Source organism: Salvia miltiorrhiza, chromosome 3, assembly GCF_028751815.1.
Source record: "Salvia miltiorrhiza cultivar Shanhuang (shh) chromosome 3, IMPLAD_Smil_shh, whole genome shotgun sequence".
In the NCBI taxonomy this organism is placed as follows: domain Eukaryota; kingdom Viridiplantae; phylum Streptophyta; class Magnoliopsida; order Lamiales; family Lamiaceae; genus Salvia; species Salvia miltiorrhiza.
Window position 1 is genome coordinate 14,617,102 of NC_080389.1, and position 72,089 is coordinate 14,689,190.

Here is a 72,089-nt window from a genome sequence, read left to right on the forward strand (position 1 = left end):
CTAGTTCTGTGAGCCCATAGCATACCATCCAGCTCTTTTGCCCATTTACCCTTGCTCTTCTCTAGTCATTTTTTCAGACCTTCACAGATGGTGCGATTGGTGAGTTCTACTTGACCGTTAGCTTGTGGGTGGGCCACAGACACAAATCTTTGAACAATATTCATTCAATGGCAAAATTCTTCTATTCTTTTCCCAACAAACTGTAACCCATTATCAGAGACGAGCACCCACGATGACCCATACCTACAGCAAATGTTCCGCCATAAAAATCTTTACATTCATCGATTTTTGATATTGCCTCCACCTCTACCCATTTGAAAAGTAATTCACAGCCACAATGAGGAAGCATTTCCCTCCAGGGGCGGTGGGAAGCTTTCCTACGATGTTGATTTTCCATTTGTCAAAGGGACATGTAGCATACATAGCTCCCATCATTTCCCCCAGTATGTTGATCCGCGGCCCATATTTCTGGCACACAACACATTTTTTGACAATTTTTGGTGTCCTCTCCCATCGTTTGTCAATAGAATCCAGCTCTGATAATTTTTCTCATCAGATCTTTATAACCAGCATGATTGCCGCAACAGCCCTGGTGAATCTCGTCAAGGGTAAACTGTGCCTCCTCTGGAGACAGACATTTTAGCAGCGGGTGGGTAAAAGATCTCTTGTATAGCTGCTTATTGATCAAACAGTATCTGCTATAAAGGCATCGTTGGGATACCACCAGATCTAATCGCTCTCATGTCTTTAAGAAATGGATAATTGGGGTTCGCCAATCTTCCTTGGCCTCTACAGTGAAGACTTATTGTTTCCCTTCTTGGCTAGGCTCGAACAATAGAGTCACAGTATTTGTCCAGCTGTGTTCAACAGCGCTAGCCATGCGAGCCAAGAGATCAGCTCTGGCATTTTGCTCTCTAGGTACCTGCTCAATATGGCAGTCCTAGAATTTAGTTATCAATTCTTGAGCGCGGACGTGATAGATGGCCATCCTGTCCTCCTAAACATCGTATTCCCCCAATAATTGTTGTACCACCAGCTGGGAATCAGATCTCACGTGAACTGATTCTGCCCAACTATGCAAGGATTCTTAATGCTTTGATTACAGCTTCATACTCAGCCTCATTATTAGACAGTCGTTGTTCATACTTGATGGCGAACTGTAGATCATCATCTGTAGGAGTCCGAATATGGATGCCCACGCCACATCCCTCTTTGGTTACTGATCCATCCACCGATGCCACCCAGGGTTTTCGTTTCTCAGTCCTTGTGGTCTCCTGCACGAAGTACGCTAAAGCTTGAGCCTTGATTACCGCCCGTGGTTCGAAATTCACGTTATACTCACTCAATTCGATTGCCCACTTTACCATGCACCTGGACAGGTCTGGATGTCCCAAGGTTTGTTTAAAGGGTAAGGATGTACACACTATAACTTTATGTGCTAGGAAATAATGTTGCAGCTTTCGAGCTATGGTCGGGATTATCAGCGCTGCTCGCTCAATTTCTGTATAGTTCAGCTCTGCCCCCTGCATAATTTTGTTAACCAAGTAAATTGGTTTCTGTTGACCCCGATCTTCTTTGATTAGGACTGATCCCAAAGATTTCATGCCCACAGCGATGTATAAATATAAGATCTCCCTGGTATTAGGCTTGGTAAGTACAGGCAGCTCTGCCAAGTATTTTTTTCAGCTTCTCAAAGGCGTGCTGGCACTCGTTGGTCCATTCAAATTTTGACCATTTCCGTAAGATTTTGAAGAAATAGATATTCTTGTCTACAGAGCGGGAGACGAACCTTCCCAGAGCAGTGATTCTCCCATTGAGGGTTTGCACTTCCTTGATATTTCGCGGAGGTGTCATATTCATTATTGCCTGCACTTTATCTTTGTACACCTCTATACCCTGGGGGTCACTCGATACCCAAAGAACTTCCCAGTTCTGACTCCAAATGTGCACTTATTAGGATTCAACATCAGTTGATGCTGACGAATGACAACAAATACCTCGTCCAGATCTACGGGGTGAGACGTGGCAGCCTTGCTTTGAACCATCATGTCATCCACATATACGGACATGGTTCACCCAATCTGATTTCATGAAAATCGTGTCCATCATGCACTGGCACGTAACTCCCGTATTTTTTAGCCCGAAGGGCATTCTAGCCCAACCAAAAACACCACAACAAACGGCAAAGGCAGTTTTGACAATATCCCCCGGGTGCATGCTGATTTGGTGGTAGCCCTGGAAAGCATCCATCATGGAGAGTAACTCATATCCAGTTGGTCTATACGAGGTAACGGGTAACAGGTAACAGTCCTTCGGACAAGCTGAGTTCAAATCACGGTAGTCCATGCACATCCGCCATGTCTTTTCTTTTTTCTTTACCATCACTGCATTGGACAACCATATAGGGTACTGGACCTCCACTAAGTGTCTCGCCTTTAGGAGAGCCTACACTTTACTCCCTAATAGCTGCATCCTTCTCTGGCCCGAAGTGTCTGGTCTTTTGTATGACTGGCTTTATAGCAGGGTTCACGTTCAGGCGATGTTCCACCAACGCCCAATCTATCCCCTTCAGGTCTGATGTAGAAAAGACGAACACATCCGTGTTTCGTTGCAAGCATTTTATGACCCTCTTTTCCAAAGCTGGATCCATCTCTATGCCGATTCGAGTGGTGAAGCTCGTCTTCCCCGGGAAGAGCTCTATCAACATACAATGGTCACTAGTTGATAACAAATGTTGCTTGTCTGGATTTTTCCTAGCCTCCTCGATCTCTATTTTCTCTGCTGTATTTCCAGAGCTGCCTTCGATTCTTGCATTTTTTCCTGTTGAGTCGTCATGTTCATTCTGAGCTCGCTTGTGGCCATCTTGGATATTAGACTGCGGACGTAACATTCGTTAGAAATGACCTGATTTCCACTAACTTCACCCACTTTACCTCCCTCCAACGGGAATTTCATTCTCAAGTGATACATAGAGACCACAGCCTAGAATGCGTTCAGTGCTGGCCTTCCCACAATAATATTGTAACTTGGCTTTGGAAAATCGACAACCAAAAATTGAAGAATTCTAGTTCGTGAAGCTCCTTCTTGTCCCTAAGTCATCGGTAGTTCTATAGATCCCACTAGGGTGATAGATTCTCCAGTGAAGCCATATAAAGGGCTACCCGGTGGTTTCAGGGTGGCATTCAGAGCCATAGCTGTTAGGCACTCCTTATAGATAATATTGACGGCACTTTCCGTGTCGACGAAAATTCGGTAAACTGTGCAGTTGGCCACATCTGCCGAGAAGACCAACGCATCCTCATGTGGATAAATGAGTCTCGTATAATCCTCAAGCCCAAAGGAGATATTTGGTTTTTTTTCAGTCCTGCGCATTGTCATAACTTGTCGGGGATAAGTTCCAGCCCTAGCTGAACGGATGATCTGTTTCCTGACTCTGTTTGAAATGGGGCTATCCTCGTCTCCAATGATCATGTGAACGGTTATTTTCTCCTCCCTGGGTGGTGTAGGAGCTCTGCGTTCACCCCCTTGATCCCTTCGGTTTCCGCCAGCCTTGGTGTTTTGATTATTCCCCTGCTACTGAGGGGGTGGCATTTGTTTCACAAATTGATCCAATTTCCCTTGTCGGATTAATACCTCTATTTGATGACGAATGTGTCCACAATACTCCGTAGGATGCCCATAATGATTGTGATATTGGCATAGCAAATTGTTCGGCCCAGGTCTGGGTGTTCCCTGCGTATAATCTTTTGAAGCTTGGAACCACGGCTCATTCTTAATCAGATGGAAGACTTCTTCCTGAGGCTTAGTCATTGGTATGTAATTAGTGAACTGGTTCACCGTGTTTACAGCTCTGGGTCCCTGCTCATTTCTGGGACGAGGGGGTGCTGGCTGCCCATCTCCGTGAGGCGTCCTTGGAGGTAATCCACGAAAAGGTGCCCGCCCTTGGTAACGATTGTCCGCATAGTCAGACTTGGTTTCCGCTTTCTTTGGCTTACTGTTCTCATACTCTGTCCTTCAGGCAGCTCTGGCCTCTTCCAACTGTATGTAACCCGGTAAAAGAATCATGATTTCGTCAAAGTCTCGCGGTGGATTAATATGTAGGTTATCAAATAATACCCCCGGCCTCAATCCCCGGACAAAGGTGTATCCCTTAATTTGTGACTCAGCCTTGGGCACCTCCAGAGATGCTTTGTTAAAGCGGGCAGCGAATTCTTTTAGTGTTTCATTTTGTCCATGTCGTATGTCCATTAGTGACATCGCATTTTTCACAGTACATCTGGAGCTCAAAAATTGAGACATGAATAGGTCATGAAGATGTTCGAAGGATTGAACTGAATTGGGTTCCAAAGTTCGGAAACATTGCCGCGTTGTTCCTGTTAGCGTGGTAGAGAAGATCCGACACTTAATGCCTTCAGTGTACTGATGAAGCATGACCATGGTCTCAAACCTGGCCATATGCACCTCTGGATCCTCCGAACCATCGTAATCCATGGTGATTGGTTTATAATGTCTCAGTAGTGGGTCGGCCAAGATGTTGTCAGAGAAAGGACTGGAACGCAACCTTGAAACTGTTTCAGGATTAAACGAGCGGTGCTGGCTTTCTCTCTTTCCCTCAGGCGGTAATTGTTGGGTGATATTTTTCTGTTTGCTACCCTCGGCATGGCTGGCATGTCTTTCTCTTTCCCTCAGGTGGGAATGTCTCTCCCGGTAACTTTTATCTTTGCGAAGTTTAGGCTCTTTATGTGGCCTTTTTTTTTAAGCAGCCCTGTTTTTCTCCTTTTCTTTTTCTCCAATTAGCTCCTCTATCTCTTGAAAGTGTCTTTGCATAACTAAAACCCTTTCCTGCAGCAGTGCTGGATTCTCCATCTCTGCAGCCTTTCCTCAGCGATTTGTGACAGGTCTGGTTTGGCTAGAAGTATCCTCGACGTCCTCAACGAGGTCCATATCTCCTGGGTATAAAGGCCCTAGCTGGTGTGAGTTCTTTGTTTTATCCCTCTTGGTTATTTTAGTCCCTTCTTGGGGAATAACGATGGTGCTCTTCAGTAAGTCTGGCGCGTTATCCGCCAATGGAATCTCTGGATTAACATGAGATGGCCGTTGCAGCCCTGTCATTCCCAGCCCTGTAGCTGCTGGTGTGCCCGGATTCAGAGGAGTAAAGGGAACTCCCATCATCTGCCTCATACACGCGTAGTTCAGCAAAAAAGCTAACATCTGCTCAGTCATAGTAACGTTAATCAATCCCGCTCCCTGTGATACTGATCCATGCACGACAGAGGTAGAAGGCAGCCCAGAAAGTACCGACCTAGTAGGACCGGTGGGTGTAGTGTCATCAACGCAGACTCCCTCGTTGGTCAAAGTAGCAGCAGTGGCAGGATCCCTAACTTCCCCTGTGAATTTCCCCATAAGATTTTTGGTGATGTTGGTATCCTCTATAACCTGTAGTTTTAATAATATAATTTCATAAATACTATGAAATAATTATCCCAGACCATAAATAGGCTGCTCACTGGTATGTTTCCATGAAGAAATTCAATAAGAATACCAGCCCTTAACTCCATATGATAATATCATAGTCGTGAAGAGATAATTTAAGAAACCCAAAGAATCTGTCCAAATCTCAATCGCAAATAAAGCGATGAAACATTGGGTTACCTGCAGTTAAAGCATCGACACGAAGAAGACACAAATTACCATATAAAATCAAACTACAGATATTCATGTTAAAAAAAATACGCACGTAACCCACAAACACACCGGAGCGCAGGTGAAAATGAGTAAATCAAGCACCACAGCAAAGTCATAATAGAAGATTTAACAATTTTACGTAAATATTAGTTCCCACAGCAGTGTAAGCTTTTCACCCCAAGATTACTTAGCAAAGATTTATAGCTTCGCTAAGTAATTTGGAAAGCAGTTCCTCCCATAAAATTTTCCTCACATCTTAAACTCGGATTCTCGTTTCCCACAGACGGCGCCAGTTGATGAGTTCGTTAAATATATTAAGGATTAGAGTCGGATATTTCACCTGTTATCGATGATTAAAGAGAGAAAAATGGTTGTGTATTTCATATTACGTAACTCGTACAAGGCGAGAGAGAGCCACTATTTATAGATTTACATGGGAGTATTTTAGTATTTTTACCCTAAAGCAGTTAAGCTGAGACCTCCAGCGCTGTCAAGTTCTTGCCCAGCCGGGACCTCCAGCGCTGGACACCTTCCTAGTAGAAATCTCGTTAACTGACCAGAAACGCCTTCGCCAGGTAGGAATTCTTTGGGGGCGCTAATTGGGGTGACGCTACTCTATTATCTTCCAGCCCTGGATCCTAGCTCGTGCTGCGATCCCGGTACTCGCATATTTTACTCCTCATCGGTATATATGTTAGGTTGGGTTGAAAGTAGAAATTGTATTAGGTTGTAGGTTATATATGTGGATGAGAGAAAAATAAATATTTTATTAAAAACTAAGTTAGGTCGAATTGGTTGAGGGTCACTACAGTGAACAGTCTTAGCTCAATCCTTATAAAATATCAGGTTAATTATAATTTGTGTCTCCAACTTTCAACGTTTTTTAAAAAATATTTTCATCCTACATTTTTCATTACAATTAAAATCCCTTTATTTAAAAAAATGATTTATATTTCACCTTATAAAAGTTTTAGATGGAATGATGAGTCATCTTGCTAGATTTTTAAGTAGATTCTAAGAGTTTAAAGTTTTATTGATTTTTTCGTTACAAAATTTTGTAAAATAAGATATAAATCAAACTCATTTTTTTAAGTTGAAATTTTTTGAAATAAAAATTGTAAGCTGATAATATTTTTTAAAAATCGTTAGAAGCTTGAAAAACAAACTATGATTAACCACAAAATAGTGAAACCCCGCCAAGCATCCATATCGTGCGACTGCAATTAGGAGTGTTATTTAATTTTCAATTGATTAATTAATAATTATATATTGAATTTTATTAGAGATTATGTATTCGTTGTGGATTTCCACAGACTTTAAAAAGTTCATGGAATTTAAATTTCATGGAATTCACATAGATTCCAGACGACTTTCAAAGAATTCGTGGTTGGATTTCACCCCGATTTTCACTGATTTTCGAAGAATTTAGGGGATAATTCTGGAATTGAAATCCATGATGCCAACGCCCGCTGAGTCCCAGCACCGCTGGAAACCCAGCGATCGCTGGGAATCCAGCGAGCGCTGGAAACCAAAAAGGCATCATGGAAACCCAGTGTTGAGCAATGCATTGGGCACCAAAAAGGCAAAGAATTCAGACTCGCTCGTAGAGAGAGAGAGGCAGAGAATTCAGACTCGCTCGAATCCAGCATATGCTGGAATCCAGCATATGTTGGAATCTAGCATATGCTGGAATTCAGCATATGCTGGACTCTCTCAACGGTGGCTGAGTTCCAGCGCTCACTGGCTTCTTGGCCGCGGGCGCTGGAACTCAGCGCTCGCTTAAAATTTCATGGATTTCAATTCTCGTGGTTCTTGGCCGGATTTCGTCGTGTGTATTTTTTGGATGAAATCCATGAAAGTCATTCCAGATTTTAAGTCAATGGAATAACGAATACACCTAGATTTGTATGGATTTTAAAAAGTCTGAAACGAATACACCCAGATTTATATGGACTTTTAAAAGTCTTAAACGAATACACCCAGATTTCTGCAGACTTTTAAAAGTCTGGAACGAATACACCCAGACTTTTAAAATCCACAGAAATCTATTAAAATCCACAACGAATACACCCCCTAAGTAATTATTTTATAATTGTAACTTAACTAATATCGAGAGGGGGCGGCTAACGTCGTTACATAATCTCATGATACAAGGCGCAGCTTACCATCTTTGAAAATTCAAACTGCCTATTTCTTCTTCCACTAGAAGAAACTTCCCATTTCCACAACTTAAATGTCACAATCTTCTTTTATTAGATATACGATGGAAATTAATTGAAAACACTACCCACAGTTAGGTGAAAAGACTATCCACATATAAATAGGAATTTAATCTAAAATATTTTAGAATTAAATGTCACAGACTCACAATTAATCTCGCTCCTATCGACTCAAATTTCAAAAAAGACTGTTGGGCTCCAATGAAGATTCAACCCACCTCTAGTGTATAGCACTTCCTCCGTCCCACTTATAATGACACACATTCTTTTTTAATTTATCTCATTATAAATGACATTTTTTAAAAATAATATGTGGTCTCTATCTTCTCTACACACGTTACATAAGTGGTCATAGATTCATAACCCACTTTACACTCTTAAGAGCATCTTTAGTGGGTGACTTTAGCCCCAGTTCTAGCCGCACCACCGCTGGCTCACCAGGGGGAATCGAAGCAAGGCTGAGGAGGCGAATCAAATGCGAGGGCGTTTGAGGAAGGCGTGTACTATGCACGTGATTATTTATTATTTAAAAAAAGAGAGAGAGAGATAGAAAGGAGATAGAAGCATCGCTGAGAATGGAACTAGACACAATGAGAAAAGAGGAAGAAACACCGCTGAGAATGTTAGGGCTTATAGTCATTTAATTTAAAACTCAATTTGGAATAGTGAACTTTTTGCTCTATTTAATTTTTATTTTATGTTAATTGTTATTTTTTGCTCTAAATTTTTTCAATTCTTTTAATTTTTATTAGCTAATTTTTAATAAAAAAAATTATTCTAATTATTGTAATTCGCATATTCAAATTAATATACTTTTTAATTAATAAAGCAAACGAGTCACGATAAATGGAACAAATGGAGTATTATTTTAGGAATAATTTATACATTAATACATGAACTTTCACAAAATTATTGTTTTATTTATGAATCAAAAATTCTATATGCAAATACACAATTTTTTTAAGGGCAAAGGTGCAGATTGCCCCCTGAACTACACCCCCTAGAGCTTTGACTCACCCATACTCGGTCAAGTTGCGTTGACCTCCCTGAACTCCTGAGAAAAAAGTGCAAATAACACCCCGCGTTAAACGGCTGTTAGACGCCGTTTAACTTAATTTTTTTTTATTTGCGGTGGGCCCATCTCCCTCCACAGATCCGCCGGCGCCAGCGGCTCCAACCCCGGCGAGAACCACCGGCTGCAAGGCCTCCCTCAGTCATCGCCTTCCCTCTCTCACTCAATCATCAAAATCGGTTCCCCTTCCCTTTCTCTCCACTCTCACCGCTCCTCTCTCTCTGTTTCTCACCACTCTCCCTATCTCTGTCCGCCATTGCTCACTTCTCCGGCGAGAATCACCAGCCGTCGTACCCCTCACATCCTTCCGCTCTCGCCACCGCCCCCCATCTGTCCTCCCTCTCTCGCATCTCCGACAGCGGACGACCAAGGATGGAGTGTCGCCGCTCGCCTCCCCCTCATCCCTCTCTCACATTTCTGGCAGCGGATCTGTCCTTCCTCTCTCTCTCTCTCGTATCTTCGACAGCGGACGGCCAATGATGAAGCGCCGCCGCCACCGCTAGCCTCCCCCTCATCCCTCTCTTGCGTTTCCGGCAGCGGATCTGTCCTCCCTCTCTCTCTCTCGCATCTCCGACAGCGGACGACCAAGGATGGAGCGCCGCTCGCTCGCCGCTGCAGATCTGCTCCAGTTACTCCGCGCATTTGGTTGGGGGTGGGGCCCACTGCAAATATATATATATATATATATATATATATATATATATATATATATATATATATATATATATTAAGTTAAACGGCGTCTAACAGCCGTTTAACGCGAGGAGTAAAATGCACTTTTTTCTCGGGAATTCGGGGAGGTTAACGCAACTTGACCGAGTATGGGGGGGTCAAAGCTCTAGGGGGTGTAGTTCAAGGGGCAATCTGCACCTTTGCCCTTTTTTTAATTGCTCTGATTTTTCATACAATTGTCAATTGCCCCCAAATTGATATACTAAAGTAGACATCTGAAATTCTACATAGTTTAAATAATTGGTGTACTAAATAAAGTAATTGAACTCTACGACACTCCAACTATGACATTAATTCATTGAATTTTATTAATCGTGTGAAAAAAATCGTAACAGTTGAAATTCATATATTTAGAAGTAAATTTTTTATGAAAAAAATCATAACTACTGAGATTCGTATATTTAAAAGCAAAACTTTTAATTCATGTGTAGTTCATACCATAACAATTGAAATTTTTTATAAACAGAATTTTAAAATTCATGTGTACTTTTAGATGAAATTACCCCAATATTTTATTGCCATAATTTCATGGGTTAAATTTACAGATTCAGTAAGTATTAGTTTAGTTATTTCCAATACTGAAGAATAACGAGCCTTAAATTTGGTTTGCACAAACTATAAAAGCAGCAGCAGAATTTTGACAAACACACTGAATAAAGAAGCATCAATCAGTAGTCCGAGTTTGATTGACAAGAGAAAAAAGAAGCTTCAATTTTAGCAGATGCCAAACACAAATGCTAGTATATTTACAGAGTAGGATGAGAATGGCTTTCTCCTCATCTAATTCACCACAAACACACTCTACTATTCACAGGTTCTACTTCTACTCCATCAATTAGTTTCCACTCAGACTCATCGTACCTGAAATGAGTCGAAAGATTCACTACGGCGTTTCAACTGGATTCTGCCATCCCCTGGTTAGCATCCTTGTCGACTGAAACAACGAACCCATCCCAGCAACCAAACAGTTTTTCTTGCCTTGAGGCCGTCCGCATCAAGAATCTACGAAATAAGAGATTCAAATGTAGCACAAGTCACAAGGAGTAGTACGGAGAGTTGATCCTAATCCCCAATATTTTCTAAGCTGAAGCCAGTTCCTTCACATTCTGTTGCGGATAAAGGGAGCTTGTTTCCTTTCATTTTCTTGACATCTTGGCTTGAACAGATGAAAATTCTCCTAACCATGTTGCAGAATTCCCTGCAGAAAGATTATGATTATATCATATCAACCATAAGAACTAAAAAGAGGTTACGAAACATGTTTCTGTATGGCAAACTTACGGCCATGGATCATCACCCACGAGCATCATGTCCCCTTCATCATCAGTAAACACAATTTCCCATTTGTTACGTGACTGAAGCTCCCCCTTAATCTCAAACATTTCTTCCAGCTCGGTTATCAGATTATCGTATCCCTTCAAAGTTGTCAAATCTACTGCTCGACCAACAGCAACCCCTTGCATTTGTACCTTCTCAAAGGATTTTCATGTCAAATACACAAATGGGTATGTAAGTAATCTTTCAAGGCAAGTAACACATGAATGCTAAGAAAGAAGATTCATATCCAGGTTACAATCATCTTTTCGTATACCTTGGTGCGGCTTCTGGAGGAGTTGCTCTGTCTGCTCTGAACCTCCTTTGTTGGTACTTGCAACTGGTCTGGCCTCAAGTCTCTAAATTCCTTCGAAACACTAGATTTCTGTTCTGAATCAGCTGAGGACAGTGCACTTGGGATGTGTACTTCACCACTATCGTTTGGTATATCAACTAATCTTGAAGGAGCTATTGATGGACTTTTCAAATCAAACCCAAACAACCTGCATGATGCCAAAGCATCTGGTTTCCTCACATCAGTAGATCCAGTAGCAAGGGTATTAAACTGTAACCCTGCGCTTGGAGCTGAATGGTTTGAAATAACCGACCAAGCTGAAGCACTTTTACTGTCTTCAGTTTCTTCAGCGTGCCCATTAAGGGAAGGCTGCCACCCTCCATCCATACGAGTGGTTGATGCACCATCGTTGCTGTGTTTCATAGGTGTGGTGCCAGGATCTGTTTGTTTAGTATGTGAATTAGCGATATAGCTGCTCCTTTGCCCTTCAAAACTGCGATTTATTTGATGGGCATCATGAGCCAGGTTCCATGTAGGTGGTGCTGTTGAAGTTTTAGTTTCTACAACATTACAATAACAAATAAAGTAAGACAATAGTTTGCAAATTTAGAAGCAAACAAGATATCAAAAATTTATGTAATTGCAAACCAACCAGGAACAGTGATTTCAATATGTGGTCGAAGCCTTTTATTCTTCATGGTAAGTGGCTGAACTATAGTTGGTGGAACTGACGCAACAAATGGCTCTATCTCCCATGGAGAAACCCTTTCTGGCCTCGGGATGGATGCCGGTTCATCCCATTGAACCTGAGAACAAAACAGAAGATGTGTACAGTTTTCATCTTCATTAATAAACAACAGATTTGGAATATCAGAATAGGTAGAAACCTTCAATGTTCTCCATTTCGAATCATTCCAGTGAGGCGACATATCTTCAACCCCAACAATCGTACCTGAGAATCTAATAGCTCAAAGAAAAGAAGTACTTTTTAGCAACTCAGGTGAACTTGCCTCTGGACCTATGTAATCAATGTCTATATATATGTTGACCAACCTTCTCTCAGGAGAATCATCTCCCTCAAAACGCATCTTGAATCTCATGCCAACTCCAAAATCATGATTAATGGCTTCTAGATATTTGTTCAGGCCTATGATGAACTGACTAGTTCTAAAATGTGAAGACACAAAAAACAGAGAAGATAAGTGTTGAATTGAAATATGTCTTGTTATAAAAAGCAAGGTTGCTATTCAAAAGGAGTTTGTTTCATACCTTGGCTTGTAATAAACAACAAAGATGGTCTGAGTCATGACAGCATGAGATGCAGTTGCAAGCACTCCCAGGTGCATGCTCTGACTTGATATCACTGAAGATGGTATCGAGATTTGTTGACGAGCATGACGCCTGACCCCAACACGCAACTCCCCATTCTCTCCCCTAGAACAACAAACGTATATAGATGAACTCAACTCAGAAAAACAAGAATCCCCAAAATGAAATATTGTTTACTTAATATTTAACATCTATAAAGTACCTTAGAAATACAAAAGAGTCACCGGCAACTATACGCTTAGAAGTGACAAATGTACTCCATCCTGTAGTTAGCAAATGCCTCCTAGGTTGCCCTGTTCGGTTCATGTCAAATATATTTCAATTTCCCACTAAATAAATTAAATTTACAATAGTATCATATTATGCCTGAGTAGCAACTAGTTGCATGGCTTCTAAAAGGCCCTTATGAATAAACTTCTTTATATAGTCTCAAAACTTCATCGATGACTATCCTAGAGCAAATGACAGCAAGAAAGCGAACACAAGATATCACCTCTAAATATATGCTTGAATTGCCATTCATTTCCATGTAGATCCTTGGCAATCAATTCCTGTGTTGGAGTCTGTTGGCTCATATCCTGATAGGAGAACAGCCATTGTCAGCAAATATAGAAACCTATCAGCGAGTATATATGCATGTATGCAGCACAAAGGAAAGAGAGGAATCATTACCAATGGGGGAAGGCACTCATTGGCATGTTTACGAAGGACGGAAAATCCACCATGCGTGCTGGTATCAGAAGCAGTCAAAACTTTGCAGAACGAATGAACTGCAGGTCTAGGAGGCTCCTCGGTAGCACTATCCTGACTTCTTGGCTCACTTTGCTACAAATAGTTTTACCCAGTTACATTTTTAAGTTCCAAACCAAAAGATGTCAGCTCGAATTTTGAGCTGAGCACGATTAAAGAGTAAACTGAGTTGGCAATTGTGAAAAAATCAAGAGAGCAAGGGCAAATCAATTCTTACATCTGATTCTGGCATCAAAGTAATTTGTGCATAAACTTCATCAGTGTCTTTTTCGGCCTACATAGTTATACAAAAAAAAAAAAAGCTGTGAATCACTCACCACCCAATAATTGAATTAACACCTGCAAGTTCTTTAGTCGCTAATTCAAAGTAAATTAATATTAAATTGTAAACCATGCTATTGTTATTGCTTAGGCATATCAAAAAAGAGGTATAATAACACCCTAAGCAAGGGGCACCTCTATAAAGTACCAATGGCATATAAACGAGCTACAAAGAGGGAATTACCAGTAGCTGAATGTTAAAAACTTTGCAAAGGATCTTCGGAGGCAAGTTGAACATCGGTATCCTCTGATTCAATTCCTGATTTGTAGATGCCTCCAACTAACACATCCCAAAAACAGCATGATTTTCAAATATTAAATAAAAAGAAATCCCAGATACGGAAAAAAATTAAATTCAACAACTATTCAATTTTCTAGTCATAACCGACTCAAAGATCTGAACCTTCTGCACCTCCTCCCCCAATTCAAGAATAATAATAAAAATAAAAAATAAAATTTCATTTTCAACCATAACCAGACCTGCTCCATGTGACCTTGTGGGAAATAGTAAACTCTTTCCCCAGCCTTAGGAACATCCACCAAAGGCCCTGCACAACCCCTCCATAGCTCCTCATACAACGCATCCTTGACACAGACCCCTAAAAATTTCACAAAAACAACAAAATTACCAAATAAATCCACAATACAACAATACAAACACATAAATTGAGAATTAACGAAGCGCTCATCCTGAAATTTTACCTTCAGCTGGAGAAACATGCTGCTGCCGCTGAGAAACTGAGCCCCAATTCACCATAACTACACCAATTCGACACACCTCTTAAAAATTACCTCGAAACCCTCAACCAAAAACTCTCTCAATGCACCAGCAGCTCAATTACAGCGAAATAGTATTGTTTGACAGCAAAATATCCGCAGAGGAGCAAGTTTCCTCGAGTAATTGAGAAAAGCTGAACTAGTTTCTACTTTGGTGGAGAAGGAGAGGGAGAGGAGAAGAGGGGGGGTCACGGATTCCGAAGAAAACAGCTTAATATACGCCTTGATTTGTTGCTTTCTCTCTCTAGAGGAGTGTGTGTTGTAAAATTAATGGTGTCTCCTTTTTCACTGCACACGCAGAGTGCGTGTAACTAACCATGGTTGAAACCCTTAACCAGAGTCGGACGGCTCAGATGACGACACCTTTTGGCGCAAAATTTGGTGGCAAGTCAATTTTTTCACAATACTTATCTCGTTTTCTACTTGTGTCGTCGACCATCGCAACATTACTATATTTTGTCGACTGTTTATGTATTATTATTATTATTAATTATAACATCAAAATATATATATTTTTAAAATTAAAAGATAAACGAGATGCAATTAGAAGGTGTTTGGCTGAGCTTATAAGCTCTTTAAATACTCTATGCGTCCATGAAATATCGTCATAAAAAAGGGAAACACGAGTTTTAAAGAAAATTGTGTTATTTATTTAATTAGCGGAGAAATGGGCTCACAAATAACGAAAAATGGAAAAAATTAATTAAATTAGTGAGTGGAGAAAGAGACCCACAAAGTTACTAAAAGTATATTATGATAACTTCTTGTGGACATGCCAAAATAGCAAATTAGGATAATATTTCGTGGACGAAGGGAGTAACTTATAAGCTGTTTAGGAGCTTATTAGCTTCTTCAAAGTGTTTGGCAAAATAAGCTCCTAAATAGTTACTTATAAGCTAACAAAATAAGTTCTAAAAGCTTATAAACTCCCAAAAAAAAATGAGTTCATCTACTCTAACTTATTTTCTCATTATTTTATATAAGCAACACTTATTTTACAAAAATAATTTTTTTATTTCTTTCATATATCATTCTAATTTCATTTCTATTTAATATTCTCTCTTTAGCTTATAAACTCGATTATTCAAATACTTTAACAATTTATAAACTCTTAAGAAACTATATCTTATAAGCTCTTGAAACAATTTATAAGTTTAAAAAATTTATAAACACTTATCTCAAAAAAAAAAAATTATAAACACTTTGAAATAAGCTTAATTAAACACCCTCCAATTATTAAGACTAAGAAAATTTGATTTGAAAGTGCAAGGCGAGTCGAAACTCTAATGATTTGAGTTACGAAAAAATATTTGAATATGCAAGATCTTTTACATGGTGTAAAAATCATCATAAATCGATTAAAAAATAATAAATTATGATAAATTTAAAATTAGGAGTATTTTATTTTCTTTCTCTTTATTTATTATTTTTCTCTATTCTTCCTCTTATCGTTGAACATACAATTTCTTTTCTCTTTGTTTTCTTTTTCATATTAATTTTATTTCGTTTTCTCTCTTTCTATTAGATACCAATTTTTGTATTTTTTTAATTATATGTTTTATAATTATATTAATGTTTAATGCAAAGAGTGTGATTATATTAATTCATTTTAGAACTCTTTATTTAAAAATTAAATTTGTAAAAATAGAATTTATATTAATTTTTAATATAAATTTATACATGAATAATTAGTTATATATCCAAAGAATATAATTTATTGTTTAGTATAATTATATTTTTCTAAGAAATATCTATTTATTTATATAAATATATTTACAATTATTTTTTTCTCAATTAAATTTGAGTAAATTGATATTTATATATATTAAAAATGAAATATCGCAAAACTTGCCTTCTCTAGCATAAGTCTTAATTATATATAAACTATACTAATATTTTTGAGCTTTTGCGTAAACTAACAATTAATTAAGTATCGTGCTCCTTTCGTCTCAGCTAATATCCATTTGAGAGTGATACGGATTTTAATAAAGTGTAGGGCGTATTGTGAGTGGAATAAGGTCTCACATTTTATGTGAGTGTTAAAATAATTAAAGTAGAGTAAAGATCTCATTTATTTTTGCTAAAAATTGAAATTGATACGGAAATATAGGATGGCCGAAAAAGAAAATATGAATACTAAAAGTTGGGATGGAGGAAGTATAAACCACATAGTAGTAATATTTTTGAGCTTTTATGTAAACTAAGTATGCCTCCTTAAGATTGTTATTTTTATTTTTTGAAATGAATCTATTTTAGAACCAATCTCCATTGACTAAATAGTCCCTGGCTCCCATAACTTTCAAACAAATATAGTTTAATTGTAGGTCCTTCATTAATCGTTTAATTGTTACTCAAGCTATTTGCACCCAATATTCTGAACAAAGGGTTTTCGTAATTAAATAAAATGTCTCAATTAAGAGAGGAACATGGCCACTTGAGAGAGCATTGAATAATAATAAATTGGATCTTACTTCCAAGTTTCTTGAGGAATTGTTGGGGAATATACCAATGTTTCCTATAATTGACCTTTCTCTTGTCTTCACTTCGACTTAGTTAACTTCTTGACTCGGTTATTACCTAACATTAATAATATTTTTAGATTAGTTGAATTTTTTTCACATTGTCGTCATCGTTAGTTAGAAGTGCCATGATTTGTGAGGCTATGTGCCTCTAATTTATTTTCTGTCATTTTATAATAAAAATATTTCATGTCACTATAATACCACGTCATATGCAATATCACTTTATATCTAATTGCAATTGTACTAAAATTATAACCTTCGGGTCTATTCGGTTATTGAAATTATATTAGCCCGAAATTATTCGAGATTAAAGTATTTTTAAGATTATAAGATAAATTTTATCATAGAAGAGATCAAGACTCATTAATCATGACTAATCTTATGTGATATTGTTCCGAAACTAAGGGGGGTGTATTCGTTGTGGAATTTGATGGATTTCTATGGATTTTAAAAGTCTGGTGTATTCGTTCGAGACTTTTAAAAGTCTGCAGAAATCTGGGTGTATTCGTTCAAGACTTTTAAAAGTCCATATAAATTTGGGTGTATTCGTTCAAGACTTTTTAAAATCCATACAAATCTAGGTGTATTCGTTATTCCATTGACTTAAAATCCGGAATGACTTTCATGGATTTCATCCAAAAAATACACACGACGAAATCCAGCCAAGAACCACGAGAATTGAAATCCATGAAGTTTTAAGCGAGCGCTGAGTTCCAGCACCCGCGACCAAGAAGCCAGCGAGCGCCGGAACTCAGCACTCGCTGGAACCCACTTATTCCACTTATTCCCAGCGCTCGCTGGAACCCAGCGGTCGCTAGGTTTCCAGCACTCGCTGGAACTCAGCGGTCGCTGGGTTTCCAGCGATGCTGGGACTCCGTGGGTGTTGGTTTCATGGAATTCAATTCCAAAATTATCCCGTAAAGTCTTCGAAAATCAGTGAAAATCCGGGTGAAATCCAACCACGAATTTTTTGAAAGTCGTCTGGAATCTATGTGAATTCCATGGACTTTTTAAAGTCTGTGGAAATCCACAACGAATACACCCCCCTAAGTCACCGCTTAACGAGCCGAATCCATCTAACCAAGCAACATATAATAACTTATCATAAGATTAAATCTTATCTAAACCATTTAATCGAACATCACCTTCTATAATATGGGGGCTTGTATCATCGCACAATTTGAGCATGTGCCTACTCTCTTTGATTTTGAAGAAGAATTATGAATCATATTTTTATTGATGGAATAAAATTTAGAATACAACTTAATATTTATAAGTATGTGAAAATGAGAGAAAATGGGCTGCGAATTTTTTTATCATAATTTATCATATCAGTGCACCAAGGAAAACTTTATCATAACAATCTCCTATGATAACATTGTCATGAATTTGAGTGAAAATGAGAGAAAATGGGCTGCGAATTTTTTTTCCATTCCTACTAAACATTGTTCAAATGGTGGAAAATTGTGAAAATATATATTTTCCTCTCTTTTCCATAAAAAAGAATGCACCCTAGTGGACTCAAACTTCATTAGGAACAAATAAATATCGCAATACTCATCTAAACATTGATTATTTATTAACTAAAGTACTTATATATTATAAATAACAATAAATATGCATACGTATCATTCTAGCATTTTAATTATTGGTGCAATGCTGCTTCATACTGGAACTATATTGAATTATATATATATCGGAGGAGGTTCAAATAAGAATTGAGAACCCTTATTTAGAATAAGAAAAAAAAATGTTCTTTGTCACAGTTCAAAACTATTTATATTCTTTAAAATATTTATTTGTAATTTTTAAAAAATTTAAGTTATGAAATTTTTGAAAAATGTTTATAGGACGAGCTTATGATTAATCAAGTCTTGCCTCTAGTTAAAAAATTAAAATCGAACTTTAAAGATAGAATATATATTTATAAGTATATATATATACCCTTATATGTGTGTGTACACGTGTGTGAAGTAAGAAAAAAATAGAGTTAATTTTTGAGATAGTCATATTGAGGTTGAGCAATGAAACTCAATATTTGGCTATCTATTTTACGAACACAAATTTTGGCCATTTTTTGCAATTTCGAACTGTATTGCCCTTAATTTGGGTAGATCGAATCGGGTTGGGCGCGCGGATGTGGATGATACTTTTGGCACTAATATTATAATTTCTGCCAAAAATACTAACAGAAAAAGCAAAAAAAAAAAAAAAAGTAATTTGGTACTTTTAGCACTAATGTTATAATTTGTGCCAAAAGTATCAAATTACTTAGAACAAATGAGAATATTAGTGTCAAAAGTACAAACATAAATAAAAAATAAAAAAACCAAGTAATTTGGTATTTTTGGCACAAATGACAATATTAGTGTCAAAAGTACCAAATTACTTGGTCTTTTTTTTGTTTTAAGTAATTTGATACATTTGGCACAAAATTATAACATTAGTGCCAAAAGTACCACCCGAACCTGCGCCCAACTCGATCCGGTCCGTCCAAATTAAAGGCAATACAGTCCGAAATTGCAAAAATGACCAAATTTTGTGTTTTAAGATGGAGGGCCATATATTGAGTTCCAATCCCTAATATAGCTATATGAATGCATATTCTCAAAAAAAATATAGCTCGACTTCTTAAACCAGGCCCGACCCTTCTTCGTAAGTAATGGGGTAAAGGCCTAGGGTCCCCAAATTTGAGGGCTCCAAATTTAAAAATAATTCTATTAATTATAATTTTTTATATTAATCTCAAATTTATTAAAAATATACTCCATCTATCCTCATAAAATATATTCAATTTGTTATTTTCGTCCGTCCACATAAAATGTATCCAATTTATTTTTGATAAGTTTTTCACTCACGATAAAGTGGGACTCTTATTCTACTCACAACACATTTAACTGCTTTATTAAAACACGTGTCATTTAAAAATTATTACTTTTTATAAGGATGAAGGGAGTATTATTTAACATTGACCATGAATATTTATTTTTTAAATTGTAAGTTCTACAAATATTAAAATACGATTTTATTGAAAGAAGAAAAAAACCTAAAAAAAACCCTTGAGAGCACAAGAAACGCAGACTAAGGGCCGAGCCTCGTTAAAACCTTTTTACGGAAAACCCAGAGGGAAAAACCGTAGAAAGGAAAAAGAGTACCCGTCTAGAAAAAGAAAAGAGAAGGAGGAGAGAGCGGAGGGGCGAGTTTCCGGAACTCCGGCCTAACCATCGTCCCCAAACCCACCCGGCTCTCACCCCGCAAAGACGACCGAACAAGGACAAATGGCCGGTGATACGCCGTCGCCAAGTATCCCAGAAAGCAAAGCTAAACGGCCGGTTAGACGCCGTCGCCGTTAGCTCGAACGAAAGAAACAAGCAAAAGAAAGGAAAGCTATACAGCCGGTTATACTCCGTCGCCGTAAGCTCGAACGAAAAAGGCAAGCGAAAATAAGCATCACAGCCGGTAATATGCCGTCGCCGTGAACTTACCACAAAGCCAAGAACCCCCTCCAACTGTTCGATCGAAAACCCAGAAGGCTGCCAGTTCGTTCCACCCGCGGTGCTGCCCGAGACCAAGAAGATGAACTTCCTCCTGTCCAAAAACGGCCCAAAAACGACCGAGCACCACCACGCAGCCATAGTAGCGAAACCACTTCCATCCCAGCCAGAGAAATAACAGCGGAGACGCTCAAAATGCCGAGCAGCAACGAGCCCACCCCAGCACCTTCCCTCGCCCATAAAACTGACCACGCCAACCCTGCACTCAGCGCCGAAATTCCCCTCCCAACTCCCACCCAGCGAGCTAGCACTGCAGCAGCCGCCAAGTACCCTCCAGGTGTTCGTAGAAAAGCTTGAGTCAGAACTAACCAGCCAAATGAGCCCAACCCGGCCCAAATCATTCCAGTAACCCAAACAAAGCAACCAGAAACGTGAGAAACAGCCAAACTCGAACAGACAATTATCTTTGACGCACATGGCTATGAACTGATAAATCGCGTATGACCGCATCCTTAATTAACTCAATATTGTGATTCCAAAAACCAATCGGAGTATGTGGACTAGCCATGATGTCCGCAGGGGTGTTTCTTTCTCTAAAAATATGCGTGATCCTAAACTCCATCGTGTTCAGCAGCTCAAGAGCACGTCCCCAAACAGCCGCAAAGCGCCAAGGAATGCAGCTCGATTTGGTGGATAACATATGAACCACATAAGAAGAATCCGCCTCAAACCAGACTTTCTTCCAACCGTTCTTAAAAGCATATTCAATAGCTGAGATAATGCCTAGGAGCTCGGCTTCAAAAGCAAAACCAATCCCTCCATCGACATGAAAGCAACCACGCACAAAACCCTTCCAATCCCTGAAAACCCCACCAGCGAAAATACGTCCCGGAGCACCAACCGCAGAGCCATCCGTGTTCGCTTTCAACCAACCAAAAGCCGGTGGAGACCAATAAACCGAATCAAACTTAGGAGGTGGCCTCTCTCTGACCCGAATCCCAAGCCGTCGGACAACCAGATAGTCAGCCCATTGGTTGTTAATAAAACCCATCTTCCCAAACGAAGTATCAGCCTCTAAGAAGGAAGAACGTAAGAAAGCAAGCACAGCATTATGCTGCATATTAGTCCCCTCAAAGTGGCTCTTATTACGAGCCGTCCAGAGCGTCCAAATAAGAGAAATCACTCCAAGTTTCCAGAAGTTGTTCAGCTGAGAGCTCATATCAACAGACCAAGAGAAAATTAAGAAACTCTGAATATCATGACATTCGATGCCCCTGCCAAGGTCGAACCAGCTGAGAAATTCCGCCCAAATAGGACGAACCTTGACGCAGGACCAAAGTATGTGATCCATATCTTCCGCCGCACCTAAACAAAACGCGCAATAATTAGGTAAGATGAGTCCTCTAGGAATGAGCTTGTCAAGCGTGGGCAGGCGTCTATGAATAACGCGCCAACAAGTGATGGATCTGCGTGTCGGGATAAACTTCTCCCAAAGCCAAAGCCCCCAAGAAACCCGCGGAAAACGATGACAGCGAGAAACAAAAGCAAGCTTCGCGGTAACATCCCCTGAACCGAAGGTTTCCAAAAGCGAGTATCCTCATTGCTGCCAATAGGCAAGAGAAGGATGTCGCAAATAATATGTGGATATTCATCCACAAACTCCTGAGTGAAATGCCAGACACCGTCATAAAAATAATCCTCCACCGTTTGGTTCAACCTTGAGCGAACGAAAGCAGGAATGTTAATCTTATCTGCAATCACATATCCCAACCAATCGTCATTCCAGAAATAAATAGAGGCACCTTTCCCGAGTAAACAAAACGAGTCATCAACCAAATCCGGAATGAGCTCTTTAACGCCCCCCCAAACTGAAGACGCCAAAGTAGGTGAGCGCGGCCTGCTAAACACATCCAAATATCTCTCATGCATCAGGTCAAAGCCAAAATCTCTCCCTTTAATAATTTTCCAAGCAAGTTTCATAAGAAAAGCCTCATTCATCATATCAAATGAGCGAATTCCCAAGCCACCTTCCCCCTTAATCCCACAAACACGCTCCCAACTGACCGAACAGTTAGGGCGCTTGTTGATGTGACCTGGCCAAATAAAATTTACATGAATACGCACGCGAAAAAATCATGACTATAAATAAATATTTAATATGAAAATAAAGAAATAAATACATATTTTATTTAAAACATTTTACTCAAAATAACATCTTTAAATAAAGATAAATACAAAACATTTGACTCGCCATTCGACCTTCCACGCGCCTCCGGCCTTTAAAACCTGAAAATGTTGAATATGAGATGAGCATACAGGGTACACTCAGTGTGGGAAACATGCAATCATTGTCCACGTTAATAAAATGAGAATCACATATGATCAATACATTCGTAACTGCACTGTACTGATAACTGAAATTCGCACGGTGGCATACCAAGGACTTTAATGTCCTGGACCCATTGAGCGGGCCCCTGGCGAATAGGTTGCAACCTTAATTGTAACATGAAATCGCATTGTGGCATACCAAGGACGGTGAAGTCCTGGACCCATTGAGCGGGCCCCTAGCGATATATAATTTAATACAACTCACATATGGTAAACACATAATATTAAAATGGACAAGAATTAACCACAGCATGTACTGAAATAAATCCCACACCTGAAACTTGAACTTCAACTTGAAAGCTAATTTTGATAATTCACAAACTCGACTCATAGATATATATATATATATATATATATATATATATATATATATATATTAATAACTCGAAACTTCAATAATTTTCAAATAAAATTTACAAAGGAACTAAACGGTTTTGGGCTGTGACATTTGCATTGTTGGTTTCAATTGCATAAATTGCATATTTTTAAGTGCACAGTAAAATATAATAGATGCACAGTTTCTTTTGTTGACTAAATCCTAGCCATTAGATCTAATATTTAAAAGGTCAAGATTAAGTTCCTAGTTCTCATTTTAACAGAGGTTTTTATTAGAACATCTTCCTATATACTCCCTCCGTCCACCAATTCAAGGCCTACTTGCCTTTTTGGGACGTCCACAAAAACAAGGCCTACCTATTTTTGGTAAGTTTTTATTCATTATTTAATCAAAAAAGTCAAAGATTCTTTACAAAAAAGTGGGACCCTTTCTCCACTCAACTAATAAAAATACACTTTTTCTTAAAAAGTGGGACTCTTTCTCCACTCAACTAATAAAAATACACTTTTTCTTAAAACCCGTGTTTTTTCCCCTAGGCCTTTAATTGGTGGACGGAGGGAGTATATATATATATATATATATATATATATATATATATATATATATATATGGAGAGGTTCAAGAAAGAACCACTAAATAAAAGAAGAACAAAGAACCACTTTCAGCCATTCGATCATTAAGATCTACGGTGAATGCATCAACTTGTTGGATGAATGCAGATCCTGGGTTCGAATCCTGAAGGGAGCAATTTTTTTTATTTTTTTAGTGCATTAATTTTAATAGCGAATGCATTAAATTTGATGGTTCTCATGTTCTCACAAATAATGTAGTTCTCTCTAGAACCACACCATATATATATATATATAGGGGTGCGCTCCAGTAGGATCCCCTATTTTTCGTGTAACATGAGGACAATGAATAAGACATATAATACTAATGAGCAAGACGTATATCTAACGAACAAGATGTATATACTGATGAAAAATAAAAATTTAAAAAATTGGTAATGAATAAGACATATATACTGATGAACAAGACAGTATATACTGATGAACAATGCAATATATACTAATGAATAACAAAATTTAAAATATTCTGCTCCCTCCAGGATTCGAACCCTGCGAAAAAAATCACCCTCTAGATACAATATCAGCCATAGGATTGATAAAATAAATACACCAGATCGTGCCCTAGATCTCACTAAAATTAGGGGGTCTCATTGGAGCGGCCCCCTATATATATATGGTTAAGTTCCATAGAGAACTGCAAATAAGTGGAGAATGGAGAACCATTGAACATGTCAGTAATGTGGGTTGAACATACCAATAATTTATTGAACGCTTTGGATTTTTAGGGTTCGAACCTTGCGTACGTTCAACACAAATTACTGTTGAACGTTAAACAATCGAACGTTGACCGTTAGATTAGATAAGATCAGCGCATGAGATTTGGTCTTTGTTCTTTGAATATATATGGTTATCAATTGAACTTTCTCCTATATATATATATATATATATATATATATATAGGGAAGGGATCAAAAAAGAAGGCTAAATGTAGAGAGAATGAAGAAAGGATCTAGGCCGTTGATTTGAAGCAATCCAATGGATCTGCATTTTCCAGATTTATTTAATTAATTATGTCTGAAAAGGTTAATTATGTCAATGTACTTCTAGTAGTAACCGAAAATATTTTTAATATGCATGGTAAGATTTTGTGTATCCCATAATTTGTAACCGATTTTTTTATGGAATAAAGATACACATAATCTTTGCATATTTGGTAAGATTTGAAATCATCCTCTTTTTCCTTTTTTTTTTTCCGTCGATTTTTATGTCCATTTTATATATCAAATTTTCTTCTCCTTTATTATGTTTGAACATTGTAATTAATTCCAAAAAATATCACATCATCCCTATTCCTGTTCCCATCTCCAGTATATTTGACGTTATTTATGGTTTTTTTTTTCACAATTATTTTATATACTCGAATTCATGAGCTCATCCACATTTTTTATTTGTTCAAATAATTTTAATGTGTATTCACAAATTAATATTATGCAAATAAATAATAGAATCTTCACCTAATTTATATTTTTATTAATCCAATAATTAATTATGCATAACTTAATTAACTCTTAATCGCTTAAATAAAATTAGTAATTCATGTAGCATTTTATTTTTTTCATTATTTCAAAACCTGTACATATTAATTTGGTTCTTTGTGTGATAATAAATAATTATATTGTATTTGAATATTGTTCAAAACGTATCCAAATAAGAATTATATTTTTGCGAATAGGGATAATAATTTGCAGAAAAACGTAACTGTTACTCATAAATTGTGAGTAAGGAAAATATTTTGTTGAATAAAGTAACGTTATTCATGAATATATCGTATTCGAATATTGTTCATGACGTACTGAATAAAAATCATATTTATGCGAATAAGGATAATAGTTTTCTGAATAATTTATATGATACTCATAAATTGTGAATAAGGAAACTATTTTGTTGAATAAAGTAGCATTTTTCATGAATAAATTGTATCTGAATATTGTTCAAAATTTACCGAATAAACATCATATTTATGTGAATAAGGAATCAATCGCCTACAAATGTGTAAATATGGACGAAAACATCACATAAGCTAAGTGCATAATTCACTAAAATTATAGTGAATAATATTGAAAATTCATCGAATACCACTTTGTTATAAACCGAATAAGTAAAACAAGAAACTGAATAAATTAACTAATACTCAATGAATACAGTATAGTGAATATGAATAAAGTATAATATTCATGAATATATTATGTAATCACAATTTGTAAATGAACATAATACAATTTTTCTGAATGAGTAGAATATATTCAGATTTCGTAAAAGCAAGAATTTCCCCAAATTTTCAGTAATTAAGCTCAATGCAGCACCCACACGACCAGGACGCTTTGGGGATTGGGCTGACGTAGTTCTGCAATGAAACAAAAGAGGATTCAATCATAAACACATTAAAGATACAATATTAAAGTTTAAAAAAAGCTCCTGATGCAAGATGACGGATTTCAGGTCACTTTTAGAAAAACTAGTTGATGCCGGCGACCGGGAACCACGATCCGGCCTACTGTGGACGGGTTGATGCCGGCGACCGATTTTCTTCAAAAAAAATTCGCTGAAAAAACCGAGGGTCTTCAACGGATTGTTTGATTTGCAGGAATTATGAAAACCCTAATAATTTACAGAATAAAAGAATGAATGAAGGTGGAGGCGTGAATTTCGGAAGAGAGAGATTTCTGCAGATCGTGTGTGGGGTTTAAAAGACTGAATAACCCTTTTATGAATATTAAAATGATTTATTTTAATTAAACAAGATTTTTTAACTAATATTCGGAATTGATCATGGCCGCTTATTTCTCAAGATCGGACGGTAAGCATTAATTCTCTATTCTTTATTATATAGGGATTCTCTATAGATCCCTCCCATATATATATATATATATATATATATATATATAGGGTTAGGCTAAAATAAGAACAAAATTTAGGATATAAATTAAGAACCATTATTAACCAATGGATCTTTAGAGATAAATGGTCAGATTTCAATCTGATTTAATGCCTATAAATCTCGGTTTTTACATTAATAGGGTACAAATGTAATTTCAATTTCTTAGTAAATATCATTTCCACAATTAAAGGGATCGTGTATTTCAGATCAGTTGAAGATTTGTTACCATTATTTTCACGCAAACCCATTATTTCTCTAGCAATGATTTTGTATATTTCACGCAAACCCCATCATAACTTGAGATAAACAATGATTTTGTATATTTCAATAATTATATGCAATATGCGTTATATCAAATTGAGAATTAAGGTATTTGATGATGTTTTTTACAACACAAAATTCATGGTATATTTGGCTAATTTTTTAATGGCCAAGACAGGTCAAATAAATTTTTTTTTTCTGAACATCAATTAATGTCATTGTAATTTTATACTGCTTCACAGAACACGTATTAGTCATATAATTCACATGCATGCCACATTAAATCTGAAAACACATACTATACATTTTAAATGTAATCTTAGCACAAATAAATAGGCACTATCATTTATCATAAATTGAATTTGGATTATATTAGTTCGAATTTTACAAAAAAATACACGAATTTCCTGTTATTTTCCAGCAATATAACTATTGTATTGACATTTCACAATAGTTATTAAACGAATAATGCTAGAATTTAATGTGAATAAACTCATTAACTGCATGAATTCATAGTTAAATTGATAAAATTATTTATTGTAATTAAATTGCACGAATATTTATGGTTAGTGTACGAATTTCATGTGTATAAGACAGGAACAACATATGATTTCGTAGTGTGTTACATTATTACATTAATTTTAAAGTCATTAGAGATTGTTGTAATAGAATTTTACCAATGCGAACCATTTCACAATATTTATTAAACGAATAATGCTAGAAGTCAATTTAATGCGAACCATTTTATTTTTTTAACACAAACAATTTCACAATTTAATGCGAACCATTTCACAATAGTTATTAAATGAATAATGCTAGAAGTCAATGCGAATCAACTCATTAACTGCATGAATTTTTTTTAGAGCTTATTTTAGAGCTCGTTAACTGCATAAATTTATAGTTAAATTGACAAAATTATTTGTTGTAAGTTTAAACTGAACGAATATTTGTGGTTAGTGTACGAATTTCATGTGTATAAGACAAGAACAACATCAGATTTTGTAGTGTGTTACATTATTGCATTAATTTTAAAGTCATTAGAGATTGTTGTAATAGAATTTTACTAATTCTATATGAGGCATTGCAAAATTGAGGTTCATAAGAGTGCCAATATAAAATTAACTATATGATGAATATGATGACTATGATGACTTTGACGAGAGTGTCAACGGAAAATACACATCATCCAGAAAATGAAATAAAATAATTCATGCTAACCATGAAATTTATTCATTCACACAATAAACTGAAATCCAAAAACTTATTACGTGTAATGTCTATGCCAAACCCAACACTAAACCACATTTTCTTTCCCACACATTGAAATGTTGGTCCTCACACGAGGACGGTTATGCAAATCTTCGGCTTCATATTCACCAATGGCGCACACAATCTACACACGATTGGAAAGCATAATTAATTGGTGAATTTAACACCCCTATATATAAATAACATTACAGTAGCCACACAAATTCGTGTCCACAAACATAATATTCACACACAATTTGAAAATATTCATTTAGTATCCACATAAATGTAAATTGCTTCATCTGTACATTCAATTAGTTACCAACATCAACACTCTTCGATGCATGAACACCATGAGCATGAGCATGTTGTTCAATGCAATTGAAAACAAACACAACCAAAAAAGAAAACGAAAAACCACATATCATTAGTTGGTGATTCATAAATAGACCTAACTCTATGAATATATTTATGAAACTCAACATAAAACAAAAAAATAAAAATAACAATTCATTTAATAAACCTTTGCACTTGACCGTGCTCCCCCACCAGCAATCACAGATCCATGAAATTCACAATAGTATGCGATAAAAATTCACAACAATATAATATAAAATACCACCGGTCCCATATCAAATCCCATGAAATTGAATGAACGCTCATATCAAATCTCACCGGTACGACTAGCCTTAGTTCGTGCCATCACCGGAACTCCGTAAACAGGGTTGATATGCTCGAAAATAGTATCAGATTAAAGTTTTCGCCGCTTCAACTATGTCGTCGCCTCCCTTTCCATCCCCACATATGCATTTTTTAAAAGCAGAGATCTGAACACAACAATTAGGGACCACAAAAAAAAAATCGTTCAACTCCACACAAAATCGCAGTTCGTACAAACCCCCACCCAAGAAAGTGCATAATAACTTTCATTCCTATTTTAAAAACCAATAAACGTGAAAGCCCCAAAAAATTCGCATGAAATACAATGCCATTTCATAATAAAATCTCACCGGTCCGACTACCCTTTGTTCGTGCCATCATCGGAACGGCCTAAACGATGTAGAAATGGACGGAACTAGGGTTAGCTCGGGATGCGCCGCCTCAAATCTCCAGTCGTCCCCTTTTTTTTCGCAAGCTTTTCGAGTGATTGTGAATCTGTTCATATGGGGTAGATTGATTTAGGTAGTAGATTCATTTAATTCCACCAATTAATTAATTACCCTTTTTCTACACATATTTTAGCAGATTTTGTCTTACTAATTCATGCAAATAATCGAATCATATCCAAATGCCATAATTTCAATCACATCAAATCTTTCTTCCAAATCAATGAGGATTTTTTTTCGGGAGTCTATATATATGCCAACTTGCTCATTTAAAAAGTCAACAACTAATTCTAAATTTACCCTCAATACATAAATCTGCGTGAATTACTTTGTAAAACAAAACGAATAAATGAGAATCTTGTAAAAATGATCTCAACCGTTAGATTAGGTTGAATCTAAGGTTTACATTGGTTCTTAAGTTATATACTAAGAGGAGTTTGTGGAATAACTGCACCCTATATATATATATATATATATATATATATATATATATATATATTGATTATTGTGAGAGATATATTTTTTTGTAAGAACACAAGAATAATGTATTTTTATATAAAATTAATATATTTATTTGATCAAAATGTGAGAACAATGTGTTTTGTTATAAATTAATGTATTCATTATAAATGAGAATCCTTATTTAAAATGAGCACGGATAATCATTATTAGCTATTTGATCATAAAAAGTTGTAGTAGATGATCTTAATAGATGAATATAACATCTAAGTTCGAATCAAGAGGGAACAATTTTATTTTTACTGAATGCATTAAATTTGACAATGATTGCATTAATTTTATAGAAAAATGCATTGTTAATATGTTCTCATGACAAATATAATTTCACGACAATATATATATATAGGGGAGAGCTACATTAAAAACATCTCTTAAAATAAAAACTACAAACCAGCAAAAATGTATGAATTTTATGTAGAACACGTATGAATTCACTGTATAAAAGTATGAATTGCAAAAAATAATTTTTTTGCTACCTATGAGATTCGAACTCATGACCATGAATTCATCCAACAAGGTGATGAATCAACCGTAGATCTTGATGATCTAAGGGCTGAAAATGGTTCCTATTTTATACAATAAAATGTATTTTTACTATAGCCCTCCCATATATATATATATATATATATATATATATATATATATATATATATAGGGTTAGGTTCAATGAAAAAGACCTAAATGTAAGAAAGAAGAGAGAAGTAATCTCATCCGTTGATCTTATCTAATCTAACGAACATGATTTGTTCACGCCATGTTCAACGGATTTTTTCGTTGAACATTCGTGAACGTATACAATATTTTTGGGGGTTCTGGGTTTCGACCCCCCATATGTTCAACGAAAAAATCCGTTGAACATGGCGTGAACAAATCATGTCCGTTAGATTAGATAAGATCAACGGATGAGATTACTTCTCTCTTCTTTCTTACATTTAGGCCTTCTTCATTGAACCTTTGCCTATATATATATATATATATATATATATATATATATATATATATATATATATGTGTGTGTGTGTGTGTGTGTGTGTGTGTGTGTGTGTGTGATATAGGGTTAAGTTATAGTGAGAACGTTATTTTTCATGAGAATGAGAATAATGAGAAAGGCAGTATCTAGTATTGAATAAAGCGGTACAAAGTGTTGAATAACGATATTCAGTTAATTAATAAAAATTTTGCTTCTTTCAGAATTCGAAACCAAGTAAAATTTCGCACCCTCCAAGTAAATATCAGTCATAGGATTTGAAAATCTGACGTTCCAAATTCATTCTCATTTATCATCACATTTGTTCATTTCGATTGGAAGCATTCCTATATAGGGAGATTTCAAGTAAGAACCACTAAATCAAATAAGAGTGGAGACCTGTTTTCGGCCATTCGATTATCAAGATTTACGATTGATACATCATTTGGTTGAATGAATGTACCACCTGATCTCGAGTGCATTAATTTTGACAGTGAATACTTTAATCATAATGATTCTCACATTCTTTTAAAAAATATACACAAAATCTTAGGTACACCTGGGTGTACCGTACAATCGGGACCCGTACCTAGAATAGTGTTATTTATATGATTTGAGTCAGGATATGGGTTGAAACCAGGGTACGAGTCAAAGTCTAAGTGAATGTGCAACCCAATTGTACGATACACTCGGGTGTACCCAAGACCACCTCAAAAATATATTCTCTCTAAAATCATAGTATTTCACTATTTTGAGGTTATGGTGTTCATGAATTTCTATTTACTGAATTTTTTATTTTATTTTATTTTATATATTAATATATTTATATATTTTTTGAAAAGAAGACCTTTCATATATGTGGATGAGAAAGTTTTGTCTGAATTAATTGCATCAAAAGTGACAGCTTCTCCATATGCTGGGAAAAAGTGGTTTCAACAACATTTTGATGATACATTCAACATAATAATTATTTTCAAAATTTCTGTGTTTCTTACCCGTCAATCATGACCAAACATGTACCATGTTCAATGCCCAAACTAATACTTATATCTCTTCCAAAAAATTAAATAAAATCAATTTTATTCCATATTTAATTTAGTGATTATCTCCATTCATAACATTTTTCTTTTTAAAATAACAAGAGATATCTAATATATAATCAAATAAGTAAATTGAACGCATGCGATACCTTTACACCACACAAAAATGAAAAATAATTGCACGCAAGTGAAACTATTACTCACATAAAGGTGAGAACACTAAATAAACAATCTGAACGCATGCGAGACCTTTACATTACAATTAAAGATGGAAAATAACCGCATGCAATCAGAACTACTACTCACACATAGGTGAGAACATTACCTACCGCATGCAGACGAGATTGAACCCAAAACCTCTCACGAAGAAAAGTCTTTGGGTGCCTCAGCTTTATCACTTGAATTATGTCTCGTTGGTCTGTCATTAACTTAAAAAATAGAAAATTACACTTTAATACTCAAAGTTACTTTTACCGTAAAAAAAAAATACTCGAAGTTACTTTGAACTTTTTCCCAATTCATTTCAACCTAAATGAATTAATAACTAAATGTCCAAACAATCAATATTTTCATAATTTCGTTCCAGACTCAAACTCGATGACTAAAATCTGATATACAATGCTTTGAGCTCCCTTGGAAATTATATTTAAAAGTAAGATTTGGACGCCACACCACGTTGTATTATCCACACACAAAAAGTTAGTACTGAGAATCAAGTCGGGATCGGGTACTCTATCCGAAAAATCGGGTACCCGACCCCAAATAAGGCCGAAACCCAATGCCCGATCCCGAACTCGATTTCTTAATCGGGTACCCTAATACCCGACTCGGGTATTCGGGTACCCTAAATTATCTGGTCAAAATGGCAATTTTCAAAGTCAAACTCTGAATTCGGGTAAATCGGGTATTAGGGTACCCGAATTACCCAATTTGGCTTAATAGGGTATTCGGGTACCCTAATACCGATTTTCTTAAAAAAAAAATCGAAAATGTAACCCCTATTTTCAACCCTTGTCCTATATAATTGTGTACGTTTTCAATTCCCTGTATTAACAAATAAAATAATATCAAATCAAAAATCAACAAGCACAAATCTCAGATTTTTTAAAATATATTTAGTTAAAAATTCGGGTTGGACTTGATTCAATTCAAACTTAATTTTACTATTTTAGATTTTTAAAAATTAAATTTAATTAAATAATTTAAAATATATTTAATTAAAAAATCGGGTATTTCGGGTATACCCGATACCCGATTTATTTATACCCTAAATACTCGAACCCAAACCCAAACCCAAACCCTAATTTTTCGGGTATCGAGTACCCTATATCCGATTTTTTTCGGGTCGGGTAATCGGGTACCCTATACCCGAACCCTATCTTCCCACCCCTACAAAAAGTCCAAAATGAAATATACAAATTTTTCATTATAATTATTTTTGAATTTTGTTTATTTTTCAATTATATTTTTTTGTGTGGTGTCCACATCATTTCTCACTTTTTAAATGTAATTCCATGTAAGCTTCTAGCATTCCTCGTTGGATTTCAATACCAAAAATTTCGAGCTTAAAATAAAAATTGTTAAAATGTTACTAGATGTTACACATTACAACAAGAAACTATATAGATAGATTAGTTAAATAACACAAATAATACGAATGCATTTATATATTGTTTGCAATTAGACATCAACTTGAATTGGACAAGGAGAATAAATAAATAAACAAATAAGTAGAAATTTTCTTTACATTCAGTTTGACTTGACTGAATCTAATATGATTTTATTAATATTATTATTTTAAATAATTAAATGGATAATATTTTTTTTTGTCTTTATCCTAATTCTATACATAAATTATATATGAGACAGAAATTATTAGTAGACCACATGTGAGAAAGAAAACAAAAAGGCTCGTTATATTGATTCTAGATAATCTAATTAAAAAAATGCAAATCTCAAATCTTCAATTAGAAGTTAGGTTCGTTAATAATCTAATTAAAAAGGAGCAAAGCTGAAATCTTGAATTTGAAGTTTGAATTGCCGGACCAGGAATCTGATATTTTTTTAATTGGAAAAAATATTAATTATGTGTCTCCTCATTAATATTATTGTAACTTCATCTTTTGTGACAACATTTATTTTTTTGAATCAATAGTATGAGAAATTTAGTATTATAAATATATTTACCTGATAAAGCAGGAAGGAAAATATACATAATAAAGTTTTAAAAATAACACGTGTGAAATACTATGTCTAAAGAATAATAAATAAATAAAAAAACACATAAACCGGCTGAACAAAGTTGAACGTGTCTCTGACCGTCAATAAAAGTTTGTATTGTTTCAAATACTCTGAATTCTTTCAACTTTTAATTAAATCCTCATTTAATATCTAAATGAATATTGAATACACGAGAAAAATTAATATAAAAATAAAGTATTATTTGTGAGGCTGTTATTAACTTATTATACCGGACCATAATTTAGATACCAACTGTGAGTTTTCATTAACACAAAAAGAAACAAAAAAGAAAAAAAAAAAAAAAAAAAAAAGGAAAGAAACATGGGTATGCATTTCTCTTTGCGTAAAAATTCAGAAGACATTAGAAAAGACCGAAGGGGTTATATGCCTAAGGCTAAAGTTCTTGGGTTTGAGTCCCCTGTGGCGCGTGTTGGCCAAACGGTAAGGGGTTATATGCCTAAGGCCAAAGGTCTTGAGTTCGAGTCCCCTGTGGCGCGGTCTGTTTTTCTTTATTTAATATTGTAAGTTCATCAAAAAAAAAAATTCAGAAGACATTAGAAAAGACAGTATATGATATATTATTGTAGGGTTCAGATTTGACATCTTTAACAACACCTAAAATGATTAAAAAGTTAAAATATAATTATTATGTCGATAGAGGGTGTGATGCAAGCAATTGTTACTGGGTGGAGACTGCTGCGCAATCGCATCCCAACGTGTGACAACCTGAGGAAAAGGAAGATTAACTTGGGAGAGGAAGATCTTCGGTGTTGCTTATGCCAAGATCACGAGGAGGACGCAAATCATCTGTTCATCTCGTGCCCGAAAACCCAAGAGCTCTGGGACGAGATACAAAGGTGGACTGGGATCAGCACGGTTTGCCCCTCCACGACAGCTGCACATTGGTTAAGCTTCAGCGAGTGCGGACAAGATAAGAAAGGTAGGAAGCTACTCAATGCAATCTGGTTGAGCTGCTGCTGGCTTCTTTGGAAGAGAAGAAATAAGATTAGGTTCGAAGGAAAAACGTGGGAGGTTGACAACTTAATTAATTATGGAAATCAAGGTTAGAGTGTGGAGTTGGAATAGAATCTTTGGTTTAGTTGATAAAGTTTTGGATTTTGCACAGTGGTGCTCTAACGTGCTAATACCACGACTGCTGTAAGTTTTGTTGGGTACCACTGGTGCCTTTTCTTTTAATCTATTTCACTTTTGCCTGATCAAAAAAAAAAAAGAGGGTGTGATGCGAGCGAATAAATCAAACAGAATATCTCAATATCATTCTTCTTTAATTCCCATTCCCAACACTTTCGATCACTACAGTGACATTGATACCGCCATTTAGCGAAGTGTTTATGTTTCAATTTATATATACATTTCATTATTAAATTCTAAATCCGCTCATAATCATCTACTCTATTACTAAACACATGCACTCTTTTATTCTGATAATAATGAAACAAGGTATAGCATGAATACTGTTGAATTGAAATATTATTGAAAGAAAATGAAAAGAAAAAAAATGTTTATGTTTCAATTTATATATACATTTCATTATTAAATTCTAAATCCCCTCATAATCATCTACTCTATTACTAAACACATGCACTCTTTTATTCTGATAATAATGAAACAAGGTATAGCATGAATACTGTTGAATTGAAATATTATTGAAAGAAAATGAAAAGAAAAAAAATGTTTATGTTTCAATTTATATATACATTTCATTATTAAATTCTAAATCCCCTCATAATCATCTACTCTATTACTAAACACATGCACTCTTTTATTCTGATAATAATGAAACAAGGTATAACATGAATACTGTTGAATTGAAATATTATTGAAAGAAAATGAAAAGAAAAAAAATGTTTATGTTTCAATTTATATATACATTTCATTATTAAATTCTAAAGCCCCTCATAATCATCTACTCTATTACTAAATACATGCACTCTTTTATTCTGATAAGGGTTAAGTATCAATTTAGCCCCTAACGTAGAGGCCCCTGTAGCCAATACAACCCTATGCGCAGGGGTATCTCAACTAAACCCCTAAGGTCCATGTTTTGCGTCAAGTAGACCCCTCCGTCTAACGGAGAGTTAACACCGTTAACTATTGTTATTCTTTTTATTTTTTAATTTTGTTGGTGGTGGGACCCACATCTTCTTCACCACCAAACTCGCCGGAAACACGCCGGAAACCTAATCCTATCCTTGTCAGCCCACTTCTCCTTCCCCGTCGAACGTCACCAGTGGCCTTTAGCACCACGACTCACGAACTAAGTCCGCCCGAAACTCCGGCCTGTGCCCGAACCGCGAATCGGAACCATTGTAAATCCCCAAAAGGCGAGGGCAGCAGACCAATACAAAGTTGAGAAGTCCAACCCCAGATGAGGCCGGCTCTAGCCATTTGGATTTTGATCGGATGCCTTGCCCAACCCTCACAACCGCCGGTAAGAAGAAGAAATTGTAGAAGCCCTTATTTCAAATGCAACCCCAATGGACCTTTTTTCCCTTTGTGTTTAACAGCAACAGAAAACTCAAGAGTGGCTTCCTTGGCCGACGACGTGATTTTTCGAAACAGAAATGGAGATCGGTGATAATAAAAAGGAATTTTTAGACTCAACATAGATCGAGAGAGGGGAATTGCTCTGAACTTTCCCCCTTTTTAGCCTGATTTCTGGCGATTCCCGCTCCGGTAAGGTAGATTGGCCCGCCGAAAATGAGTTTCAGAGAGAAAAGGGCGGTGAAGTGCCATTGAGCAGCCGGTCGTGGCAGAGCAACAACGAGATCGAGTCGAGATTCGTGGGGGATTGCTTGTTGATCTGGCAATGACGATGAATGGTCGAACGGTAGTGATGAGGCCCGATTTCTATGGTTCACTGGAGATGATGATAGATATGGTTTTCTTGACTAATTTTAATGGTGGGCCCCACGAGAAAAAAAACCAAAAAAAATTAAATTACAAACGGAGTTTACGCTCCGTTAGAGTGAGGGGCCAATTTGACGAAAATTATAGACTATAGGGGTTTAGTTGACACACCCCTGCGCATAGGGTTGTATTGGCTATAGGGGCCTCTACGTTATGGGCCAAATTGATACTTAACCCTTCTGATAATAATGAAACAAGGTATAGCATGAATACAGTTGAATTGAAATATTATTGAAAGAAAATGAAAAGAAAAAAAATGTTTATGTTTCAATTTATATATGCATTTCATTATTAAATTCTAAATCCCCTCATAATCATCTACTCTATTACTAAACACATGCACTCTTTTATTCTGATAATAATGAAACAAGGTATAGCATGAATACTGTTGAATTGAAATATTATTGAAAGAAAATGAAAAGAAAAAAAAAATCTAAGAATTCAATAATAATACATAGAAGTTAATTAAGGGCCAAGCCACGTGAAAAATTTTCCTGCGAAAATTCGATAGAAAAAGTACCAATGAAAAAAAAGTATCCACCTGTTATAAGCAGAAATGGAAAAAATAAACCATGGACAATGAGCAAAGAGAAGCATGAGCGACTTATAAAACAACCAATTCAAGAAAAAAAAAAATCAAAATCAAGGGAGTCGTGTTCAATTAGAATCAGAACCTAGCACATCAGAAAGAAAAACTGAAAGAATTAATAATTGATTAATAATCGTATATCCACATAGTATGGAATTAAATTAATAATTGATTGGAATCTGTAATTTTTTTTATTTTTTTATTTGAAAAGTAACAAATAGCAGAAGTGGGTTTTGAACCCATGTAATTAAATAATGAAGGGAACTTTGCATCCCCCTAAAAAAGCAACTCTTTGTCCCCTAAAAAAGGATATAAAATAACACACGGTGTGAAGCATCTTTAATTAATGTTCCTTAACTGTATAATGATTAATGACTTCTTGATTTTGATCCATAAAAAGGAGTCAAGAAGAGCGGACAAACAATGATTCCAACATACCAAATTGCATCGTAAAAATATACGTAAAGACTCGATATCTCATTTATTTTAACATCATTCATGTTTGGTTTACATTAATCTTTTCCTAATAATTTTTTATGTTAATACTTCATAAATTATTTCGAGATCATATAGTTTATGAATTATATACAAACAAAAGATTGATTGATTTATTTCTCGAACTTAAAAGAGGTGAATGAAAGAATAAATCGTACTTTGATTATTATGTGATTTGTAAATTTTATTGAAATAAAAAGACCCTTTTCGTCTCGAAATAGTCTGAACATGAAGACTCCAACACAAGTTTTAATAAATATGTATATGAGTGTATTGTAAGTGGAGAAAGAGATTAACTTGTGTTGTAATATTCTTATGTAAGAAATATTTGCCGAACAATTGTGATGGAATAGGGTCCAAAAAATGAAATATACCTACACTTTTGTGTGATGTGTCAAATGACAAAAAAATGCATATTATTCCAAGGCCAAGGGGGTAATATTTTTTTGAATAAAATGCTAATGTAGACTAAATGTTAGCTATGCTCATAAGTAGTGACCGATGTATCAATACTCTATATATTCGCATTCATGTATATACTCCTTTTAATTGTATTGAATATTAAATTTAATTTAGTTATTTAGTCAAAGTTAAACATGTATATATATATATATATATAATAGTAATAATTTAAAATTTTATGGATTAAATAAATAAATATTACATCGAGCACCAACGATGAGAAAGTACACAAAACGAGTGTTTTTTTTCAAGAAATAGAAATAAAAAACAAAATTAAAAAAAAAACTTGCTAAAAATTTGTAACTAAGTACTACTTCAAATTTTAAATTTCAACGCTAAACAAAGAAAGCAAACCATTCGTTCAATAAAATATAATATAAAATACGAAAATAATTTTAAACTCATATACTCCAATCGAATATTCTGATTTTGTATTGTATTTAATATTAATTTAATTAAATCAAATATTTATTACATACAAATATAAAATTAAATATAAATTAGTATTTGATTAAGGTGTAATTTTTGGTGGAAGAACGATATTTCTATATTTTTTTGGGAAACGACGAACCTAATCACAACAATTTTCGAAGTAGAATATACTATGTGGACGTCAGCAATGTTTTTTTTTTCTTTTTAATTTTTTTTTTGCTAATCTTTTTATTAATAAGGAATAAATAGTTGTTTATGACGAGGATTAGCGTCCTAGATTAAGAGCAATAAACCAACTTTTAATTAGCTTTAGAGTGGAGAAGGAATAGAAAGAGTCACGACAAGCCAATTACGTCGAGCTTATGTGACTGCCCCTCTGTCTAATTAGCCTAACAGCTTGATTTTATTATGCTAATTACGTAAAAAGCTTCATTTATTTATTGATCCCACTATTAAATTATATAATTCTTGTGAAAGCCCTTATTCTGCTTTATCAACTGACCCTTCAACCCCCTTAAGAGTTGCATTCTTGCATTTATATATGTAAACAAAATAATAGAGAAATTAGAGGAAATAATAGATTATTTATAAGGCAATTATAGGACAAAATAGAATCGTTTTCAGGTAATTAAATGGGGCAGTAAATTAATCAATTGACACCGGAAAGATTGAAAATGGGACCATTTTAGAGAAGTTGTTGTGATAGGATAATTTTATTTTTTTTTACTAAAATTGTTTAATAATGTCAGCTATAATTAACTATAGTTGTAAAAGAGATAAATAAAGGTAATAATTAATCCTCCCCATGTGGGACGGCAGTTTTGTTGGGTTAAAAAATTTATGAAATTTCGCAGAGTAGCCACTCGTAATTTCCCTTCTTTTTCCCACCTCCTCCCCACACTTTCTTATAATAAATGAGATGCCCCACAGAGATATACAAAATAAAAAGATATTGAATCATACTGTACCAAAAAATACCAAATTTTTCGGTAAGCCACGATATCGTACCAAAAATTTTCGATAAAATAAAAGTATGAATTTTTTAGATGTCAGGGTATTATCGATATATACCGATACCCCGATAATCGTAATAAAAATATATACCCCGGTTTTTGATATGTACCAGAATATTGGTATATACCAGTGATATGTGGTATATACCGATATAAGGTAAATATATGAGATTTCTATATACCGATAAATGTAAGGTATATTGTACCGTGTCATCCCTATAATCATGTGTTAGAGCTAAGATTATTAATTCATATTATTAGCTTATCTGGCATGATTTAATGGTGGAGTGAGTATTTTTAAATAGAGGTGATCTTGGGTACAATCGAGTACCGTACAAATGGGTTGCACCCTCATTTAAACCCTGACCCGTACCTTGATCTGAACCCGTATCCTGACCCTAACCTTATAAACAACACTATTTTGGGTGCGAAATCAACCCGATCTTGTACTGTATACCCGATGTACTCAAATTTTTATGTTTTAAATATCTAAAGTTTGAGTTTTATCAATATTTTTAGGCCATCTCCAATGGTACACCAAAACCCATTTTGGTGTACCAAATCCTCTCCAATGCTACACCAAACCCAAACCCAAAATGGGTTTGGGGCCACCATTTGAATAGTGTTACACCAAATTTGGTGTAACACTATTCACTACACCAAAACCCCTTAATTAATTTCAAGAAGTTCAAATTAACCCCTTTTCTTGCTAATATTATTTTGTTAATTTAGTAGGTTTAAATGATTAGAATGAAAGTTAATTATTTTTTGTTAATTTCGTAGGTTTATAATAATAATAATAATAATAATAATAATAATAATAATAATAATAATAATAATAATAATAATTTGGTTGAGAATAATTTAGTTGAAAATAGAGTTTTAATTTGCAACAATAAAATAGATTAATTTTTAATTACATGACATATTAAAATGTATAATACAAGAATATTTAAAATAATATTAATAATATAAATACCACATCACATAAAAACAACATAATTAAAATTACACAACATAATTCGAAAATCAAGCAGACGCAAATAAATAAACTACACGAGAAATACGAAATTAATCTAATAATTCTAATCTAATAATCTGGTAGACCAGAACCAGATCCTCCAATATTATTGAAATATGAAGAATATGTTCCAGCTTCAAAAGGATTCGGTTGACCTTGTTGTTGAGCTCTTTTCTGTAAAATGTGTCTTCTTTCAGCTTCAGTAAATGCACGAACGTGTGGATCTTGAATGGAGCTCAAGTCCATATATAGAATTTTATTTTCTTCCTTCATTTCCTTAAGGAATAGAGATGCTCACTTCGACCTTCGGAATGAGTTAATTGAGCATTTGTGGGAAGAATATACTAATTCCGTGTCTTGAATTTTATGTGGATGTTGGTTTATTTGTTGTATTTTATTTTCAAGTTATGTAATATTTAATGAATTTTAATGAATTTTATTTTAAAGTTTAGTTTTTTTTGTTGCTTATTTAATATAATAATAATAATAATAATAATAATAAAATTAATTTCCGTATAATATTTATTTTAATATGAAATTGTTAATTAAAAATTTGGGGCAAATGTATAATTTAAAAGAAATATATAGGTATGATTGAAGAAGTATAAAAAGTAAGTGGAAAGAGAATATTTAAAGAATATTCTTTTGGGTTTGGGTTTGGTGTAAATGGTTGGAGAAGAATTACTGTTGGATGTGACATATACTGGAAAATGGGTTTGGGTTTGGTGTAAATGGTTGGAGATGGTCTTAGGACGATTTCATTGCCTAATATTTGAGATCATGCTACATTTGAAAAATAATACTTATCGATATATCTATCGTTCAAAAGATCTCTCTTGTATGGAAAAATTGAAACACGGATCCTCTAATCTCATTTTTTGGATCATACTTTGTGTCCCACTTTAAATATTAACAAATTTTTCTTTAATTTACAAAATACAAATCGAGTATTCTTAACACTAAATGCACATTTGACCATGTTTTCTAAGCTCGAAAAAATTCATTCTTGTTACACCATTATTCAAAGGTTGATCTGGTATACCAAAATATTACTGTTTAAATGTTGGGACATTTTTGGAAAAAGTGTTAAACATTGTTATATATTCCTATATTTAAAGTTGAAAAGTGTTAATGGGAACAACCAAAGATGTAGAAAATAAAGTTGAACCAATCAAGTCAAGTACAATAGTCCCATTATTATTCTTTTTGTGTGTGTGTGTGTGGATGAATACCTTTACGACTAGGTTCTAATCCATGCGACGACAACCATGGGGCTTAAAGAGAATTTATTAAGAGGTGAAAGGATGCAATCTACTCTTTGAAATAGCTTCTAATAAAGCAACAATTTAAAGGGCATGATTATGGGAAATTGGTCCCATGTTTTAGTGTTGAAATAAATAAAAATTATGTCGGCCGATGCTTTGTTTATATGTATTTAAGTTTTTGGTTGAAGCGAAGAGTAGATAATTGTGTCACATCATTTTGAAAAATAAAAACAAAAGGAAAAACAAAAACAAAAAAGGTGAACTCCTTCCTTATATATACTTATAGGGCATCTACTATTTCGTCCAATAAAACTTCGGGAATGATTATTTATTATTTTATAATTTAAGTGATTTTTTTACGTGATTGTAATATACTAGTATATAGGTTAATCGTGACAAGTATATAGTACGACACATAGTCAATTGTACAATGTAATGAATGAATAATAATTGAAGGGAATCGAAATACAATTTTCCCAAAATAAAATAACAAAGAATTTGGGTGGGTTTTGACCTAAATAAGACTTTGGCCGAATAATAAAGAACGAGCCCTCCTTATACCATCAAAGTCTTATAACTCATAATAATAAACATAAAAACATATATGTTTGAGTTCACGACGAAACACAATTCAATTGGTAAAACGCTTCCCCTCCAATCAATAAATTGGATTTCAAATCACTCAATATATGTGAGTGTGGGTGTGTGCAAGTTGTATTTGAAAATAAAAATAAAAATAAAACATGTATATTTGAGCCATGGGCTATGTTGCATAGGTACGGGGGTGCGGATGCGGGGACGATACGATACGAGTACGGGGATACGGATTTTAAAAAATTATAGGGTGCGATTCGGCAAGAATACATCTAATTATTAAAATTTTATGATATATAATGCTTATAAAATATATACAATTTAAATTTTCTTAAATTAATTATATGTAATTTACATTTTATTTTACCCAAAAGTTAAGCATTTTCAATTATATAAGTTAATTGAGCAACAATATAACGATTCAAATATTATTAGTCCAATATATAAGTCATAACTGAAAATAAAATTACCAAAATAAGCTTGTGTAGGACTTTCGTGCACGAGATACGTGAATTTCGCCTATGAAATTTGCGAATCTGGTTTATTTTTATAAATTGTTTTAAAAGATACGCCACGTGGCGAATCGGGTGCGAATCCGACGAGAATCCGAGAGAATCGCACCCTAGAAGAATTCGATTCGCCGTACATACTAATTTTTTAAGAATCCGTGCATCATAGGCCATGGGCCTTCGCTTATGCTGCCTGGCCCTGAAAAGAAGCTTTAAAAAAATTGTTATTTGCAAATTTGTAGTGGACCTGCTATTTATTTTATTTTCACCTTGCTACAATGAAGTGAAAGATTAATAACTTAAATATATTGTGCCCTATTCATACAACAAATATGGCCAATAATTGGTGAAGAGTGAATCATGTTGCATTTCATCAATTGGTCCAAGCAAAGCCATATAAGTTTACATCCAAAATTAGGCCAATTCTAGCACTATCTACAACCACTTGCTTAGCCTTAGCACAGCTGTAATAAGGTGAGTTAATAACTTAATGCTAATAAATAGTAGTAATATGATTTTTACTAGCTAATTATACTAATCCTGCCAATTATCTTAATCCTATGCAGGAATCCATCATTTTAGTAAGTTTATTATCTAATTCCCGCGATCTTGCACTTAGGAACCTCAACGTCATCTCGAAAAATAGGTTAATTGTTAATTAATGCACAAAAATAGTTTACTTTCGTTTCTTGTGCAAACTTTTCTGGTCGTTGAAACTTAATATGGCTTGCCTTACCGGTAGGACAGTAAGAATGAGCCAAATAATCGAAATCGAATAATCGAACCAATTCAAACCAAAATTCTGAAATATAATTCGGTTTTTTTCAATTTTTCGGTTCGGATTGGTTTGATTTTTCAAAAGAATTCGATTTTATAAAAAAACGAACAAAATCAAAAACTGAATTATACTCCATTCGTCCACCAAAAGTGTTTTGGTGGGCACAAGTTTTAAGAAAATTGGTGGTGATATTTATGTAGTGGAGAAAAGGTCCCACCAAAATTTTAAATGAATGGTTGAAATTGAATTAATGATGATTTTTTTTGTAAATAAATAGTGTTTGTAAGGATAAAAGATAAGAAAAAGTGGTGGAATCATGTCTTAAAATGGAAAGTGCCATAGTTTCCGTGGACACCCAAATGGCAAAAATGTCATATTTCTCGTGGACGGAAGAAGTATTTATTTAATTTAAGTTTTTCCTTATTTTTCATTTTTTTTCTTCAATTTTTTTTGGACTATTTCGGGTTTTGGGTTTGGTTCGATTTTTTATTCTAAAAATTTCGATTTTTCGATTTATTCGGTTCGATTCAATTTTTTTTAAAGTCAAATATAAATTTGATTTGATTTTATTTTAATAAAAATGAACTGAAAAATCGAATGAACACCCCTACTTATGTGAAATGTATCATTAAAATGCTGTTGCACGATCTTGATATTTGAATTTTGTTAGTACTCCATTATGTTTGACAAGCCAACTCTCGAACGATCATCAAATAGTTGACGTGACTCGTCTCACTTAATTTGATTAGTAATATACTAATATGCTCGAAGTCAAAAAAAGTAAGAGGTGTTAATTTAGCAACAAAATAAAAGTTCGTGTGAAATAGTGTGAAGCTAAATTAAATGTATTTTTATTAGTTAGATATTTAATGTTCGCTTACCTGCCAACACAAACGAGGAAACCAATTATAGGCATCCACACGAAGTTTAGGAGGGCGACAACTAATTAAATAAAATTTATATAGGAGTATTATTAATATTTCTTGAGAGGGCTAAGTGAACCACAAAATTACGTTAAGTGCTTAATTTATCAGAGTACTTGGCTGAGTTTATAAGTACTTTAATATAATTTATAAATTACTTAGGAGATTATAAACTTTTCCAAAATATTTGATTAAATAAGTTTCTAAATAATTTATAACATGTAAAAATAAACGTCAATAACTTATAAAGTTCCTCGGAAAAATAAGTTTCTTTATCGTATTTTTTTTTCTTTTTTTATAATCTTGTATGCAACAATCATTTACAAATCTATACATATATAAAAGCCGACCCCTTGGCTAAAGTTTCCCGCCCTTTCACTCAATATATATTTAGAATGATGATTAATATATGGAGCAGTTACAATTTTGGGAGCGATTACAATGAATTTAACAAAAGCTACTACCATTAATTATGCATGATAATCAATACTAACTTTAATTTTCCCATTAATTAAATTTACCTTTATCTTACTTTGCCAAAATCACAACAAAAGTAAGCAGTAGCAGAAAGCAGTAGGCAAAATTAATAACTTCTATAAGAATTTTATATTGGTCTTTCAATATGAAACCCATTACATCTACAATCTCATGACGTGATACTGTTCATTCAAGAATCCTGATGTAATATTTAAGCTCATATATTAATTATTGTTATTTTTTTTTGTTCGTATGCTTGAAATAGGAGAACACTTTAAGTTTTGAATATATATCATTAATTCATTATATAAACTTGCATGTCGCATTTCACTTACAATTATTTTCTTTCATTGTATTGTTATTTTCTCTTTAAGTTTTTAATTTGAACGAGAACTTTAGTAATTACGTTTGTCTTCTTCTTCTTCTTTTTTTTTTTTTTTTTTTTTTTCTTTTTGTCTTTATTTTTTCATGACACTTGTTTTATATTTCAATTCAATATATGATGTGCTTAGTGTTAATTTGAATCAACATCCTAGATTGTACTAAAATCACTCTAAATAGTTTATTGTGGATATTTCATTAAGCAATCGAGCTCACTAAGATTGCTCGATCGAGTCTCTTCTTTTTTATTTATATCTGACTTGGCTCTAAGAGTTTAAACAGTGTCGCACCTTTGATTATTTTATCTGTAATTTCTGAAGCTTATATTTTCATCTATAATGTTCATATGATTTTTAATTCTTTTGATGATTGACTCCAATAGTATTGAATAAGTTTGTTGAAATTCGTGCATTTACTATCTGGTGCTTTTTTTCTTCAATTATCTAATTGTATATTCATTATTGCAATGTTTGTGACATTGTAAGACTTTGTGGGTTTGTGTTTTTATAGACTTCTATAAAATTATTTTTATGATATGCTTGCATAGGATGTAGATAAGTCAGTTACTTATGGATGTTATTAACCAATTATTTCTTTTAAAATTTGACTAGATTTGCTTTTTGTTATATTTGTGTTAGTCATACAATTGAATGGGTCTAATAGATTCTAAAACTTGATGAGAACTGATAATAGAATTCAAATCAGTAGCCAAAATCAACAGCTTTATACACTGCATCCAAAACTTGGTACACATGCTTTGGAAGGGAAAATTCTCATAGGCCATAATGCCGGACATCAAATCCTGATACCAAGGATGACACCGACACCAGCTGATCCATGACTACTGTTCAAGTTCCAATTGTGGTTATTCGTCTACTACAAATGTTGTATATAAAGAAGTCTTCCAAAATTTATAATAATAAGATGACAATTTCGCAGTTGTCTTTTGATATGTTACTCCCCCCGTCCACCAAAAATATGACACTTTTGGTGGGCACAAGTTTTAATAAAATTGATTGTGATTTTCATACACTTGAAAAAGGGTGAAATTGTGGTTGAGATTGAATTAAGAGTATTTGTAATGTAAAAGATAAGGAAAATATGTGGAACTATATTCTAAAAAGTAGAGTGTCATACTTTTTTGTTGGATACCAAAAATGACAAATTGCCATACTTTTTTTGTGGACGGAGGAAGTATTATTTTTACATTTTTTTTGAGAAATTTAAAATGTTAATCTTAAAATATATTTTTAATATTAATATAAATTATATAACAAATGTATAATAAAATATTTGAGTACATTTTTTTCAAAAATTATGCAAAAATGTGTTTCAAGTTTAATAACAAAATGCCTTAATTATTTAATGTCTTACTCAATTACGTATAAACGTACTATGAACTTTTATGTAAATAGATAAATTTTAAAGAATTTTTTTTATTATCTTATAACTTGCATTTAATTTTAAATAACTTTTACAAAATTTATATTAGTGTATCTTTCAAAAATTAATTAAATAGATGAAATTTCAACAAAATACATGGCTCGTGCATCGCACGGCACGGGTGAAAGACTAGTATTCTTTAATCATGGTTTGTTATTTTCATCAGATACAATTTCAAATTCGTCTCTCTTCAATTTTCTCTGTCTAGCACAAAATTCTCTTCCCAAATAACTAATAGTTTCAACTATTCAAACACTTTGACAACTTATAAGCTCTTGAGATCCCACTTATTAGCTCTTAAAATATTTTATTAACTTGTTTGAGCATATAAGCTCTTTATATTAAGTTTAATTGACTTGAATATGCCGGGGTATATACCATATAATAAACATTTTCTCCTAAAATTAATTATTAATATAAATTAAGTAAATAAAGATTTTCTTAGGTGAGAAAAAAGATAAAAAAAAAAAAAAATTGGAATTACGGTACAAGCAAGCCGGATACTCTACAGTTCGCATTTATCAGAACTTCTTCTTAATTTATATTAAAACTTAAATGTTGTATTTGATCTTTATTTAATATACTGAAGCACCTTGAAGTATCTTCAACCAGTCACGACTCATTGAGATGCTAGCTTGTTTAAATCAAGAATTTCAATAATTTATTTTCTTCTTTTTACCTATTACGTGGATCAATTTAATATATAGGTTTATTCAAACTTAATTAATCACAATTAAAGTTTTGCAATAAATAATCAATTTACCTATTACGTGGATCAATTTAATATATAGGTTTATTCAAACTTAATTAATCACAATTAAAGTTTTGCAATAAATAATCAATTTAAACAATCAATACCTAGATTTTTTTTTGGAACCACTATCAAACATCAACATTTAATTTAGAGGTGTGCACGAATAGAATAAGTAAAAAAATAAAAATAAAAAATGACCAAACCGATAGATTTTGGTTCGGTTTGATTTGATTTTTCATAATACCGATAGGTTTCGGTTCAATTTCCGGTTTAGGGTGGAAAAGATTCAGCCAGTAATCAAACCAATTAAAATTGTGTATACATGTTTATTATTTATCAATTAATACTTAATTATTAAAATTAAAAGTTAAAACACATGAAAAAAATAAACCATAAACCTAGTTGACATATTGGCTCATCAAGTTCACAAATTAAAAAATATGAAAATAAAAAATAAAAAAGAATAGGTTTATTATTTAAAAAATGTTCACAAGTTCTAAAAATCGATAAAAACTGCCGATATTTTCATTTGATTTTCAGTCAGTTCAAATATATACTTCAATCAATTTTACCAAATTATTTAAGTTCGATTTAATATGTGGTTCATCTAATTTTAATCAGTGGATTGAACCGACCCGACCGACCTGATGCACACCCTTATCAGCATTGAGCTTTCAACAAGGATAAATAGCTGCACTAGTTGACATATAAAATTAAAGAGTCATCAAATGTCATCATAGAATAAAAATAATGAACTTAAAATCATTTCGATTCTTTAAGCATATTCCAATGTCAAATCAAATCGAAGTATTACTTTTCCTTCTTAATTGCAAGATGTCCAATTCAGCAATATTTAATACTCACAAACCATTGCTACTTAATGAGTTAATCTCAAGTTAGCCATGTGATATTACTATTAAGTGCAGTAATTAACAGCTACCATCACTTTCTCATTCTACACCTCTCAAAAACATTATCATCAGCTCTAAATTAAAATTAAAAATATACGTGGGTCATGCATAGCATATATATAGGTTTGGCTGCAACTTTTTATGGAAAAAAAGAAGCAAGAAGCATATTTAAAAACTCCAATGTGGACTTAACTTTGAAGATTAAATAAAAGCTGCCTTCTATAATAAGCATAAACATAACCATTGTTTTTCGAAGCAAGTTGCATAAATTAGTTCTTGATAATTGAAACTCACTATTTGTGTGTAACCCTATTACTAGACATTTAAGTGATGATGACGAATAAGATGACGTTTTATGTTATGTATATGTATATATATACCTTAAAACTAGTACCTACTATTCTAGACTTTCAACCTCGGAACTTATATTTTGTCCATGTACTAGATTTTGCTGTGTCGAGTTGTTTGCTTTTTGTTGAAAAAAATTAAAATAAAATCAAATTGGTAGCACTGGTGCTCGAAATAATTAATTATATATATTAGTACTATTTTTTTTTGTTTATTGTTGTCTTTATATGTCAAATGACACCACTATGTATAGCTGTTGGTGGTGGACGCGCGGTGGTCCTATTGAAACGGACTTGATGATTTATGCGATTAAGCTTTCTTGGTTCTATTGAGAAAATTGCTTTATTGTTAGATTGAAAAAAGACTCATTTTTGGGGTATATTAATTCCTAAATTATATTACGAACTTTGATTCAATGTTGCTTTTTAATTTGAATTTATAATTAGAGTTATTAGCGTCTACATACGACAATTTTGGGGTAATTTGGTTTTACACATGAACTTTGAAAATAATAAAAAAATATACGAGTTTTAATGTTGTACTAGTTTTTATCACAAATTCAAATTCTAGATATTCGAACTCTATAAAAATCCCATGATTTACAAATTTATAGATGTCTTATTTTTTAGAGATGTTCTATACAATGTCATTTTTTAAAACATTTGATGAGTATACGTTGATATTTTAACTTACCACAACAACTTTAATTTGAGCAAAAATTGAATTTGAGACAAAATTTCTACAATATTAAAGTAGATATATTTTTTACACCTTTCAAAGTTCACGTGCAAAATCAAACTATTCTCAAAATTGGTGTATTTAAGAGCTAATAACCCTTATAAATATTATAAATATATAATTTGTACTTATTTATGTTGTCACTTAATAACTTGAGTCGAAAATTTCGGCGAACCTAAGCTGACATGTAATGCAGGAACTTAATTTGATATTGGAGGATTGGATGTGAAATTTTGATACGAGCTATTTAATGAACGGTGATATATTGCATTATTTGTAAATTTGAATTAAAAATCACCATGAAATTAAAGTTCGAGATATAATTTAAGAATAACTCCTTAATTTATTATATTATATCCTTTAGGGTTCAGCTGAAGGGTCTTATACAAATCTGATATGATTAAGAAAAATATTACTAACATTTATTTTTAGTAGTAATTCAATTGAGCTAATATATTCATCCGACTTAAAAACATTGAAGGCGGCGAGGCCCAAACTATACATAACATTGAAATTATTGGACATCAATTGAGCTTTATTTTTCTTTAAACAAGATTTTATTAGTGAAAGCAGTCAATGATTAGCAACGCAAATTAGATGGTGATGGGTTTCCACAAGTTGCAATGTGTCAAAAGCTGGTCCTCTTCCACCCAAATAAATGAAATTCACTGGAAAATTAAACACCATATATATAAATTTTACTCCAACATGATAAAAAAAAAAAAAAAAACAGGTCCCAAAAGCAACATTCTATGACATTCAAACATCACATCACTACATTTCAATTTTCTATTTTCATTTCTTCTCCCACTTGGAAAATTTCAAATACAGCAAATCATCATCATGAACAAATTTAGCAAGAACAAATTTTTGTATGATCCTGTCCCCTTCAACACTTTATTGCACTTGAAAAATAGTGTGACACACCAAAACCAAGTGTTTTACAATGTTATTATTCATATTGATGGATAATGAATGTGACAATGAATGTTCTTCTCTCGATTCAATGCTCCCATCACAACATTCATCAAGGGTTGTACGGAGCAAACACGACCACTGAGTTGTGCCCACCGAAGCCAAATGAGTTGGATATGGCTGCAAAGATTGGGATCAATAGCCATGTCACATGATATATACTATGCTGATACGACTGTAAATAAACAGGACTACTCGCTATTTGAGCCTCGACTTGAAAAAAGAGCTCAATTCGATGGTAAACGAACGTGATTTCAAGGTCGATACTTTATGGAGCTTAGCTTGAGCCAGACGGTGCTCAGCTCGTTAGGCTCGTGAACATATTCAAATTTGTTTGTTTGAAAATATGTTCGCGAGCCTTCAATCGAGCCATGCATGAGCCTTCATGCAAAAAATATATTTGTAGAGTTGAGCTCGAGTTCGAGTAACAAGTTGCTTAAGAGCATATTTTGAATATTTTTTAGCCTTTCATGAGCTTTTTACGAGCTCGACCTTGAACACCATTTATATGAATATCAGACAAGTCAAGCTCGAATATGATATTATCGAATATCACACCAGTCGATCGAGCTCGATAATGGGACGATGAGCTGAGCTCGATCACCAAGATAGAAGCTCGAGTCGAGCTCAAACCTCTGAATATTTAAACGAGTCAAGCTCAAGCCAGCTAGTATTTGGCTCGACGTGGCTCATTTTGAGAGCCCTTAGTAAGAATTTAGTACTTTAATCTTGGACCACTTGATATAAGATTACATACCGACATTAACTTGGTGTTGTTTCTTCACGTTGGGGACCGTGTCGATCGTGACATCGCCTTCCAAGTCCTGCACAATACGATCAAGGCAAGCATCAAGAAATGCAATCACATAATTTCACAAAGAATTAAAATAAATGAATATAGATATTGTTTCTTTACATTTTGGTTGAGGGTTGGATGTAGCCAGCCAGTGTTGATTGCTTTGATGGTGGCGATTGCTTCTAGCCCGCCGGCAGCTCCGAGGCCGTGTCCGGTCATCGACTAATCATGTAAGTTTATAGCAGTCTTAGTAAGTTGGATTTTTTATTCAAATATTACTACATAATATTCAAAAAGGATAATAATATGTAAATTACATAACTTCGACTAATTTCTGATTTTGCACACAAACTTACAAATTTGTCCCACAATCACTAAACTTTTAATACTATAATCTTATTTTGCTAACAAGGCCGGTTTCCACCCAATTTATTTAACAAAATGATGTCGTTTTCGACTGAAATTATACATAATTAACTAAATCGATTTGAATATGAGGGAAAAATTCCAGACAAACATGTCAATATATTAAATTAGACCAGAATCTAACTCGTTAGCAAAATTAGATGATTTTTTTGAAAAGATCAATAGTTATAAGATTGTTTTAGATTTGTAAATTGGCGTACAAAACTAAAATTTAATCAAAGTTCAAAAATTTATCGGTTATTGACTCCATTCAAAATATATTGATCAAATAGGCGCATTTTATATACCTTGGTGCCATTCATCTTGATCTCGGATGTATCTTTGAACACCTTCTTGATTGCATTAACCTCAGCTAAATCTCCAGCAAGTGTTGAAGTAGCATGAGCATTGATATAGTTGACCTAATTCATCACACACAAAAATTTGAGCACCTAATAATATTGAGAATATGGATCAAATTAGCTAAGCCTTTCATCAAAAGCCAACCTCTTGAGGGGCTACCCCTGCATCTTGCAAGCTCTTGGCAATGCATGACGAAACCCCGAGCCCATCGGCACGAGGATCGGTCATGTGGTGAGCATCACAGGTCACGGCGCCTCCCAAGTACTCTGCGATGATGTTGGCGCCCCGTTTCAACGCGTGCTCCAAGCTCTCCATAACCTAAAAGTATCCATTTTGATATAGCAAAAAATAAAAAATGATCGTAATAAGTCTTTCATCATTCACAACTACGCTATGGCTAGATTGTGAGTGGTATGATTTTAGCCTTCATTTATGAGTTACCTTGATCCGAGTGGTGAATAGTCGCGAAGTTTACTGCTAACTAGCTGTGAATATAAGAGTATTAACAAATATAAGGGTGCGTTCACTTTGATGGATGGGAAAATGAGGGATAACAAAAATTTAATTAAGCATTAAAATGTCTTCTTTCTTATCCCACATTTTACACAAAAGAGAAGTTCACCATTTTTTCTTCCATATTTTCACTTCAAGAAGGGACAATATTATCCCTCCATTTTGGTGTGATAATATTATCCCTCCTTGAAGTGAAAATAAGGAAGGAAAAATGGTGAACTCCTTTTTTGTGTAAAATGTATAAAAAAGGAGACATTTTAAGGTTTAAATTTTTGTTTATCCCTCCTTTTTCCATCCATCAAAGTGAACGCACCACCCTAAGAGTATTAACAATACAAATCGGAGGCACCCCGATCGATAATGTTCTTATATTCACAATTAGTTGTAATTAAACTCGTCACTAATTCACAGCCCGGACCTAAATAACTTTTATTTTATATATTACCATTCACTACCAAGTATGCGCTAGGTCGTGAATGGCATGATTTTAAGTGTCATCCACGAATTACCTAGGTCAGAGTTGTAAATAGTCGTGAGTTGTGAATAGAGTAAGGGTAAAATAGTAACTACAACGTACCAGCACACCAGCGCCCTCGCCGATGACAAAGCCATCGCGGTTTTTGTCCCACGGCCTCGACGCCTTCTGAGGGTCGTGGTTCCTCTGTGACAAGGCTCTGCAGGCGATGAAACCTCCGACTCCGGTAGGAGTCACCGCGGCCTCCGTGCCACCGGCCACCATTATATCGGCATCCCCTCTTCTGATGTGATTTGCAGCGGAGAAGAAGCAGTAGTTTGCCGTTGCACAAGCGGTTGAAATCGAGTAGTTTGGTCCCATTAGGCCGGTGTCGATAGCCAGCAATGCAGACCCCATGTTTGTGATCGAGTAGGGAATGAAAAATGGAGTGATTTTCTTGTATCCCTTCTGCACCAAGGCCTCTACTCCGCTGCTGAACGCCGTGATGCCTCCCATCCCCGACCCCACGAGCACGCCTATCCGCGTCTTGTCCATCTGCAATTCAGTTCAAGAACCAGGCTGTAAATGAACAGCGCTACTAGTAGGTTAGTCGAGGCTTCGCTTGAAAAATGCTCGTTTTCCATGCTCGATTTTGTAGTAAACCAGCCAAACTCGAACTCGATAATTTTATCGAGCCCAGCTCGAGCCAGGTGGTGCTTAGCTCATTCATCCATTGCCAATTGACTATAATTAAGCGAGTCGAGCTCGAGCAACAAAGATCACATTGTAAATATTTTTTAGCATTTCAAGACTTTTTAACGAGCTCGAGCTCGGACACCACACCATTTATATGAATATCAGACAAGCTCGAGCTCAAATATGACATTAATTATCGAGTGTCACACGAGCCGAGCCCCAACTCGATTAATTGGGTGACGAGCCGAGCTCGATTAACAAGATAAAAGCTCCAGCCAAGCTTGAACACTCTAATATTTAAACGAGTTAGTTAGTGTTCAGCTCTATTCGACTCGCTTACAGCTCTAGTTGCAACCATTTATACGAATATCAGACAAAGCCCAGCTCGAGCTCTAACTCGAATACGGCATCATTCCCGAATATTTGAACGAGCCAAGCTTGAGCTCGCTAATATTCGGCTCGTTTAATTAAGCTGGTCTGTTGCAACATCATTCCATTTATTGGAGAAATGCTTACAGTGTCAAGAAGTGGTTTAGGGAGGGAGGCATCATCGAGGGCTCTTCTTCCGGCGACCAAGCAATACCTCCAGCAGTCGTCGAGGCGGCGGTCGTTCTTGCCGTCGATGTAGCCCTTGGACGAGAAGTCGCGTATCTGCCCGGCGAACCTCACCGAGTACTCCGAGGCGTCGAATCTGTCGATGGGAGTGATCCCGCTCACTCCATCCAGGAGTTTGTTGTAGAATGTGTCGATATCACTGCCGAAAACTGAGACAAGCCCCATTCCTGTGATCACAATCCTCTTCTTAGGATCTGTTTCTCTCTTTGGAGATGAAACTGTTGGACCTCCCATCGCCCTTATTCTCTTGCATTTCACTACAAAGTTGTACACAATTAACACATCAACATTTAACTTAAATCCAGCTTAAAATTAGTCCTATTTTGTGTTCCCAACTTTCGGGGTTTTTCATAAAATATCTCCAACTTTCGTGTCCACAACCGGGTGTATAGTACAACTAGATTGCACTTTCACTTATACCCTGATTTACATCTTGACCCGAATCTTATAAATAACACTATTCTGAGTGCGAATTAACCGATTGTACGATACATCCGGTTATACCCAAATTTTTGTGTTTATAAATTATGTTGAGGGTATTTGACATATGTTAGATGTCTCAAAATGGAATGGACATTTTAAATGGGACGGTCCAAATTTAAAAATAGGACATCTCAAATTGGACTGATGGAAATCGAATAATTTATTTTTTGGATTGGCCAAATGATAAATCTAAATAAATATAAAATTACAAAAAGTTAACTAAAAACAGCGTAATTCAAATAATGAATATTGGGCTAAGCTAATGAAGAGCCCATAACTCACCCATTAAATATTTAAGCCGCATAATTGGCCCATAACTTCAATATCGTCTAAGTTTGTCAAAAATCAGTAAGTATCAAGAACAAGAATTCATCATGTATGACATTTTTTTTTTTTTTTGCATTAATGTATGACAATTTAATTAGCACAATTTAGCCTTACTATGCGCATGGTTAGGGATTAATTCGACCATAACCGACAATCCGACCCAAATTTGACCCGAATTCAACTCAAATCCTAACCTCAACCTTGACCCATGATTTATTATATAAAAATAATTATTATTACAAATAAAAGTAATATTGTTTCACATGAAAGTGACAATTTTGATGTTAAAAATAACAATAGTAAAAGTAATACTCCCTCCATCTTAGCTAACATGATTAACTTTTTTTCGGCACATAATTTAAAAATGTAGTGTTTTAGTACTTTAAGTGTGCTTGACAATAAAATAAATAGAGTGATTAAAGAGAAAAAGTAATTTCATATAAGGAAATTGATTAACTTAGTTGTGATGATCCAGAAAAGAATATTGATCAAATTAGTTAGAACAAATGGAGTAGTTTTATGGATAAAAGTGATGTTTGATATGAATAAAAATAATACTAATGTTCTAAATAAAAGAGATCAATTTTGCGATTATAGTGTCTATTAATTTATGAATTTTGTAACACCAAACAAATGAAATGATTGAGAAATTACCAGAAGTGGATGCGAATCCGTTGGGCTCAAAGCGGTTAGTTTGGAGTGGTTTAAGGGCGTTGTAGTGAAACAATGAGGCCCCATTTATGATCTCTTTGGTGTTGTTGAAGACCAAACCAGGAGAAGATGATGCAAAAGCAATGCTGCTGCCCATTCTTCCACACTAAATTTCCCTCAAAGGAGTTGCAATTTCTTGATTATTATATAAGAAAGGGAAACAGATAGAGATTTGAGAAACAAGAAAACAACAAGAGTTGATGGAATTAACGAAGAGGGTTTTTCTTGGATTTGGGAATTTTTGGAGTTGGAGGCTCCGCCGATGATGCGGCTTTGCTACTGAACAACTATGACGATCGATACAGAGCTCGTTGGAAGAAATTTGTATGTACTTTGCAAATTACATAAATCCTTAATCTCAGGGATTTTCATTTATTAATGTATATAATCCTTCTCAGCGATCCTTATACTGTTATTTATTACTCCTTCCGTCCACCAAAGATATGTCACTTTATTTTCGGAGTTTTAATAAAATATGAGTAAAGTTGGTAGTGGAGTAAGGGTCCCACTTTAAATGTGAGTGAGTTGTGTGGACCCTACTATTAAAAATAGATGTGACATATTTTTTGTGGACGCCGAAAAAGGAAATTGTCATATCTTTGATGGACGAGTGTCATTTTTAGATATATTAAAAGTGTCATTTATTAAAAAAAAAATGAAGTGTACCGTACAACCGGATTTGAACCCATATTCTGACCCAACCCATATAATTAATACTATTCTGGGTACGGGTCAACCCGGTTGTACGATACACCCAGGCGTACCCAAGATTTTGTGAAAAAAAACAATGTCATTTAGGTATAATAAAAGTGTCATTTACTAATAAAAATACTAAAATAGTGTCATTTTAGGATATACTCCCTCTGTCCCATAACAAGTGTCCTAGTTTCTTTTCTTCCCCACCGAACAGCAGCGGCGAGTCTATCCACCTCCTGCCGTAGCATCGTTGCATATTATCCACACTCAGTCAGGCCTCTGCATGACAAATTTAGCATACTTCAAATTCAGCATATCTTCGTTAAACTTCAAATTTTCCGAGGATTTGAAGCGTACCTTGGTTTGATTCAGTTGCTTCCGTCGAATTTTCTCCAAAGACGATCAGAGTTCTCTCCGTCTGTCCCCTTGGTTTGGTTTTGAAGAAGACTTTTATTCGTATCAAATACTCCCTTCGTCCCCTATAAATATGTATAGTTGACCACAACATGAGTTTTAATAAAAATTTGATTGATGTATTAATTGTGGAGAATGAGTCCCACATCAAGAGTATTATTAAGTAGATTGTGAGTAAATAGTGTAAGTTAGAAGGATAAAATTGTAAAAATTATATGTGGGTAATGTCCAAAAATAGAGTATGCATAAATTTGAAGACGTACCAAAAATTGAGTTATGCAGAAATTTTTGTTCATACCAAATACTCCCTCTGTCCATAGAAAAATTACCATATTGTGAGTATAGTTTGTGTGGACCATACTACTATAAATGAAAATGACTGATTTTTTATGGATGGATCAAAAAGAAAATTGTGACAAATTTTCAAAAGACTTTTGTTCATATTAAGATTTTTCAAAAGAGTTAAAATATTAATAACAAATGACTTTTGGTAAGAATAAACAAAACTTTTATTCATAGTAAATAAGACTGTACTTGCCCAACTGGAACTACGCTAGCAACATCCTTCACACAACTATCACTCACAAGCCCTTCTAGGACTAGTTTCAGAAGATGCAACAAATGATTCTCCACGAGTTTCTGGAGCATCTGTACCGGAAGCATATGGCGCCGCAAGACTCCTCTGCTGGGGCTTAATAACACACATAATATGAAATTACGGAAAGCGCGTTCCGCGTCAAAAAGTCGAGTGTTGCGAGCTTTCTCGGGCCATTTTCCGTGCACGAGGCGTTCGCCCCGACGGCACTGGCACGTGGGCCCTACACAGGAATTCGTGCAACGCGCAGAGCGGAGCGATTCGGATTTCATTCGATCCGTAAAGGTTCGGCGCACTCGCGACGAAGCTAAAAAGCAGTAAACAAATCATAGACTTAAAACAAATCATAAGTGTGTGCGTGTGTTGGCCAAGCGGTAAGGGGTTAATGCCTAAGGCCAAAGGTCTTGGGTTCGAGTCCCTTCACTACAAAAAAATCGTTGATTACCGACGGCGAAATGCCGTCGGTAACAAAAGACGGCCGCCGGTAAATAGTGTTACCGGCGGCGTTACCGGCGGCAACTCGCCGTCGCTAAACGGTTCGTCGGCAACGCCATTACCGACGGCGATCGGCCGCCGCCGGCAATTAACGGCGGCGATGCCGCCGGCATTTCCGCCGTTGAACGGCGGAGAGTTGCCGGAAAATTACCGACGGCGTTTGCCGTTGGTAATTAGCGGCGGCGAGATCACCGTCGGCAATTTCCACCGGACGGTGGTGGCGCACACGCCGGAGTTGTTCACGATATTACCGAGGGCAAAATGCCGTCGGTAATTACCGACGGCATTTGCCCTCGGTAATATTTTTTAATTTATTTTTTTTATTTTATTTTATTTATTTATTTATTTTATTTATTTATTTATTTTATTGTATATCCACAATTTATTTCGGTATTTATACAGTATTGCATGATGATTGATGAGTGAATCACTAATCAAATTAACATTCTTAACTTATAATTATAAGATTCTTACTAAGAATCTTGAATTCTAGTAATAATCTTGGATTAGTGATGATTGATGAGTAAATCACTAATCAAATTAACATTCTTAAGTTATAATTATAAGATTCTTACTAAGAATCTTGAATTCTTAGTAATAATCTTGGATTAGTGATGATTGATGAGTAAATCACTAATCAAATTAACATTCTTAAGTTATAATTATAAGATTCTTACTAATTAAGAATCTTGAATTCTTAGTAATAATCTTGGATTAGTGATGATTGATGAGTGAATCACTAATCAAATTAGCATTCTTAAGTTATAATTATAAGATTCTTACTAATTAAGAATCTTGAATTCTTAGTAATAATCTTGGATTAGTGATGATTGATGAGTGAATCACTAATCAAATTAGCATTCTTAAGTTATAATTATAAGATTCTTACTAAGAATCTTGAATTCTTAGTAATAATCTTGGATTAATGATGATTGATGAGTGAATCACTAATCAAATTAACATTCTTAAGTTATAATTATAAGATTCTTACTAAGAATCTTGAATTCTTAGTAATAATTTTGGATTAGTGATGATTGATGAGTGAATCACTAATCAAATTAACATTCTTAAGTTATAATTATAAGATTCTTACTAATTAAGAATCTTGAATTCTTAGTAATAATCTTGGATTAGTGATGATTGATGAGTGAATCACTAATCAAATTAGCATTCTTAAGTTATAATTATAAGATTCTTACTAAAAATCTTGAATTCTTAGTAATAATCTTGGATTAATGATGATTGATGAGTGAATCACTAATCAAATTAACATTCTTAAGTTATAATTATAAGATTCTTACTAAGAATCTTGAATTCTTAGTAATAATCTTGGATTAGTGATGATTGATGAGTGAATCACTAATCAAATTAACATTCTTAAGTTATAATTATAAGATTCTTACTAAGAATCTTGAATTCTTAGTAATAATCTTGGATTATTGATGATTGATGAGTGAATCACTAATCAAATTAACATTCTTAAGTTATAATTATAAGATTCTTACTAAGAATCTTGAATTCTTAGTAATAATCTTGGATTAGTGATGATTGATGAGTGAATCACTAATCAAATTAACATTCTTAAGTTATAATTATAAGATTCTTACTAAGAATCTTGAATTCTTAGTAATAATCTTGGATTAGTGATGATTGATGAGTGAATCACTAATCAAATTAACATTCTTAAGTTATAATTATAAGATTCTTACTAAGAATCTTGAATTCTTAGTAATAATCTTGGATTAGTGATGATTGATGAGTGAATCACTAATCAAATTAACATTCTTAAGTTATAATTATAAGATTCTTACTAAGAATCTTGAATTCTTAGTAATAATTTTGGATTAGTGATGATTGATGAGTGAATCACTAATCAAATTAACATTCTTAAGTTATAATTATAAGATTCTTACTAAGAATCTTGAATTCTTAGTAATAATCTTGGATTAGTGATGATTGATGAGTGAATCACTAATCAAATTAACATTCTTAAGTTATAATTATAAGATTCTTACTAAGAATCTTGAATTCTTAGTAATAATCAATGTTTAAATTTTCACTTGTATTTCAATATATATTTGATTTCAATGTTTTTGTATTTTTATCTTTGATCAATTTATTAGATGATAAATGAAAAAAAAAAATTAAAAAATAAAAAAAAATAAAAAAAAAATAAAAAAAATAAAATTAATTACCGACGGCATTTGCCGAAATGCCGTCGGTAATTAGCGGCGGAAAAATGCCGTCGGTAACGTTGGCCGGACGGCGGTTGTGCTATCGCCGGATGTCACCGGCGGTGGCGATTAGCGGCGGCCGATTGCCGCCGGTAAATACCGACGGCAAATGCCGTCTGTAATAAATAATATATATGTATATTAATATATATTTAAATTAGCGACGGCGTAACCGCCGCTAATTAGCGGCGGCCGTTTTGCCGTCGGTAATTCGCCGGTAATAGTCAAAAGGCGGGTCGCCGTTTTTGCCGCCGCCGTGCCGTCGGTAATTGCCGGCGGCGGCGCCGCCGTCGGTAGTTTTCGTCGCTATTTGCGCGTTTTTTTTGTAGTGCTTGTAGCGCGGTCTTTTAATTTCTTTATTTAATATTGTAAATTTATCAAAAAAAAAATTCATAAGCAAGCAAGAGTATCAGCAGAACGAAGCCTCTCTTTTCCTGCATTCAAACTTAAAAGTTTGGGAAGCTAATAGAAGTTGTAATAGTGCAATTCTATATTCAAAATTGAACTACATACTTGTCACAGCCCGCCCTAACTAGGGATAGTTAGGCCGAGTGATCCACGACTAGGGATGGGGTTAAAGAAGAAGGGGAAGAAAAGGGGCGTCATTTATAACCGTAAAACTTACTCATCTTAATAAAACTCGTCATTTTTATTCATTAATACTCAATTGAAAACAGTCTATGAAAGACAGCATAAAACTTAATTAATATCATTAATCAAGTTATACATCATATGAAACCATTCTCTTAAAACTCAAAGTATGACATAACATACTATAACATCAACAACATCTTGCAGCGGAAAGTAGCTAGACATATGTATGAAGACATATTCTAGACAGGTTAACTATTTATTAACAACCCTGAAGACTCCGCTCATTGCAGCACCATCATCACATCAGCTCAACCTGCACATTTAGAAAACACATGCAGGGCTGAGTACAAAAGCACTCAGTGGGCACGTATGCCTAGGTATAAAAATACATGCTTCAAAACTATAAATTGTCATGCCATCATAAACAGTACAGCAAGGGAGTTTTTCGCTAAAAAGGCCCAAGCTTACTAAGTTCATTTGTGATTCTTAAAGTTCGTCTGATCAGACTAAGTTCTTTTGTAATCTATCATATCTGAAATTGTGTGCCGGAGAGGTGGCCACCTCTCACGGTCACTTGACCGGCCAACCCGCTAGATGACTCACGGTCACTGGTGTACACTAGCCCTGGCAGGATAGCTATCAACTGCTCAGGACTCGAATTCGATTGCATCATTGGCAAAGCCAAAGCAGATAGATATCATACTAAAATTTAAACATTTTATGGCAAGACAACAGTTGTAATATTTTCCAGTTCAAAAATTTGTAGCGAAATAACTTGTTCAAAGGTAGCATTAAACTCGTTTGATAGATATATAAAACTGAAATTAACAGTTAAATCATCTCATGCATTCATTCGTATAAGAGGCCTACGACACGTAGGGGATCTCTACATACGTATAGTAAAAGTAATGCCCACCTGGATAGGCAAAGCCTGAAGATCATAATCACATAAACTCGTCTTGGGAAAGCAGCGCTAATCCCCTTGGTCACAAAGCCTACAAAATTCTATTCTTAATAGGTCTCGTGAAGCTAACTTAAAGTCTTAGTGAATGTACTAAACATACTTGATTCATCACGCCGGGTTTCCAAAATTTAATGAATAAATAATTGAAAACATTTCTCTTGAGTTAAGAACACCAACAATATTCTTACTCATATTTCTTTAATAATTGGAATTATAAATAAAACCAATTGAATCTTAAATACTCTTATTGCAAAAATATAATGCAATTTCATGTCATGCTTGGCATATAATAAGAAATTACTTAAAATATGCACATAATAATAATATGATATTATTATGAAAATTATCCTTTAAAATAAATTATTCAAACTAATAATAGTTCAATTAATTAAAAATAAGAAAGCCCAATTTAATTATATAAATAAAGGCCCAACTATTAATTAAAACTGAGTCCATGATGAAATAAATAAAATTAGCCCAATTTCAAATTAAAAATCGGCCCAACTCTCAAGCCCAACTGAAATTTAAAGCAAAGAAAATCGGCCCAACTCTCAAGCCCAAACTTAGCCCAACACTAGCCCAACAACTTTACAAACTCGGCCCACTGACTCGGCCCAAAAAGAGAGCCCAACTCCCCAAGCCCTACATCTCTTCTTCCTCAAACTCACTCAGCCGCTTCATCACTCTTTCTCTCCTTCACGAAAATCGTTCTCTCTCTCTCTCTATGCCTTCCGGCAACATCCGCCCCAGCCTCCCTCTCCGAACTCCGGCCACCTCTCCCTCGGTTCTGTGACTCAACCCGACGGTACCCCGTGCGCCGCCTCCTTCCTCGGCTGCGGCGAAGATGCCGCCGCTGCCTCTCTCCTTCTCTTCGGCTGGTAACGGCCGCCCGGTTCTTCTTCTCTCCCTCAAACGTCCGTGGCCGAGCAGCAACGCCGCCGCCTTCCTCCTTGACAGACGAACAGCAGCAGCCATCGGCCACCACCGTCGTCGATCTCCCCATTTCTGGACCACCGATCGACCTCAAAGACCGAGACCGCCGTCGCTCCCTCCGCCGAACAGCCCCGCCGTCCAGCCGCCGTCCACTCTCCTCTCTCTCTGGATCGACGGGCAGCAGGAGCACCAGGCCACCGCCGATTCCCAGCCCTCAAGCTCTCTCTCTCTCTCTCACTTACTCGGCCAGACTGACAGCAGCCGCTTCACGCCACTACAGCCGTCTGCCGGCTCACAGCCAAACGCTCCTCCCCTGACTTGACTCGGCAGCCGACGGCAGTAGCTTCGCCCCGCCGTCGCCGCTCACCACCATCTCAGCCCCGATTTAAAAGCAAACAAGCTCAAAACTCTGACTTTTCTCTCATTTGACACTTTGATATAAACACTTGCGTGTATGCACAGAATATGTATGCATATATATAATATGAATGTCATTTTTCAAAAGTTTAAATGTGTTGTTGTGTATATATCGAATTTGTACATGATTTGGACAAGTTTGAAGCTTGATGCACGATGTATGAACAGAGGTAAGCAGAGAATAGTAGGTGATTACCTTGTGAGAAATTTCAGTGAATATTTGATCCTACTTGCTTGTTGGAAAGGAGAATGGGCTAGACGATGTTCTTGGCTGAACTTGAGCTCTTTGAAGGAGTATATGTTGAGATTGGTGACTTGTGATTTATTGAGAAGAGTGGGAACATGACTTCAGTATTAACTTGAATTTTGCAGGAGGCGTGTTGGGGAATTTGATTGACTCCAGCATGGGTTGGTGAATAGGGCAGCTGTTATTGGGTGAATAAGGGGGCAGCTGTGATTGCTTGTTTTTAGCTGACTTTTGGGCTAAAAACATGGCGTAAGGCTGACTTTGGGGCTGAAAATGGGGCATTTGATTGCCTCTGCCAAGCATGGCATAAAACACGAATTTTGGGCTGCTTGAATAGGTGTAGGGCGGCTGATGGGAGGTATGAGTGTAAGTGAGTTGAGTGAGGATTGATAATTAAAATCCCTCAGGACCGAATTATTGGAATTGTAATAATTCCTCAAGGTTTGCTAATTAAAAGCTCGTAAAAATGCTTGAATGCTAAATTAAATAAATATGCAATGCATATAAACTTAATAACTAAATTTACAAATGCTTTTGTAAATTATTTTTGTTGGAATTAAAATAAATTTTTTTTCTCAATCTGACGTGAATCATCTTAAATCTAAGTTTAAAATTATTCTAAACTTAATATAAATGGGTGGGGTGTTACATCCCTCCCTCCTTATAAAAATTCCGTCCTCGGAATTGCATATCTGGTATTCTTGCTTGGGATACTGATCATTTGTTTCATTCATCTCTTTAGTGGCCTTTTCCATCCTGTGATGGTTCCACTACATGACGAGAACAATATTATTGCCTCGTAAAACTTGAACCTTGTGATCAAGTATCTGGGCGGTTGGGGGGTGGTTAGGGGTAGGGTAGGTTTAAATATTTTAGGATATTAACCCGTTAGTCGTTAAATATCTCGTTTCGTCTCGTTTTAACGACTAACTACCCATACTCTTCGTTACTCGCCCTCTCAGCTCCTACTCACTTTCATTACACTCGTACTTCTATATAATATAGAAAACGCAGGCTCGTTCTCGAAATTCTGATAAACGAGCTCGGTTCATTTATCGAGAAATCCCAGTTTAATATTCATTCATCGTCCAAAAATAAAAACTTTCATTATTGGACTCGTATAAAAAAAAAAAAAAAAAAAACTAAGAATATTTCTCGATGACATGCACGTAAGATTTTGAAAGTCGACAAAAAGACGAAATAGCAGTATTTTATTATTCATCGTCAAAAAGTCAAAATTTTCAAAAACTTCTTAACGGTCTCAGATCTCACTTCCGAGTTCACCGTTCTCATTCAAATAATTATCATATCTCCATTGGACCTTATCCAATGCAATCGACTTATTCCTCAATTGCCGAATTTTATGATCTAGCATCATCTGAGGTCTCTCTTCATAACTGAAGTCTGGTTCTAAGATCATTTATTCTTAGTAAACCACATGGTTTGAGTCGAAAATATATATCCTCTCAATTGTGACACGTAAAACACGTTATGCACATTTCCAAAGCTAGGTGGCAAAGCCAACCTATACGCTATTGGACCTATCTTTTGCAATATCTCGTAAGGACTTATAACTCTGGGTCTAAGCTGTCCTTTAACTCCAAATCTATTCATCCCCTTTGAGGGTGAAACCTTCAAGAAAACTTTGTCTCCTATCTCGAAACTTTGTCTCACATCTTATAGGCAAACTCAATTAGTGGCAACACATTCTCCCGATTTACTCCTCTATCGAGGATAGTAGTTCCTATAATATCTTCTATCGCCTGCTATGCTAAAATTCATCCTTGTACCCAACTCTTTCTGTAACTCATCCAAAAACGTGATGTAAAAATTTTTTTTTTTTCTCTTTCTGAGGTGATCTACACCGGTACTCAATGCAATCTTATAATCTCACGAACGTACAATTGTGATAACTTATCTGGTCCATACGCGATTAGGATCGGTATGAAATGTGCCGATTTTGTTAGTCGATCTACAATCACCCAAATTGCTGTATTTCCTCTTTGACTTTTGGGTAAAGCTGTCACAAAATCCATCGCTATGTGATCCCATTTCCACTCGGAAATCTCCAACGGTTTTAACTTCCCATAGGGTCGTTGGTGTAATGCTTTCACTTGCTGACAAGCTAAGCATCGCTCTACAAACGAAGCTATGTCTCATTTCATTCCGTCCCACAAAAATCTATTTTTTTACAACCTGATACATCTTTGTGCCTCCTGGGTGGGCGGTGTAAGGCGTGTTATGAGTCTCACTCATGATCGTATTCTTAAGTTCATCATCGCGGGGAATGCATCTTCTCCCCTCAAATAAGATAGCATTGTCTGATTTTTTTTTTTTTTTTTTTTTTTTGTAACTCTTGAGATCTCCTGCTCTTATCCTTCCTCGTAACTTGTTCATTGTCTCATCTTTCCTTGTGCTTCAATCACCATTTTCCTCAAACTAGGCATCGTCGCAACAATACTTGCTATCGTCCCTGGTGGTTTTATCATCTCTATCCTCATCTTGTCAAAGTCCTTTATAAGCTCATCCTCTCTCGTGAGAATACATCCTAACTTTGACGAGACCTTTCGGCTCAATGCATCGGCTACTACATTGGCCTTGCCAGGGAGATAGTTAATGTCGCAGTTAACATCCTTTACTAATTCGAGTCATCTCATTTGCCTCATGTTAACATCCTTATGCTTGAAAAAGTATTTCAAAGTTTTGTGGTCCGTGAAAATCTCACATCTAACTCCGTAGAGATGATGTTTCCAATTTTTTTTTTTTTTTTTTTTTTTTTTTTTTGGGGCATGCATAACGGCTGCAAGCTCTAAATCATGCATTGGATAATTTATCTCGTGGGATCTAAGTGTCGTGATGCATAGACTATAACTCTTCCTTCTTGCATCAAAATACATCCTAGCCCATTCTTTGACGCATCTGTGTAGATGGTATACTCTTTATCCATTTCCGGGACTAGCAGCACTGGTGCTGTAGTCAATTTCCTTTAAGCTCTTAAAAACTCTCTTTACACTCCTCTTTCCAATTGTACTTAACTTCTTTTCTCGGTCTTGCTATCATGGAAAATCCTTTAATAAACCTCTGATAGTATCCTGCTAAACCTAAAAAGTTGCGAATCTCGTTAGGCGTAGTTGGTGATCTCCACTCATGTACAACTTGTACCTTGACGGGGTCGACTTTAATTCTTTCGGATGATACAATATGTCCTAGAAAAGTTACTTCGTTCAACCAAAACTCGCACTTGGTGAATTTGGCAAAAAGCTTCTCAACTCTTAGCGTTTCCAACATCGTTCTCAAATGTTTTGGCGCTCCTGCTCATTCTTCGAATAGATGAGAATATCATCTATGAAAACTAGGATAAATTTATCCAGTTATTGATGGAACACTCGATTCATGTGATCCATGAAAACTACTGGTGCCTTCGTCAAACCGAATGGCATAACTATGAACTCATAGTGCTCATACCTCATTTGAAAAGCTGTGTTAGGTGTATCCTCCTGTCAAAATTTGAACTAGTGGTATTATGATCTCAAGTCAACTTTCAAGAAAAACTCGCTCCTCGTAATTGATCAAACAAGTCATCTATCCTCGGCAAAGGATATTTGTTCTTGAGTGTCAATTTATTCAGCTCTCGATAATCTATGCACATTCTCAACGTGTCATCCTTCTTTTTGACAAAAAGACCGGTGCTCCCCACGGGGATACACTACGTCTAATAAAACCTAACTTGAGCAATTCTTGTAGCTGAATCTTCAGCTCTTGTAGCTCCTTAGGCGCCATTCTATAGGGTGCCTTCGACACTAGTGCTGATCCAGGTTCTAGGTCGATAGTGAACTCCAACTATCTTGTTGGTGGCAATCCTGGTAAGACCTCGGGAAATACACCTCTATATTCCCTTACCACTACTACATCCTCAAAGTATTTACTTGATTCTCCTTCATCATTCAAGTAAACTAGGTAAGCTTGTGGTCCTTTCTTCTTTACCAATTTCGACGCCTGAAGTGCCGAAATGATTGGAATTCTCTTCTTTCTATCAATGTCGTGAAAACATGTCTGTTCCTTCCCAGGTGGTTGGAAAGTTATCTGTCTCTTCTAACAATCAATAGGGGCAAAGTTCTCTGCTAACCAGTCCATCCTTAGAATAATGTCTACGTTCCACATAGGCATTAAGTGCAAGGTTCTTGTTTTCATCTTTAGTGATCCTAACTCAAACTCTAATTTAGAAATCATGTGAGAAACTGTAGTAGCTCTTCCTACAGGAGTGATTACTCTCAACTTGGGACTAGCTCGTTTTGGTTCGAGTTTGAAGGTAACATGCTTCAAACACTTAAAGAATGCAAGGCTCCTGTATTAAACAGGATTCTAACTGGTGCATCCAATATCTTGCCCATACTACCTTAAAGTCCTGCCTTAAACCGGCACATAAAACTCAGACATCTCATCATCAGTATCCATCTTCTGATGAACAAATCGTGATAGCTCACAGAATTCTCGGTTATACTCTACAACCGATTTCTTTCCTTGCATCAAACTTCGATAATCAGCCTCTTGCTGCTTACTGTACTCCTTGGTACATATTTCTCAAGAGTAGCCTTGAATTGTTCTCAGGTGTAGTTTACCAGTTGCTCGAGTGTTAAAGTCTTCTGACGTGCCTCTCACTAGTCTTATACATCAAAAGAATCTACTAGGATAACTCAAAAGTTGTAAGGGTTCAACACTAGAACGACATCAAAACAAATTGTTCAAGAGACTCAAATGAATGACCAGAGGGTAGAATGAAGTAACTACCAGGTCGAACAAAAATGACCTAGAGTAAGAACCCATCTGGCTTTTCAACCGAAAGTTGAAACACATGGGTTTATAAACCCAAAACACGTCTACTGAGATTTGGATCATGCGGACTGGCCAGGTCCAACATAATCACTCCCCAGTCACACGGGATATACTATCCCGAACTTGGAAATTCTGTGTCTTCTAAACCCTCAACATACTATACATAACAAAACTTAAGTTCACACCAGCAAGCTAAAAGCTTAAACTCAGGGTCCTATGTTCTAGACTCTTGTTTCGAAAGTTCAATATTTTTCGACTCTCCTCTCATGTTGCGGTGGTGGTGGCGGAGTATTATCCCGCCTATCCTTCACATCACATTCTTGATGATATCTTTGAGGCATTTTTGAAATCACAAAAGGAAAACTCAACTCGACCAACGCTCTAAGCATCCTCGAAACTCAAGTTCAATTTACTAACTCAACTTTAAGGAAACCCTCACGGTCACCTTAACATTCATCTGTAAGGCAATAAGCACTCACGAAATACTAACAAAAAGACCACTCTGATCAACCTAATATATCCATCAGTAGAATGCCTCTTTTTAGAGGACTTACATAAAGGGGTTATATAAACCCTACAAAAACCATAGTATCTATCGTAATGTCCCTTCTAAACCGACACCATTAATAGTACTATGTCTCGGTCTGGACCTCCTACGGTAATTGCTACCAGTTAACTCATCTAGTTGCTACTTTAGCACATTAGGAACATCCATCTATTTAACATCAGTAGGGTACTATATTCGCATGCTTATCTATCATCATGTCAAAATCTCAAGTACCAGTATCTCCTAAGTAAGTTATATACATCGCAATGTAATTGCAACTAATCAAAAACAAGGGTGTACCGCTCATACTCTCAAGATCATCCTTAGCTCTAGTCTACATCGACTTCTCTTCTCATCCTCATCAACTCTAGCCCTCCTCGGCTACTTCTCATCCTCATTATCGTTTATCATTTATCATCTTTGGTAACTGATACTCAAAGATCGACTCGATATCTACTACACTCTTCTAGAGTCCCTGGTAGAAAACAGGCATCCAGTCAGTAGATCCGCATAGAAAATCTGGGCATCTGTAATAAATCCCATCTCCTGTGGGTTCAGCACTCAAGACGACACGTCCCATCATATTGAGAGGCTTTCTTCCTTGCTCAATCCTACCACTCGATTGGTAGCACGGGGACTAGGTGCACGATGCCATCCAGTCTAGTAACAACTATAAGGCTTTCATCCTTTCATAGTCTATGAACATGTGTTTGAAAATCTGCTAGGGTATCTCTGTACCACATACTGTACGCCTCGTCCTCGTATCCGATCTTTCCTGAGTTCGATCTCACAGCAGTCCACTTTCGTGCAGTGCCAACAGTCCTGGCCAACCTATAAGGAGAACTTAAAGGTAACTCTAGGAACTAACTCTACTTGGCTCCAGCAACAGAAATAAACAAAACATAACTTAGCAAAACTCCTACTAAGTAGTACTGTTATCTTAAAACTCAAGCTCAAAACATCTAAATTCTCATCTCGTCCCGTCTTTACTTAGTAGGGAATCTCTCTAAACAATGATATTAGATCCCTTAATCTAAATCATCGTGACTCAGTAAGACAACTCAACAATTCTCTCTCAAAGCCATCTCCAAAGACTATGGCTCATGATACCTCCTCAAGTACCATTAAGGTTGCGTGAGCAAAACTCAACATATCGTACAATATCTCATTGCAGCATGCTAATAACTCATCATTAATCATGCTATTATACTCAAGCTCATAACTCAAACTCATAACTCAAACCAACAAGTACTTAAAGCAATTGCTAATTCTCTCAAGCTTTAGCTCTAAGTTCTCATTTCATCCTTCTACTTAGTAAAAAAAAATCTCTCTTAACAATGACATTAGATTCCTTCATCTAAATCATCGTGACTTATCACAACTGCTCAAACAATTCTCATCACAAAACATCTCAAATACATCACATCATAACTCATAATTATGCATCCTCAATCATATAACATCATATGATATAAACGCTCTCATGATTCATCATGTAACATCAACATATGCTCTTACAACATAATAACTCATTATTAATCATGTTGTCATCCTCAAACTCAAACTATGCACCTTTAAAGTGTAACATCATAACTCATCATATAACCTCAACATCATGCTCTTCAAAATTTAACGTCAAATAAACTTTGAAATTTTACATACCTCGTTGAGCCTGGTGTGATGGTGCGCTGAATTCTTAGTAATAATTTTGGATTAGTGATGATTGATGAGTGAATCACTAATCAAATTAACATTCTTAACTTATAATTATAAGATTCTTACTAAGAATCTTGAATTCTAGTAATAATCTTGGATTAGTGATGATTGATGAGTAAATCACTAATCAAATTAACATTCTTAAGTTATAATTATAAGATTCTTACTAAGAATCTTGAATTCTTAGTAATAATCTTGGATTAGTGATGATTGATGAGTAAATCACTAATCAAATTAACATTCTTAAGTTATAATTATAAGATTCTTACTAATTAAGAATCTTGAATTCTTAGTAATAATCTTGGATTAGTGATGATTGATGAGTGAATCACTAATCAAATTAGCATTCTTAAGTTATAATTATAAGATTCTTACTAATTAAGAATCTTGAATTCTTAGTAATAATCTTGGATTAGTGATGATTGATGAGTGAATCACTAATCAAATTAGCATTCTTAAGTTATAATTATAAGATTCTTACTAAGAATCTTGAATTCTTAGTAATAATCTTGGATTAATGATGATTGATGAGTGAATCACTAATCAAATTAACATTCTTAAGTTATAATTATAAGATTCTTACTAAGAATCTTGAATTCTTAGTAATAATTTTGGATTAGTGATGATTGATGAGTGAATCACTAATCAAATTAACATTCTTAAGTTATAATTATAAGATTCTTACTAATTAAGAATCTTGAATTCTTAGTAATAATCTTGGATTAGTGATGATTGATGAGTGAATCACTAATCAAATTAGCATTCTTAAGTTATAATTATAAGATTCTTACTAAAAATCTTGAATTCTTAGTAATAATCTTGGATTAATGATGATTGATGAGTGAATCACTAATCAAATTAACATTCTTAAGTTATAA

General features: G+C 35.0%; 2 protein-coding genes and 1 long non-coding RNA gene across 3 annotated transcripts; all 3 read right to left on the minus strand.

Moving 5' to 3' along the window:
• Positions 1 to 10,343: 10,343 nt before the first annotated feature.
• Positions 10,344 to 14,794, minus strand: LOC131017773 (auxin response factor 9-like). Its single transcript, XM_057946496.1, has 14 exons — positions 14,420 to 14,794; positions 14,198 to 14,316; positions 13,902 to 13,997; positions 13,614 to 13,670; positions 13,319 to 13,471; positions 13,140 to 13,224; positions 12,849 to 12,939; positions 12,587 to 12,751; positions 12,371 to 12,484; positions 12,205 to 12,277; positions 11,970 to 12,123; positions 11,300 to 11,877; positions 10,990 to 11,177; positions 10,344 to 10,906 (listed from the first exon to the last, which is right to left on the minus strand). The coding sequence occupies exons 1-14, from the start codon at positions 14,472 to 14,474 to the stop codon at positions 10,771 to 10,773; spliced, it is 2,064 nt and encodes a 687-aa protein (XP_057802479.1). The 5' UTR covers positions 14,475 to 14,794; the 3' UTR covers positions 10,344 to 10,770.
• A 13,403-nt stretch (positions 14,795 to 28,197) lies between these two features.
• LOC131017774 (uncharacterized) lies at positions 28,198 to 29,423 on the minus strand. Its single transcript, XR_009099856.1, has 3 exons — positions 29,262 to 29,423; positions 28,927 to 29,078; positions 28,198 to 28,396 (listed from the first exon to the last, which is right to left on the minus strand). It is a non-coding gene; the product is annotated as an uncharacterized LOC131017774 (long non-coding RNA).
• A 21,477-nt stretch (positions 29,424 to 50,900) lies between these two features.
• LOC131017775 (3-oxoacyl-[acyl-carrier-protein] synthase I, chloroplastic-like) lies at positions 50,901 to 56,926 on the minus strand. Its single transcript, XM_057946497.1, has 8 exons — positions 56,470 to 56,926; positions 54,907 to 55,262; positions 53,818 to 54,249; positions 52,872 to 53,045; positions 52,673 to 52,786; positions 52,080 to 52,181; positions 51,921 to 51,987; positions 50,901 to 51,283 (listed from the first exon to the last, which is right to left on the minus strand). The coding sequence occupies exons 1-8, from the start codon at positions 56,621 to 56,623 to the stop codon at positions 51,216 to 51,218; spliced, it is 1,467 nt and encodes a 488-aa protein (XP_057802480.1). The 5' UTR covers positions 56,624 to 56,926; the 3' UTR covers positions 50,901 to 51,215.
• Between the last annotated feature and the right edge of the window lie 15,163 nt (positions 56,927 to 72,089).

Excerpts from the sequence above, each read along its gene's own strand:
- LOC131017775 (XM_057946497.1), bottom strand. The coding sequence starts at position 56,623 with ATGGGCAGCAGCATTGCTTTTGCATCATCTTCTCCTGGTTTGGTCTTC. Across the intron at positions 53,046-53,817 it reads GCGAGGGCGCTGGTGTGCTG|GTTATGGAGAGCTTGGAGCA; the intron begins GTACGTTGTAGT and ends GGATACTTTTAG. Across the intron at positions 51,284-51,920 it reads ACAACACCAAGTTAATGTCG|CCATATCCAACTCATTTGGC; the intron begins GTATGTAATCTT and ends CAATCTTTGCAG.
- LOC131017773 (XM_057946496.1), bottom strand. The coding sequence starts at position 14,474 with ATGGTGAATTGGGGCTCAGTTTCTCAGCGGCAGCAGCATGTTTCTCCA. Across the intron at positions 14,317-14,419 it reads GCATGTTTCTCCAGCTGAAG|GGGTCTGTGTCAAGGATGCG; the intron begins GTAAAATTTCAG and ends TGAAATTTTTAG. Across the intron at positions 11,878-11,969 it reads TATTGAAATCACTGTTCCTG|AAACTAAAACTTCAACAGCA; the intron begins GTTGGTTTGCAA and ends GTAATGTTGTAG.